The sequence below is a fragment of the Vitis riparia genome, chromosome 1 (genome assembly GCF_004353265.1).
Source record: "Vitis riparia cultivar Riparia Gloire de Montpellier isolate 1030 chromosome 1, EGFV_Vit.rip_1.0, whole genome shotgun sequence".
Lineage (NCBI taxonomy): Eukaryota > Viridiplantae > Streptophyta > Magnoliopsida > Vitales > Vitaceae > Vitis > Vitis riparia.
The window spans coordinates 9,302,917-9,375,005 of NC_048431.1; the positions used below are offsets into that span (position 1 = coordinate 9,302,917).

At 32.6% G+C, this 72,089-nt stretch overlaps 6 protein-coding genes across 10 annotated transcripts; 1 reads left to right on the plus strand and 5 right to left on the minus strand.

Annotated features, from left to right (window-relative positions):
- Positions 1 to 229: 229 nt before the first annotated feature.
- On the minus strand, positions 230 to 8,943 carry LOC117910910. Its single transcript, XM_034825098.1, has 10 exons — positions 8,783 to 8,943; positions 6,089 to 6,148; positions 5,944 to 5,983; positions 3,861 to 4,039; positions 3,650 to 3,688; positions 3,396 to 3,482; positions 3,146 to 3,206; positions 1,829 to 1,953; positions 637 to 728; positions 230 to 543 (listed from the first exon to the last, which is right to left on the minus strand). The coding sequence occupies exons 1-10, from the start codon at positions 8,828 to 8,830 to the stop codon at positions 429 to 431; spliced, it is 846 nt and encodes a 281-aa protein (XP_034680989.1). The 5' UTR covers positions 8,831 to 8,943; the 3' UTR covers positions 230 to 428.
- Positions 8,944 to 10,010: 1,067 nt separating this feature from the next.
- LOC117910877 (probable glycosyltransferase At5g03795) lies at positions 10,011 to 16,672 on the plus strand. 5 transcript variants are annotated; one of them, XM_034825077.1, is made up of 6 exons: positions 10,011 to 10,263; positions 10,651 to 11,261; positions 11,371 to 11,501; positions 13,581 to 13,929; positions 14,263 to 15,204; positions 16,306 to 16,672. In XM_034825077.1, the coding sequence occupies exons 2-5, from the start codon at positions 10,812 to 10,814 to the stop codon at positions 14,947 to 14,949; spliced, it is 1,617 nt and encodes a 538-aa protein (XP_034680968.1). In that variant the 5' UTR covers positions 10,011 to 10,263; positions 10,651 to 10,811; the 3' UTR covers positions 14,950 to 15,204; positions 16,306 to 16,672. The 5 variants fall into 5 exon arrangements, with proteins under 5 accessions (XP_034680968.1, XP_034680963.1, XP_034680959.1 ...); XM_034825072.1 differs by having other exon boundaries at positions 10,655 to 11,261; XM_034825068.1 differs by having other exon boundaries at positions 10,830 to 11,261; positions 16,291 to 16,672.
- A 649-nt stretch (positions 16,673 to 17,321) lies between these two features.
- Positions 17,322 to 18,413, minus strand: LOC117910918 (transcription factor MYB3-like). Its single transcript, XM_034825105.1, has 3 exons — positions 18,101 to 18,413; positions 17,865 to 17,994; positions 17,322 to 17,765 (listed from the first exon to the last, which is right to left on the minus strand). Exons 1-3 carry the CDS (start codon positions 18,396 to 18,398, stop codon positions 17,450 to 17,452), a joined length of 744 nt encoding a protein of 247 aa, XP_034680996.1. The 5' UTR covers positions 18,399 to 18,413; the 3' UTR covers positions 17,322 to 17,449.
- Positions 18,414 to 29,892: 11,479 nt separating this feature from the next.
- LOC117915472 (sphingomyelin phosphodiesterase 4) lies at positions 29,893 to 38,863 on the minus strand. Its single transcript, XM_034831077.1, has 5 exons — positions 38,814 to 38,863; positions 34,676 to 36,239; positions 31,609 to 31,755; positions 30,890 to 31,006; positions 29,893 to 30,739 (listed from the first exon to the last, which is right to left on the minus strand). Exons 1-5 carry the CDS (start codon positions 38,861 to 38,863, stop codon positions 30,140 to 30,142), a joined length of 2,478 nt encoding a protein of 825 aa, XP_034686968.1. The 3' UTR covers positions 29,893 to 30,139.
- Positions 38,864 to 47,676: 8,813 nt separating this feature from the next.
- Positions 47,677 to 48,887, minus strand: LOC117911335 (ethylene-responsive transcription factor ERF039-like). The gene has a single exon (XM_034825668.1). The coding sequence runs from the start codon at positions 48,780 to 48,782 to the stop codon at positions 48,087 to 48,089; it is 696 nt and encodes a 231-aa protein (XP_034681559.1). The 5' UTR covers positions 48,783 to 48,887; the 3' UTR covers positions 47,677 to 48,086.
- Positions 48,888 to 58,896: 10,009 nt separating this feature from the next.
- On the minus strand, positions 58,897 to 60,087 carry LOC117923256 (ethylene-responsive transcription factor ERF039-like). Its single transcript, XM_034841479.1, has one exon. The coding sequence runs from the start codon at positions 59,894 to 59,896 to the stop codon at positions 59,219 to 59,221; it is 678 nt and encodes a 225-aa protein (XP_034697370.1). The 5' UTR covers positions 59,897 to 60,087; the 3' UTR covers positions 58,897 to 59,218.
- Positions 60,088 to 72,089: the final 12,002 nt, after the last annotated feature.

The following is a 72,089-nucleotide window of genomic DNA, read 5'->3' on the forward strand; positions in this document are numbered from 1 at the left end:
ATGGTTTTCTTGTTTCATAAGAAGGAAGAACAGCATTTGAACTTGCAAGACCAACCATATAATAAATAGATGTTATGAGTATACGAGGCATTAGCATGTCATTGTGCGAAGCCAAGATTCGATCTTGAGCTTGTAGAACCACATTGAACGAACCTTGACACTAACCTCAGTGAGGTTAGTCGTTTTGTATTATAATCCTGAAAAGGGTAATTCGATGCATCTTGGTGACTTTTCAGAGAATTCACCTGAGGCCTCGAATAGGCTGTGGTTGCATTTAACATGAGCAAAGAAGAAACTTGAAATCGTCTTTACAACTCTAGAATCATAATTTCCGAGACAACCAATCTAAACTATAGGTTTCTATTGATGAAATTATATTGAAATTAAAAGGCAAGGAATAAAAGAGGACACAAGAAAGAAGGGGAAGATCAAACATCAGTTAAGATCAATGATGATACAATCACAACATAAGCCAAAAAGAAGAAAATTGCTATCTGAATAAAGAACTTTGGATTTTCCCTCATGTTTGGGGATGTAACCGCCCTGCACATGGAAATCAAGTCATTTTGTCAAACATTGATATGCAAATAAAGGGAAAGGAGTCTAATTGAGTTCAATTGATTGCTCGACATTCACCTGGCAATGCGCTGAGAGAATCGCTGAAAGGGCAAACTCTGTATAAAGACAATGCCTGGTCCTGTTAGAACAGCTGTAACTAGGTTGTCGCCCTGCGATTTCGTCCCCACAGTATAAAATTAGGCTCTCATAAACATAAACATAATGGAGGGACCAATCCTAAACTTGAGGGTCCAAGGCAGCTACATATACAGAAGGAACCTAGTTCACACCAGAGGTCCCATTATGGACTCATTCAAGATTGCTTGTTTTTTTTTTTTGGCCGTAGAAGTTAAGGCACAACCATAATTTTAATGACTTCCTACATAAATGAAAATAGGTTTTCTATGAGAAACAATATTTTTCTAACTTCCCTATTAAGCTTTTTCAATCCACAAGCTCTTTAAAAAAATTATCCAAATAGGTATAGCTTTTGTTGAGGTTAAAATTGAGCCTTTTAGTTCTCAGAAACCAAAATCCAAATAGGGCCTAATACCAAACTTGGTGATACAAGAAGAAACATTAGAATGACAAAAATTTGAAGAAAAAAGAAAAGTTCATGTTAATGAAAAAAATCATAAGCTTTTTATAAAAAAAATACACAGACAAAAAAGCTCTTATTGAGCATAAAAAGGAGTTTTTGGCTGCTCAAAAGCTGATCCAAATAGGGCCTAAGTATCAAGCTTGACAATTCTAGAAGAAGCATTAGAATGACGAAAATTTGACAGAAAATATGAGTAAAGCATGTTAATGAACAAAAAAATGATGGAGAGATAGAATGGATTGATTATGGAAAAACTAATTCCAATGATCCACAAAGCAGGAGTCCATGATTGAGATTCTTAAAGCAAGTATTGGACAGATCAAAAGACAGCTACCGAAAGAAACTGTTGGCTTTATAAAAAATACTTTCGAGTCTCAAATTCTAGACAGGAAGATTGAAGGAATATTCGTTAGCATCTTTTGTTCTCTGCTCAAAACCAAATACAGATCTCCGAAATAATATATCACAGCCCTGACCAACAGAAATTTGACAAGAAGCCAACCAATCATACATAACTATCAAAAGTCAGAAAGAATAGCATGACCAACAACTATACCTAGTAGGAACAATTATATGCCATGATGATTTCAAGAAATAAGAAAGCAACAAGATTAACTGAAAGAAACAAAAGAACTGCAGAAGCAGTACAGAAACAGAAAAGGAACTTACCCCAAAGACTACTCTTCTCATGGGACCATTATATTTGATTTGGACGTTGACAGTGGCCGACAGGGCAGCAATGCAAGACACATCAACGGATAGTTCTTCACCCACCTCGAGATTTTTCTGTACAACTAACAACATAGAACTCCATGATTAGGACACTTGGACTTAGAAGTTTTACACATGATGAATTAAATATAAATAGCACACAAGTTTCATTTATTGGTTTTTCAAATATATGCTTTCAGAAGTTCATACTCAACAATGCTTGGGAACAAGAAGTTTTTCTCATGTATCTTGTTGGCTAAAGTGCTTTTGGCAAGGAAAAAAAATCTGTTGCAAAGGAAAGGGATAAAGCAAAACATAGATACAAAAAGGGAAAAGTAAAAGGATGAATGCAGTTGTTCTAAGTGGATATTTAGAAAAAAATACATAAAGGTGTTGAATTTGAAACATCAAAGTACAGGCGGAAATTTACTCCAGAACCTGATATCCTTGCTCTCTCTTTCTCTCTCTTTGATACCATTTCTATGTTTCTCATATCATTCTGAAAAAGCACCACACAGACCAAATCTGGTTGTGCAGTATAGAGGCTAATATATGAATGGTTGCACTTGTATAACCCAACCCCCAAAACTCCTTGCTATTAAACCTGCTGACTATTGAGACTGGACTTCCCAGGGTACGAAAGTTCACACACTTCATATCAAAACAATATATAGCTATTTCTCATGCACACTATACTTCACCAGAATAAGCAAAATACACACAAAGAGAATATCTAGTGTCAATTATTTACTATTTGTATCTGATACTCCATTTCCAGATTATACTTCATATGGGATGGATGTGCAATGATCTGCTTCAGAAGTAGCAGGTGAAAGCATTGCTACTGCTATATCCAAGTTCCTTTCTCACTATCACGATTCACGTAATTGGTGGAAGCATTACTAACATTTTTTTGATGGGTGAACCAAGGATATATTAAACAGTGCTTAACAAAAAAGGAAAGCACCCTATGTATACAGGGAGTATACAAGATGCATTTTTACAACTACATGAAAGATGGAGATGGACATCATATTTGTTGTGGAAACATGACAAAGGGCATATATTCGGATGAACAAGAGTTATAGTCATGGAAGTGAATAAACCAGGTATGGTATAGCCATAACAAGAAAAGACTGGTGCTGATCTGCAAAGATAAATCTGAACCAGAATGTCTATGCTATTCTCCTCCGTATTCAGGTTAGAAGGCAACTTCTTGAAAGGTCCTAACGGCCAAGTTCTAAGGAACAAGAAAATGAGTCAAGGAATGCATACCAGATCCACCAGCAACTATGAAAGCAAGCCCTTGCCCGGTTAGCTTCTGTCTCAGAAATCCCTATAACAGCATAATAATATACATCATATAAACTAGCACCGCCAATTTGGAAAGGTGCAATTATCAAGTGGAGGATTGACAAAAATGAAAGAACAGAGTTCAAGTTTGAAAGAGACCAACATCACTTTCTCAAATTGACACTATTAACCAAAAAATGAAAAGCAAATCTAGCCCCAGCCCTTCTCTCACCTCTGCACCAACAACTATGTTACGAGCCCTCTGATCAGTTGTATTATTGACTTTTACATCATTGAGAGAGCAAAGGAATGCATCTGGCTGGCACAAAATTTTAATGAAGCAAATATAAAATTATTCATCTCAAGCAGATGAAGTAAAAGACAACTCTGCTCTGAAATCCTAATGGTAGGTAAAACAAAGCAAGTTTCTAATACAATATGTCAGAAGAATATGAGAAGAACTAGAAATGAATTAATTAGCTCTACCTGGCATAAAATTTCCCCGCCAAACATTGCCAAATCAATCTAAAAAAAATTGAATTGGAACCATGTAAAAAGGGAATAGTTAGCATCATCAACAATGTGTAGATTTAAAATAACTGAATAAAAACATGGATAAGTTGTACAGGAGCGAAGAAGCAACATTTGATGCTAGACACTCCTTACTAAAATATGGTATCTTATTGTAACTACAAACCGGGAGTATTCTTGCAAGAGAAGGTGCAGCAATTCCAACAAAGCCATTACTTGAACCTTGATTGAGAAGAACTATGCTTGTCACAGCCTTGCCGAAAAGCCACTGCCACATACCTACTTCATTTTCAGGGATGTAAACATTCTCCATTTGGATGGACCCAGACATGTAGCACATGGAACCTACGTATTTTTCAGATATCAGTTACAAACATATTACAGTGAAAAATAAAAAGGAAAAATGTTTTAAAGCATAGAAGTTAGATACAACCAAAGATGATGTCAGTCTGCTGTATTATAGCAAACATAATCTAAGCCATGAAGCATTAGTATCTAGTAAATGTGTTTCATGCCTGACAGGAGTTCCAGGAGGTGATTCCAGAGGAGCTCCCCAGCTCTTTACTACAACACTGAGATGTAGCTTATCAGATTGAGCCCATCCAGAGCTAATTCACCAGTAAGAAGCCCCCTGACCCATGTAACTCAATCAACTTGACTATACAGAGGAAACAAGAGGACTGCCCCACTAAGATTTAGTGGGGTAACATATAAGTTGAGAAAAAAAGACACAGATAATTAAGAATGAAACAAGGAAAAATTTACTAATCAGTTCCCTGTACCACAAACCAATGGCCTATTTGATCAGTTGTGGAGAAAGATTTGGTTTCTAAAGTTAGTCATACAGTCAGCCCATTGTTTAGTCCAGATAGCAAATGGTACAAAAGGAAGACAAGAAGGAAGGTATTGTGGTATATGGAGTGGCAATGAGATGTTTTTGGTCAAGTAGAAGGGAGACCATCTCTACCTTAATAAGCAGTTGGTTCATTGCCAGAAATTAACACCACGAAATTGCGGGAAACGTTTAAATGGAGGAGGAAAACCAGCCATCACAAGGGGTTGACAATGGCATGCAGAAGGTGAGCTAACCATCCTTGCCTTAGCAAGATTGTCAACTACAAAGACTATGCGTATACTTGGACACTCCACTAACAAATTTGGTGTGGAAAGAGAAATCTTGGTCTTTGACACGTGAATATTAGGACCATTGCAGAAATAGAAGATTTTAAGCAAAACCTTGTCCTTGCCTCCCCATTTGGGAAACAGGGTGAAGCATTTTGAGGTACAAATGGTGTCTCAACCATGCAAAACAAAGACACACAGTGACTTATATGAAGTCATACACTCAACAACAGCAGGAAAAGAAAAATGAAGACATAGGAAACAAATCCAACATGATATTAGCTCACATATACAGGGTGTGGCAGTTTCAACCCTGCACCACATAAAATAACACGAACCGTGTTTGGGGCAGGGTTGATTGCTCCTTCCAATGATATCAGGATGGTGGCTGGCCATGTTCCAGTCTACCAGACCAACCCGATAGTCATCCCTAGCAGAGACAACAGAGCAAGATGAAAAGATGAACATGCCAATAAATTTAGTTACAGCATCAAAAGGGTAAGATTCATCTGATTAAATTTTTAATTCTATAACTTAATGCAATATCCCTGTTCAGAATTCGCTTTACATGCAAAATGGCACTCTATTAGCATAAATAAAGAACCAAGAGCAATTTAAATTTGATTATTGATATCTTGGAAAGAGATATAGGAATTATGTTGCATGTTATAAAACAAATATCAATGCATATTAAAAGATTTCTTTCTTTCTGAAACACCATGAAGTTAAACTGCATCAGATGTCAATCAAAACCCAGCAACTGTCTAATAAAAGTGGAACTTTTCAAACAACATATACATACCAAGCTGAGCCAAAAGGATAGCAAACTTGCCTAGCATCCAACACACTGAGCTCAAATCACAATTCATAGACAGGTTCAAGCTCCAGCAGAGCTTGAACAGTTCTAAAGTGATCAGGCCTAAACAGTGTGGCTTGGCTTGTTTGCAGATCAATAAAAGTATACATAGACCAAGAAATAAGCAACAGGATTAAAAGATTAAACATGTAGATCTAAAGAACGTAGAATAATAAGTTTACTGATAATTGATTTCTTCTTCAGAAGTTGAAAACTAATGTTATAATTGCAAGGGAACATTCACAGAGCATCCACTACTAGGGGAACTTACCAGGCTTTGCAATAATCTTTTCTTGTGGTTTCAACATTATCTAACAATGCAAAGAATCAACACCAGTATTAGCCATTTTCAGTACAGGAAAATTTGAAAAGAAAAAAGGAAAACTGACATGGCTGGAGATAATTATTGTAAATACCTGAACTATCTGAGCTTCACCACCCAATATTTGAAAAGGTGTCACATTTTCTTGTGGACTCTGCAATATATCATCCACATGAGTTTGTGCAGCAACAGAATAACAGCACATACAAACACAACCTACTGAATACTTATGCAGTTCAATCGAATACAAACATGGTTGCTGCATAGCTCATGCTAGCAGCCTCCACAAAAGGGATAACAATGAGCGTAAACTAGGTGCAACCACAAGTTTACAACTATGGGTCTGGAAGATTAGATTCAGAAAATGTTATTTAGTTACTTTCCTTTACCTCCACTTCTGTTAGAGAACTAAAACAGAAATAAATGAAACAAATAACCACACTTTCAGCAAGTAATGCAGTGTATTACTCCAGGGATTTCATTAAGTTTTTCAAATGTTTTGGGAACTCTACTAGAGGCAAGTCTCTTTGGAAGATTGCTTGTCTCACTTGGTTCTGGTTGTGGATTGTGTGGAGAGAAAGGAATGATGAGATTTTTTTTTTGGAAGGTGCCTAATGTGATATGGGACTTGCTTCATTTCTTTGTTTCTTTTTGGGTCTACTGCAATGAGTTTTTAAACCCTTTCCATTGAGCATAATTTTGCTTAATTAGCTTTCAGCATGTACACCCTAGGGTTGGACCTACATGGTGAGGTCCCTAGATGAGCTTCAGGAGATGTTATATTTGTATAGACTTTTTTTTTTTAGTTTCTTTTGTATAGTCCTCCTTGTAAAGCAGAGGTCTGATCGGGTCTTATGGTCAGGTTTGTTTTTAATGGGGAGGATTTCGCATCATTCTCATGTTTTTATTCACTTTAATTAATACATTTTTTGTTTTTGAGATATATATATATATATATATATATATATAGTAATAGTGCCAAACAAAAGGGTGCACAAAAGCGTACACATTGTATACAATGGTGCCAAAAGGTCAAACAAAGTTGAGGGATAAACAAAAAAAAACAACTCCCACGCCTCACTTAGAACTCAGGCAATCAATGAAGTCCAACATGTACAAGGAGCTATCACCTATGTACACTATAACCCATCCCCAAAATATATTTTAAGGATTACTTCATAGCTTGGTTCCCTTTTTCAATATTTTCAAAAGTTCTCCCATTTCCTTCTTTCCAAATGGTCCAAAATAAGCATAAAGGCGCAGCTTTCCAAACTTTCTTCCTCTCCTTCCCGAAAAAAGATCCATGCCAACTTAAAAGTGCCTCTCCTTTTCATGTAGACATGTTTGCTGTTCAGATTATTTCCTAACTTTCTCTTTCATTGCAGGAAAATCATGTAAAAAGGGAAACAATGTTTATCAATTTAACCAACCAAAGAAATATTGTGCCACAAATCATAAAGGTTCAAATTTATTTCTTGTGGTTGTCTGAATTTTTCTACAATGAGACCCCAAAGTCATGGAAACAAACCTCACTGGCAGTTTTGAATAAGTGTAAGGGCAAGAAAATGAATTAAACCACCTTCACAAGATGCTTCTCATCTGACTTAGAAGAATCTATATTTCGGATCTTGACTTCTTTTGCCAATGTAGCACCAAGTCTCACTTTAAAAATAAAAAACCTCTAACATTTAGACCCTTCCAACAGAGGAACAAAAAAAAGATAACATTCATTTTATATTGTTTATTAGGGACATGATTCCTAAGAATAGTGATCAAGTAATTCAGATTATACCCAATTTAATTAAGTCTTTGAGCATTCATACCGACTAACTTGAACCTCGGAGGCAAATTTTTTTGCCTAAGAGAGGTTCTACAGCTTCATTTTTATTTCTTCAGGACCTAACTAGACCTACATTAGTTGTTTCTTTCTCACATTGTCCATTCAACTAATGATTTTCCCTATTTTCACCTCTTTTTTCCTTGAGAAAGGCTAATTAGGCCTTATTCACCTTTTGTACTCTCCGTCCTATCTGATAAATCATATATCTAATAAATCATTATTCAAAAGGCCGATGCTAAGTTTGAGGGCTTTCCAAAGGGTGATAAATGATGGAGCAAATCCATTTCTGTGGTTCTGCATAAACCATTTTGAGCTTCTGGATTGGGTGAACTGGCAACAGACCAGTTCCATTCCTGGGCTTCTAAATGGTAAGGATTGGTATTAATCCATCTTCTGGGATTGGGTTGGGTGTGCGGATTTAGTAACTAATCTAACCTTTCAGTATTTTTGCATGAAGTGAAAGTCATACAGACTATGATGATAAATGATCACCAAGGTAACATCACTGTGAGTAATCCCACAGTGGATCACCAATTCTTACCAAAAAAACGGATACTCATATAATCCAATTTTTCATTATAGTAATTGCCGGGTAAGTAACCAATCAACCTTATCAAAAATGAAGTTCCACTTCTGGTTGTCTGACTATTGTATCCGGAAAATGCCATCATTCTCATGACAGAAGCATATCAACCACTTTCTACCAACTCAACACACACAACAACACAATTCTCAACCACACACACAAATCAACTCAATCCTTAACTCCACCAAACTAAACCCTAACTCCCAGAGTAAAACAATAAAGAAAAACACGATCTCCAATAATGCACATGGAATTCAACGGATCAAGCAACAGAATCAAACTAAAACCCTAAATTTCCAGGAAAAAAAATAAAAAAACTCATCAAGGACATTGAATTTCGAAGATAGACGGTGGAGGAGTACCTGGTAAACGTACGGCTGAAAAGGTGTGGAGAAAAAAGGAGCGGCCATGGAGAAACGCAAGAGAATCCTCCGAAGATTCCAGAAATTTCAAGACACCATTAGAGGAGAGGAGGACTCAAGAAATCAGAGCTCGCACTTCGCACACCCACCCAGAGTTTCATACAAACCAATTGCTATGGCGTTTTTGCAATTTTGCTTCTGGGAACAACCTAGAATTCCGATATTGACCTTCAACATCAGGCGTTTTGTTCATCTTGTAGCATGAGCTTGGAGTGGTACTTTCGTCAATTCGGTTGAATGGAAGACACATCAGCTTGAAGATGACGTGGACGTAGTTTATTGGTTGTGAAACTACCCTCGACGTGTCCGTGTCCGAATTCAATGGCACTTGCCATCTCATCATGGAGACAAACGACGTCGTTTCTCGGTTGACTTGTGGCGGTGAGCTCCTTTATGCCCTCTGGCATTTGCATGCCCCTTCAACATTGTTGATACTGTTTGCTATTTTCAATGTTCAAGAAAATAAAAATTATTATTAAATTTGAGTGCATTTATTTTTATTTTTATTTATTAATTTTTTTTTTAAATGGAAAGTGATAAAATCACATAAAACATCTCCATGAACCACAATATAAAAATATACAAAAAATATATATAACATCTACTATTAAATTATTCTCTTAGGTTTTAGTTTAATAACAAAATAATTAATACAATCCCGAAAAACTAAATAATCGTTCAATTCTCTCAAACAAAAGGGTGGTCGAAGATTTTTTCTTGGCTAACAACGAAACAAAATTTCATGCCAAAAGATTATTACTTTCTGTTTAGAGCAAAATATAGACATTAGTATAATACGAGAGATCTCCAGTAATACATCATAATTTAGTGTATCAGAACCTAATCATTAATTTATTTTTACCATAAATTTGTCTAAAAACACATAATTGAGAAGATTGGATAGAAGATTATAGATTAAACTTAGTCTTTTTATTGTGTCATTCTTCTAAATATAGATTATAGATTAAATTGACATTAACTATATATCTTCCCGCCATCTTCTTTAACTGCTTAAATCCTGGAAGCACCAATAAGAAAGGATAAAAAGGGAAAATCACTGTTGTATTAATTATCAAACATTTGTTGTAATGTCCTACATTTGTTAAGGATACTTCCTTATATTTTAACCGATTGTTGACTGTTTAAGGTTTCAAAACTCATGGGAAGGCGTAGCGGCCACCCGCGGGGACTTGTCTGGATTCTACAACTGGGTCTAAAGAAAGGCTCAAAAGTGATATATATCTCTGAACCGTTACCGTATCTGTCTCGGCCATCGCCTTCTATCCTCTCCCTCCATTCAATCCTCTTTCTTTATTCTCTTTCCGTTGTCAGATCTGTCCATTTTTCTTCCACTTCGTTTCAATTTTCATATGCTGCTTACGCTGCACGACGTTGTTTTGGTTGGCCTCTCTGCATCGAAGGTATTTAATTTTTATTTTTTGTTTTTGTTATCAATTTTTTTATTTATTCTGTGCTTGGAATCTCAACCTCCGTTGGGTTGCCGAGAAGGCGGGCCAAAGAAAATAGAAGAAAAAGAAGAAGTTCGTGTCTTGTTGTCTTGTGGATTTTGCAGGGTGGTTTTGCTTTCCAATAAAATTTCCCGGGAGCCACAAAGATTTTCCTCCTAAACAGGCAGAACCTGCGTTTTCATACCCTGCCAAAACTGTTGTTGGTTTTCCTTTATCTTTCATCATCATGAAAACTTGAGTGCGTCATAAAGATCATTAACATCGGCATGCTTATTTCCATTTCCAATTCTCCGGAAAAATAATTCATTTTTGATTTTTGGTTTTTGAATCTTGATCAAGCAAGGAACCGAATTGGGTTAGACTTGTTAAGCAAGAAATGAATAGGAAATTTCAAATTCAAGAATCGGGTTCGTTGGAGGGGAAGTGCAAAGTGATTTGCTTTTTTCGATTTAATGGGTTGCATCCTCTAGTTGATTGAATTACCCTATTTAGATAATGAGATGAAAAGGCTATTGCAGTTGGTGGCTGTTGTCCTCATGTACAGAATCAATTGGAAAAAACTGTTCGTTGTTGTAGCCATAATGACAACAGCTGGTATGGTACTTCAAACCTATACACTTCCTTATCCAATGGCGACCTGGTTCCTCCCTCCACAAACGATGGTCTCTTCCTACAAATCCTTGAATGGTAGTACCGTTCATTTGACCGAGACCCTTTCGTTGGAAAGTGCCGAGCAGTTTCAACTTGTTCCTACTGCCCCTGTTGTGTCTTTGAATTCTTCCACTGAATTGGTTAAGTCAGTGCCAATTGTTGAAGAGAGAGCTCAAGTTTCTCCAAGGAAAAATCCTTCATCCAGAAGGAGAAGGAAGAACGCAAAGATTGACAAAACCAATGAGCAAAAGGTTGTATTTCATCCGCCTCCACCCAGAACTGTGCCCACTCGTTTGCAGGTAGAATTATTGGGAACTTCAAGAATTTTGTTTCTTTTGTGAAATATAGAATAGTGACTTTACCAATTATCTTGCCTATATTTTTGTTTGATATATTGTTCATTTACAGAGATATATTTGGTCATTGCCACCTGATGAGGCCCTTTTATTTGCTAAAAGGGAGATCCAGAATGTCTCAACTGTTACTGATGATCCTGAGCTGTATGCCTCTTTATTCCACAATGTTTCTGTTTTCAAAAGGTGTGTCTCGTAACACTAATATAATCTAGCTTTCCATGGTTGTTAACAATTCATACTGTATCTTGTAATCTGCAAATAACTTTATGTTAGCTAGATTATTTATGATTTGATTGATTGGGAAAATATATGTAGCTATCATAGGAGAAACTTTGAATAGTCAGGGCTGTATTAGCCTAAAACTTAATTCTAAATGTTAAGGAGTAGATGGAGGTAGTTGGGATTAAGGATTTCTCGAGCTGGGTAGGTGGAGTTGGATGTAGGGTTATTGTAAGAAAAATAGTCTCATTTGCTATTTAGGTGCCACAATCAAGGTAAAATTGTAGAACAAGTCAAAGGTTTATATTCATAATGTCATCAAATCATGCCTTTGTTTCTGGACGCAGGTATATATATATATATATTTCTGTTACTTCTCGGTATTTCGCAAGACAAGTGCTGTGGTTAAGGGTTGACTCTGAGGATATTCCAAAGACACTTGAAGATAACTTTTGAATTTAAATTTTTCTGGAAAAATTCAAAGCCAACTTTAGACTTCTTTCTGGGTGGATCTGAATTTTGTCACCAATGTCTGCAGACTTCTTCTGGTATAGGTATTTAGTACCTACCACGCTTTAAATTGTCAGTATTGGGAGGTGACCTGAGCAACAGGAGAGGACTCTTGTATTCTTAGTCTAATTTTGGCATCTGGAAGTGGGGAAAAGTTGCCTTCAACTGTAACTATAGCATGCTTTAAAGTACTGGAACTACCTCTTGGTGATGAAGTATAGCAGCCACGTATTTTCCAACATTAATTTGTTGTATATTTGCAGTACAGACTTCCCTGAGTATAGATTCACGCTTATTTAGTACTAATAACTTTGATGTCCACACCCAGATTAGTCAACTTCATAAAGCCCAGAAGGCAGGAAGGACCCACATGGTCATGCCAAGATTAAATAAAAATATTTCACTGGCAAAAAACCCATCTAATTTTTCATTGCTAAGACACTGGATATGGCAGCAAGGTAACGTGAAATTATAATTTTTAACTCATTTATATTCATCAACACACCTTGGAAAAGTATTCAAAAGCTTGGATGTGGGTCCTTAATAACTTCAGATTTAATTGAACAAGTTAAAACTCAGCATCAAAGATGTAGTGGTTGGTAGATGTCATTGAAATAGATTGTGGATCTGAAAAGGCCTTGGTGTGCGACGAATTTGGTGGTTTGATTAGAGAAGATGGACACCTGAGAATTAAGAGAATGTGCATTCCAAATGTATGGAGGCACGATTAGAAATATTGGCTGCCTGTAATTAGGTTTGTTTGGTAAATGTTCATTTAAGTTGAATGCTAATGCAAGACAGCAATAAAGTTGGTATCGCTTTGATAAGACCCTTTGTAAGTCTACATTTATTTGCCCCTCTTGAAATAGGTTTCAGTTAATTCAGTGAATTTATTGCCTATAAAACAACTAGATATTAGGTCATTTCTTTAACTAGAGTTGGAGGTACTTCCATCTGCTCATAATTGTGTGGCATGGAATTAAGCTCCTTCATGCTATGAAGTTTAAATTTTTCATAAAGCTGCTGCTCAAGCCTCTTGCCTGTTCCATATTACCCTCCTCCACAAAATCCATGAATCTCACTATCCATGGCATCTCCTACCTGTGTCTAGAACATCAACAATTGTCCCTTAATAATTTTTGTGGAAATCCTTTCTTCTGTGCATGGCAATAAACACCTGGAAACCAGATTAGCATTACATTGTCCAGTACCTTATATTGTCTTCTCCTAACAGCTTTTATGTCAAGAAACTTTAAGGGTTAGCTTTGTTCTGAAATGAAGAACATGTCATTTTACCAAGGCAATGGAATAACATACAAACAGGAAATTACTTTTGTTTTGTGTTGGTATTTTATTAGATGATAGCCCTCTATTCCATAATCTTCAATTTCAGTGTTAATTTGTCTGAGACAGCTGCTACTTTATTTGAGATTACTCAATAGTCATAGTTTGGTTACCAAGGTTTCATTTTGCTTGTTAATTCAATTACAAGTTAATTGTTCTTAAGGAATTACAATGCTGTATAAATTCCAGGAGTTATGAATTGATGGAAACCATACTTAAAGTCTACATTTACCCAGATGGAGCAAGACCCATTTTTCATGCACCCCATCTCAGAGGAATTTATGCTTCTGAAGGGTGGTTTATGAAGTTAATGGAGGAAAACAGGCAGTTTGTCACAAGGGACCCAAAAAAGGCTCACTTGTTTTATCTTCCATACAGTGCACGCCAGCTGGAGACGGCACTCTATGTGCCCAATTCACATAATATCAGACCACTGTCGATCTTCTTAAGGGACCATGTGAACATGATTGCAGCAAAGTATCCTTTCTGGAACCGCACACATGGATCAGACCATTTTTTAGTTGCTTGCCACGACTGGGTATGATAGTACACTTCTGTCTGTCTGTAAAAATGCTTAAATTTTTACCTGACTGCTGCTTTACTGGTTTGATTTTTCATCTAGGATCCATTTTTGCTTTGTATTTCATTTCCTCAAAAAATAAAAAAAAATAAAAAGAAATCACATAGAAAATTTTGGCTTAAACAGCTGCAGCTATGGCGATGCACACAGAGTTTGTGAGTGAGGAAAAGAGAGTTTATATGAATTCCCTTTTGGAATTTGAGCATCCTTGCATTCAATTTTCTGAAGTTACTATCATAGTATCATGTACTCTCAACTAACTTTCCTATGTTCAATGTTAATGTTTTGTAGGGCCCTTACACAGTGAATGAACACCAGGAGCTGAGCAGAAACACCATAAAAGCTCTTTGCAATGCTGATCTATCAGAAGGCATATTTGTTAAAGGGAAAGATGTTTCCCTTCCAGAAACTACCATTAGGAATCCAAGGCGCCCTCTAAGAAATGTTGGTGGAAGACGAGTATCACAGCGTCCAATTCTTGCTTTTTTTGCTGGAAACATGCATGGTAGGGTTCGCCCCACCCTTCTCAAGTACTGGTCTGATAAAGATGAAGACATGAGGATTTATGGACCACTACCCAATAGAATCTCCAGAAAAATGTCCTATATTCAGCATATGAAATCAAGCAGATTCTGTATTTGCCCAATGGGATATGAAGTGAACAGCCCCAGGATTGTTGAGGCAATATATTATGAGTGTGTCCCAGTGATCATAGCCGATAACTTTGTCCCTCCACTCAACAATGTGTTGGATTGGACTGCATTTTCTGTAATTGTGGCTGAGAAGGATATACCCAAACTGAAGGAAATCCTTTTGGCTATTCCATTGAGACGGTACCTTGTAATGCAAACAAACGTGAAGATGGTGCAGAAGCATTTTCTCTGGAACCCAAAACCAGTCAGATATGATTTGTTCCACATGGTTCTGCATTCAATTTGGTTTAGTAGGCTGAACCAGATTCAAATCTCAGTGTCTTAGAAAATTCTTGGTGATGAATGCTAGTTCTTGAAGTCGAGCTTATTTTGGAATAGGAATTGAGTAGGGTTAAAACTAGTGACTAGGGTAATATGTGTTCCAATTACTGAGATGTGATGTTGAAGGAATGCTACAGCACCAGTTGCCCTGGGTCTACGTTTGATAATCGGAAAATCAAGTTGTATTAAGCTCAAAACTGGGATAATATCATCAGATGGGAGTAATGGTGATGGTCAGAATGAGGATTTCACAACGCAGGTACCATATGGTTGATGCTTCACATTATTGATTATATGCAGTAATCTCTACCTGTCCAACTTAATTCGCATCTAAGACAACCTGCCCATCATTAAAATGTCCACTACATTACTTAATCTGCCATAAAGAATTGATTGCACTCTTCTTTTGTTATGTTTCTTCTAGATGTCCAATCACCCATGCTAGGTCACCATATTAGGATATGGAATGGCCCTGCTATTATTTCCGTTAAAATCAAATTAGCATAGTTTCCAAAGCAGAAAATTATATCTGAAATAATAGCAACACCCTTTGTACCCATGATTGTGATGTGTCCTTACTAGTGATTGGATGAAACCAGTGAGAAACTACTCCCATAAATGGATCTGTTAGCATCTCAACATCATGCTCCCTATGCCAAACTGTTGTTTGCTTTTTAAAATACTAGAGAGACCCTGTGATGAGGATGAATCTCCAAGATATATATCAAGAAAGGGAATTAGTATTAGTTACAATTAAAGTAGGATTAGTATTACTTGGAATTAAATTAGGATTAATTTTTGTTGGAGCTAATTAGGATTAACTAGTTAACTTATAATATAATTAGAGTTTGAATCATAATAGGTTATTAGAGTCATAGTAGACTTTGGATGTTATAATTAGAATTAGAGTCATAATAGGTTATTAGAGTCCTAGTAAATTTCGGATTTATTAGAGAAGCCTATAAATAGGCTAATTGATGTAAATCAAATGACTAATTGATATTAATAATATTATGTTTTCTTTCATTGCAAGGTTGCAACTCTCATAATTTATTCCTTGTTCCTCTCCTTACACCCTAAAAATAAAACCCTAGCCCACCTACCCTTGAGTGTAGGCAATGATCCTAGGGTTGTCCTTCATCACCCTACTTCAATAAATTGGTCTGTTAGCATCTCAACAGCCTGCTCCCTACAATGAACTCTCTTTTAATTTTTAAAATGGGGCAAAAGTACAAAATGACAATGAAAATTGTTTTATCTCCATGATTTACTAGTTAAAAACCTTTGTTTCTTTCTCATGGTTTCTGCACTTTTTCCTTATGTCTCATTGAGCCTAAATTTTTAGGTTTGTCTGCTGCAGGAAGACAGCGTTTGAATCTTTGTAGCAATTTATTGGACCAAATCCAGAGATGCTGAGGTAGTCTTGGAATCATACTTTGTACACTAATGTATAGACCTGAAAAAAAAAAAAAAAAAGGAAAAAAGAAAAAAGAAAAGAATGGGCATACAGGTTTATCATTTTTCACAATGTTGTATAAGATGATTATAGTCACTTGAAATGAGAAAAAACTTGATGACATGGATTTGTTCTCTGAATGCTGATACATGAGTTATTTTAACTTGATACATGAACGTGTTCAAGATCGGCCCTATACCTTCATTGTATGAACCATTCCATGGTTGGAATTTGTATCTAAAATATGGAGTTTCTGCTTCCATTTTCACTCTTTCATCCTTGAAATCTTGTGAAAACTCTCTATCTGCTATACATTAAAATTTCCACCTAGTTTTTGTGATGGCTTCACATCTTATACATTTCAAATATCCTGGCTTTAAGTTTCTGCTTCTTTGGATACTATAGAAACAAGCATTTGGTTTTGCCCATTAGCGTGAAAGCTTGGTGATGAGTTATATAAGGAGAAAATGGGAGGCTGCTTTAGACTTTGACTTGTATAAGCTTTCTAGTTGAATGGTATAGGCTGCAAAATAATCAGCTCAAAAGAAAAATGCTGGCCACATTGAGTGATATGCTGACTTCAATTTTGTTGGTGCAGACTCGGTAAATGTTTCAGGTTACAAAAGTCAATTTGTTAGTCATGAATAAACTTGAAAAAAGTTTCACTCTATTCAACCAAATTATCTTTTAATACGATTGACTGTTGATTTTCTTGTATGGAAAATGATATGTTTTTTCATTACTGAGCTATCTGATTCGATATGTGGCATGCCTAGATCTAATATTCTTGGCTTAATATTGTATCTTTTGGAGAAGAGATAGTGGTTCTAGTTGGGTTGAGGTATGGGACATTCCCGATCAGTTGAGGGTAGACTCTGAAAATGGTTTCAAGGCATTGTGTATTGCTGCGGAAAGCTTGCTAAACTCGAAGGACTGTTAAGACGCTTGTTATAGCGTGATGAGGAATCCATTCAGATTTTATAAGTAAATTACACTATATTTATTTGAAGAAAAAAGAAAAAAAGAAAAGACATTATTCACGCCAGCTTCACCTTTTCTTGGCGAGCCAGGATTCCTCATCGAGCTCAAGAAACTTGTTCACCCACTCCAACCCACAGGAGCCTTCAGCCGAGAAGTCAAAGAACTCATTGACATCAAAGTTGATGTCTGGGTACCCACTTCCTCTGTCTCCTTCTCCACTGCCCTCTGCAATGTCTTCGGGTTTCTGGGGTGCAGTCTCTTTTGATGTGGAAGTCTCAGTTTTGTTTTCTTTCTGTTGTAGTTTCTTGCTCAAATGAGAATTCCAGTAGTTCTTGATCTCATTATCTGTTCGCCCTGGAAGTCTCCCAGCGATCAACGACCACCTACGCATAGAAAACAACTGTCAAATTCACACGCATTGCACTGCTTCTATGCCAAAACTGATAATAGCAAATGCACCAACTGTTCGATCATCACCCCACCTGTTCCCTAGCAGCTTATGAAGTCTGAGAATCAAGTCCTCTTCGTCATCTGATATGTTGCCTCTCTTGATGTTGGGTCTCAGATAATTCAACCATCTCAATCTGCAACTTTTCCCACACCGATTCAGCCCTGCAGAAAAACAAGGAAAACCATTAAACCCCATCAGATCCAAAATCAAGAAAAATGCAGTTGATATATGTGTTGAGTTTAAACTAGATGAATCTCTCACACCCACCTGATTTGAATGCTACAGTTTTCCACCTCTTTGCGCCATGCACTTCTATATACTCGGCCAGTTTTCTATCCTCCTCGGATGTCCATGCTCCTTTGTTCATAACTTTCTTACTGGATCCTTCATTAATGCTTCTTGGGGCCATAATTGAGAGAGTGAAAGGAGTATCTGGAGGTGTAATTGTGAAGCGGTGTGGTTGCAGTCTGCTGCTGAGGCAGTAGCAGAGTGAGACTTTAATACACAGGAGGGGAGGTGGGGGGCGCCTCTTGTCTCTGGTCATTGAAGAGTCAACCCCACCCATCTAACCTTCTTTGGGGGAGAAAAGGAGAACCCAACTACCAGTTCATGCAGTTGCAAGTAAGAATGGGAAGTAAAATAATAAGAGAGGTTGTTGGTCTGATTGTTCAAATCATTGAATAAAATATTAGAAACCTACATATAATCAAAACCAGTGGGGGTCTGATTCGTCAGAATCCAACACATTTGGTGAATCTATCCTTTTTCTATTGTTGCCTTTGTCCTTTTCCAGTTTTCTGTCCAGCCCCTCTCTCTCTCTCTCCTTGCCCATCTCCCTTGTGGTCCAAATTTTTTTTCCATCTTTTCCCAAATATAACCCCAAAGATGGAACACAGGATCATCTCTTCAACCCATCAAAAGATCTCAAAACAATCACTTATCTTTATCATTTCTGTCCTAACTGTCTTTCAAAATAATTTTCATCCTTTCTCCAAAACTGCAAATGAAAGAGATTAATTACAAGAAAATCAGACAATGAATTTGAGAATTTATTTGTCAACTGCCAAAACTTACATTTCATGAATACATGTGCAATCCTTTTTTCTTTTTTTTTCTTCAATACATTTACAACCAAGGGTGTAAAAAATTGTAAGAACTAATATTTGAATTGCTTTCTCAATCCATGCAATTAAATGATTTTGTTGTTTTTCTTCTTGATCTTCTTGATGAATATCAACTTGACATGCAACATTGTTGCCTTATTATTTTTTGAATCAATTTTTATAATTTCACAAGACAATGAAGTTCGTTTTAAATAGCATATGAGTTTTTGAATCACATGACTCGGCTTAAATCATATTTTATCATATTTATTTACTATTTGTCTAATAAAAGAATTAGTATATATTGAATTTTTAATTTTAGTTGTTGAAATTATATAATGAAATTTAATTTGTTTGGGAATCATGTAAATAAATCAAATCAAGGTATAAATGAATATATTAAGGTAAATATATAAGTTAGGTATTGAATAATGAAATTAAATTATATATGGCCTATGGTGTGATTAGTCATATTGTACAAATTTATTAAGACATGTGTAAGATGTGGTAGAAAAGTCGATCTAGTTGGAGATATGGATGACGTGGGTGATGAGTTGTCCAAGCATGTGAAGAAAAGTGGACGACAACGAGGATTCCTTTAGTATTTTGTCCCACGGTTTTTGATCGTAGAAGTCCTATCCATAAAAGCCCTATCGCTTTTCCCACTAAGTATGGAGAGAATCCCCTTGTCTCGATCCCATGCAAACCAAGAACTCCACAATCAATCACCATCTCCCACGCTCCACCACGTGAAAGAAAGGCACTCCCAACCCACCAATTCTCAAAACGAACCCAAGAAAAGCTTTGTTAGAATTACTAGGTAGGTGTGTTACAAATTACAATAATGTTCCACCACACTACAAGGTTTTACAATAATCTTCCACCTCCACCTCCCTTCAGGACAATGTTACTAAGACCATTTAAACTTTCAATTACATCCTTTTCGTCATGTGATTTGGGGTTTATTTGGATTAATTTTTAAACAAAGGTGTAAATAAGGTATAAATAAATGAGACCAAACTATACAATAATGAAACCGATGAGATTTTATTGAACTCTTAAAACCAAAGTTTTTCCATTTCAAATTTTATTTTATTTTATTTTATTTTTTTGGAAGATAAGATATGGATGGTTTAGTCAATTTTCCTATGAATATGAAATTTTATTTTATTTTATTGGAAGATGATATGGACTGTTTAGTCAATTTTCCTATAAATATGAAATTTTATTTTATTTTATTGGAAGATGATATGGAAGGTCTAGTCAATTTTCCTATGAATATGAAATTTTATTTTATTTTATTGGAAGATGATATGGACTGTTTAGTCAATTTTCCTATGAATATGAAATTTTATTTTATTTTATTGGAAGATGATATGGACGGTTTAGTCAATTTTCCTATGAATATGTTCATAGAAAATATATTATTGATAAATATTAGTTTTATATCTTAAAACAATTATTAACCATTGATACCTTCGCATTGGGAGACTATAATAGTTTTAAAATGATGCCTTTTTTATGTATCGCTTCAAAAGCAACGCAATTGTCACTGCTTATGGATCTAAATCTAGGTGATCTATCCATGATCAAGATGAAGCTTGGGTGAAACTAAGTGAAGGTCCAAACTGACTGATGTTAAAGAATCAACGGATGAGTTGTGGTTAGGGTTGAAATGTCACTCGAACCTAAAGCTAGCCGATTCTCTCCGAAATACATTGAGGCACACCAATTGACTGGACATTTAGGGGTAAAATACTGTTTCGGTGTTGCCCATGAGAGCGGCATTAAATCGAGACAAACTCTAAATACTAGATTTGACCTCAAAAGGTCAAGGTTGACCAGTGAGATGATAGGGAAGATATAATTTATATATAAGTTTTTAAGTTTTCCATCATTTGGAAATACTTTTTTAATGGATTTGAGTAGTGATATAAATTAATATGATTTGAGTATAGGATAATAAGATCGGAGCTAGACATATTTCGTTAGAGAATATAAAAATGTGATTTAATAATAATAGCTTACATAATGTAAATGAAGGAGATTTTGGACACGAAACAATGAGAATGATGTAGGATAGGTAAATTGAAGTAAAAAGGGTGATGATGATGCCCTTACCGTGGTACTTGGAGGTGGACACGGAGGACGAAAAGATGGTGCGCTTGCCCTTTCCATCCATCGTTTGCACGGTTTATACTTATAAGGTATAACCATCATTCCTGCTTCCCATTTCCGCGGTTTAATTCACTCTCTGTTTCAACCCTCCCCACGACACGTCGACACCCAACCACCTACACCTTTCATTTTCATTCTTGGAATTCTAAAACCCTTGGCATCATCCTACTCACGTGCACTTGAAAAAACTCAAAAAAGTAATTCAGATGAGAGCATAGAATTTGACCCATTGTCAAGTTTTTTGCCTTCTATTTTTTATTTTTTATTTTCATGAGGATGGATTAAGTATATAAATTCTTATTAATTCGATATTTAAAATTTAAAAATAAAAAAATTAAAGGGTGGTTCAAGGCTTTGTCTAATAAGGGACCTCAAACATCATGTTAAAGGGTGGTTCTCAAGCATCATGTCTTGAAGATGGTTCTAAAAATCATAATAATAATAAAAAATTCCTCCTTTTTTTCTTGAAAAAGAAAAATTGTGAGAGATGTTATTATTCTGTCCAAGTTTATAAAATCTCAAATGAAAATTTGATGAAAAAATCTTAAAGATCCTTGTGGGAAGGAAGAACACAAGTTTGTTTTCGACTGCAAAGTCCCAATACTATTTTATAATGCTTCATTGAGGAACTCGGGATATGTTAGATCATAAATAGAAAGAAGAAATATACTTTCAATTAAATTTAAAGATTTTTAATCAAATACTTATAATTTTTCATTTATAAAGAATTTAGGATAAATTTTGTAGGTTTTGTGTCACATATGAATTGATTGATTATTGATTTGCCTCATCGGACATTAAGATCTATGACGCTCATCCAAACTATCAATTGAGCTAATTAAATTAATTTAAAATTATGGTTTCAAAAACTTGATTTTAGAGTTTAAAACTTGGATATAAATTCTATTTACCTACCTTTATAAATCATGAACAAGTTTTTTTTTTCTCTCTCTCCTTATATATAATTTTATTTTTTAAAAATAATTTTTATATTATAATCAAACTTAACTACTTAATAACTCATTAAAAACCGAATATATATGTACTTTAAAAGATTTTTTTTTTTTTTTAAAAAAAAAATATATATATATATATATATATATATATATATATATATATATATATATATATATATATATATATATATATATATTATAAGTTACTTTTTCTTTTCAATCCAAATAGAAATTTATAGACTAAGAAAAAATTGGAAGCTCTACCCATTAAAATTCATTAAAATTAAATAAAAATTTTACTAAATTATTTTATTTGTGATAGTTGAAATGGATATTGGATAAATCATTATTTTTATTTTTATTTTTTCCCAATAGAAGCATGGACTAAAATTATAAAGTTACATGGACCTAATATCCATGTAATCTTGGTAGGCTTTCTTGTATACTAGATACCCTTTTTTTTTCACATATATTTTCTTCTTTTTTTAATGAAAAAAAAAAAAGCAAAATAAATAGGAGTTAGATGAGTAATTATCTCCTATCAGCATAACTTGAGGTTTTTTTTTTTTTTTTTGACCAAATTTATAAAGGGTATTTCAATTATACGAAATCTACAAAAAAAAAAAAAGAATTTAGTTTTAGTCTTGAAATGTACAATAGTCATCTTGCTTGATTTCATACGTTTTTTAATGGTTAAGAATATCATGGCGATGTGTTTATTGATATTTACTTAGCATTCCCACTATATATGTATTGTTAGTGGAAAATTGATTGTCTAGTAGGATAACACTGATAGAGGGTCGAATGAGTAATATTTAAATATTATAATTAGGGATTGAAAATCTTAACCTAATTTAAACAAAGAGTGAGAATTAAGTTTTATTGAAACAATTAACTCCTATAGTATATTATGAATAGGTAATAGAACATGTCCACACAAGAGACAAAAATGGAAGTGAGTATTTGGATTTTTAATAATTTTATAGTTGAAGTCCCTTCATAGTTACTTCAAGGATGTCTTCGATCAGTTTTGCATGTTTGCAGGTTAAATATATTATATAAGGCCTAAGCATTGGCTTCACTACTTTCATTATTTAATTTGTCTCACGCAGCCTTAAGTTTAAGTTTTTCAATAGATTTTCCAAAAATGTCTAATTTCAATGGGGTCCTTATCCAAATTTTATTGAATTCCAAACCCTTTCACCTTACATTTTTATAAAAAAAATTTCATTTGAGTCTTCCACTAGGGATAGTTACTCCTATCAAAATATGATGAATTATTAATGAAAGCACCCACCTTTGGTTGTTCAATTTTGGATTAGTAGGATCGAGAAAAATATCAAAATTTTAATTAAAAAGCCTATTGTAATACTAGTTGAAAATTTGATTATCTAGTAGGATAACACTCAAAAGAAAGTGAATGGGCGATATTTAAATATTGTAATATACAAATTGAAAATCTTAATAAGTAAAGAGTGGGAATTAAATCTTATTAAAATAATTAAGTTCTTTAGGATATTATGAATAACCAATAGAATACATCCACGTAAGAGGCAAACGAATTTACATGGAAAATCTCTACACCAACTATAAAAACAAAAAATCAGGGGGTCTAAAACCTCTAATATAACAATCTAAAATCAAGATACATGTATTTACCTCATCACCTATCATAGAAACTTACTCTTTGGTATTTATATTGTAATTCATATCTGTGACACAATACCTCTAATGCTTTAGTGGATTTGCCTTACTCATTGAGGGGATGCAAGTCTTTTTAATAATTAAGAGATCGAATCTATGAACCTTGAGAGCTTAGGAAATGATAGAGTAAGTCAAGGATTTTTTTTTTCTTGTGAAAGCATCGGATTTTAAAATGTATATATATAGGTTTTTTTAAACCTCACGTGTCAAAATCAAATTTTTAATTAATTAAAAGAAATCGTGAATTTCAAAAAGCAACACTACCAAAACATGGCAGCATTGAAATGATAGTTTGAGCGGATTTAACCACCGCTTGAGTGCCTCGAGCACTTATTTAAGAGCTTGAAGGGTGGTTCTAGTGCTTGGGCACTTTGGCTAGCACTAGAGCAGTCTTATTTGATCAAAAATCAAAATAAAGCAATTTTAAACCAATTTTGTGAAATTGATCAAATTCATATCCTTTGAGAACCTAACTCGCTTCTAACAACCCTTTTTAAACTTACCTATGACAATCGAACTGAATGATCAACAAGCTCGAGTCTTCAATAGAGAGTAAGTTACATTTAAAAAATGTTTTTACACCAAAATAAAAAGAAATAAAATTACCAATACATAAAATATCTTAACAATTAGGTATTGTACAAACCCAAGCATACATTAAAATCTCGTGTGACTAAATTATCTTCTATCACTTAACATTATCATAATTAAGAATATTGTAGCAATTACTTAATTAATCAAATATTACTTTAAAATGACATCAAAATTTTTTACTAAATTTTATTTTAATTATGTATAAGTAGTGTTTACGTATATACTAATTTTAGGCATACTTACAATAACTTAAATGTCCAAACTTATCAAGCATATATCTAATAGATAAATGTTATCCAAACAGTAAATCATATTAACATAAAACTAAGAGGGTGTTTGGTAAAACTTAATACTTATTATTTAATAATTTAAGTTGACTTTAAGTTAAATTATATTTTAGTTATTGACTTAAAACTTGTTATTTCATTCTTATTTAAGGTATTAAGGTTATTTGATAAAATAACTTAAAATTTATTTTAAATTATCAAATTAACATATTTATCCTTATAAATTCTAACTAGAGCAAAGGAGGTTGAGTAATAGTAGGTAATTAAGACAAAATGGGATAAAAATGTGAGAATAAATTAATTATTTTTAATTATTATTTAAAATTATTTTTTACTTTAAGTCATATATTAAGTTATTTTATCATATATATACTTAATTTACTTAATGAATTAAATTAAACTAACGATTGGTTCACCAAACCCGTGATAAGTGATATGCTTAAAAAAAATTCAATAACATTAAATGGATTAAATTTTTATCATTAAAAAAATGAACTATAAATTTTTCTATGGTCATTCATACCCCCTGTCATAAAATTGGGTCAACAACTTTTTCAAATGGAGATGTTTACTATAGTTTGTCTTGAATAAATAAATAAATAGGAGAATAACAATCCTTGTCTATGGTGTTATCAAATGACCGTCATTGGAATGATGGAAAATCGTTATTTTTCTTGTACGCTTCTTCTGAGTATAGTTGTCCAACTGCCGGTTCGTTTGACCAAAAAAAATTTGTTATACAAAATAATTCAAAAAATTTCGTATTTTATGTTAAATGTAATGCACATGGAATTTGTATTTTCAAAAACGAAATTTATTTTTTGAAAAGATGAATTCCATTTAAAAAGAAAAATTCAGTATAAGAATTTACTAAAATTTAATACTTATTATTTAATAATTTAAGTTAATTTTAAATTAAATTATATTTAATTTATTATTTTAAAATTTATTACTTAATTTTTGTTTTAAATATTAAGATTGTTTGATAATGTTAATTTAAAATTTATTTTAAATCAATAAATTGATATATTTGTCTTTATAAAGTATATAATTAGGATAAATGATGTTAAATAATAATAGAGATTATAGAGGTAATTAAAATAAATAAGGATAAAAAAGTAAAATAAAGATTAAACTTAAAATTAAATTAATTATTTTTATTTATTAGTAAAAGTTATTTTTAACTTTAAATCATTTTATTTAATATATTTAATAATTTAAATTAAACTATTCAAAAACTTAGTATGGAAAAATAAGTTTATTAAGATGAGTTAATATTTTTATATTCAAGTGGATATTTTTATATTAAAATTAGCAGGGGAATTTATTATTATTTTTATTTTTTAAAATATTTTTATATAGAAAAAAAAATAATTTATTTTTCATATTGAGCTTATTTTTTTAAAATATGAATTCAATGTTATGACGTGTCATTTTAGACTAATTTTTAATTTTATATTTAAACGGGTTTCATGAAACAAAAAGAAAATAGAGGATTTACATTTATTTATAAAATTGAAAAAAAAATAATTTATTTGCAATGCAAAAAAAAAAAAAAATCAGAATTTTATTAAAAAATTTATTTTTAAAATAAATCATTTGTAATTTGGTTTTCCCGTTTGAAGAAGCAAAGAGTTGACTGGGAGGGAATTGGCTGGCGTGTCAATTGGCTGAACAGGAAAACGTCCTTTACCAACCATTCTTCTCGTCTCCTCAAAAGTCATCCTCAACCCACAACTGAAATTCAACCACAGACAGCCCTACCATGAACCGTCACAAAATCACCCAATTCCTATTAAATATTTTTTTAAATACTAAAAAAAAAACGTGGGAAAAATTTAGATTCCCTTATTTAATTTAATAATAATAAAAAATAAAAAAACACAAAGCTCCAAAAACTCGAAGCAACTTTTTCCTATATCAATCTCACTAGCAAACAATTTTACTTATATCCGAGGTATAATAAGTGATGACATTTTTATAATGTTTAAATAACAATTGACAAGTCATTTGTGCTTGAGCTTTTGCTTCTTTGGATCGTTCATAGAGATTATAAATAACATGCAATCATGGAAACAAAAACCCTGGATCTATAACACCTTTATTTGTGTTTAAAAGTGTTTCTATTAGTGCGAAAATATTTTCTTTGAAAATATTTTTAAAAAATTCATCTATTGAAGTACTTTTGGAGAAAATATTATAAATAATTTTTTTAATATAATAAGAGTGTATTTGATAGTAATTTTAAAAAGTGCAAAAAATTTTAAATATTATAAAAATTAGAAACATTTCTTTTAATTACTGTCAAATGTATTTCAAGTGATTTTTAATATTTTTAAAAGTGTTTTCTAAATTGTATCAAACATCTAACTTATTTTTTAAAAACACTTCTTGAAATCACTGTTAAACGGATTCTAATATTCTCTTCTTCTACCCTCATGGCATCGGTCCGTATAGAAAGGAAAATAACATTTGAAGTAGAAAAAAGCAACACACCAAAAAATAGCCATTCGATTGGTCTTAATGAAACCCCTGGAATAAAACTTTGGTTTCAAACAACATTGGGTTTTAGGAGGGAGAAAGTAAAAACAAAAATAAAAAAATTTATTTTCTTTACCTGTTTTCCTTAATCTTCATTGAATTTCAATGGGCTCCCTATCAAAATTTTATTGAATTCCAAACCCTTTCACCTTACATTTTTATAAAAAATTTCATTTGAGTTTTTCATTAGGGATAGTTACTTCTATCAAAATATGATGAATTATTAATGGAAGCACCCGCCTTTGGTTGTTCAATATTGGATTAGTATGATTGAGAAAAAATATTAGAATTTTAATTAAAAAGTCTACTCTAATACTAGTTGAAAACCTGATTATCTAGTAGGATAACTAGGAATGGCAACGGGGCGGGTTCAGAATGGGTCGCCCCCATCCCAACATCGCCCCATTTATTCAAAATAATTCTCATCCCCATCCCATTTAAAAAATTAAATGGGACGGGGCAAGGTATGATAAATTCTCATGCCCGCCTCGCCCCAACCCGTTTAACTTTTTTTTTTAATTTTAATTTTTAAAAAATATATTTAATTACATTAAAATAAATATATTTATACATAATTAAATTATTATATTTTTATAACTTATTTTAATAAAAATATTTTTTATTATCTATATATTAAAAATAGTAAAATAAAAATTAAATTAATTTAATTTTAAAATTTAAATTTAATTTAATTTTAAAATTAATTTTATATATAATCGGGGCGGGACAAGGCAATTCCTGAACCCGTTCTGGGTTTTAAAAAAAAAATCACAAACTCGTCCCAAACCCGTCTCAAACCAATTTATTAAAATTGAATCACGTCCCATTAGAGACGGGACGAGACGGGTACTCGAAAAAACCCGCCCCATTGTCATTCCTAAAGATAACACCCAAAGGAAGGTGAATGAGTGATATTTAAAAATTGTAATATACGAATTGAAAATCTTAACCCAATTTAATCAAAGAGTGGGAATTAAATCTTATTAAAATAATTAAGTTTTATAGAATATTATGAATAGACAATAGAATACATCCACTTAAGAGACGAACAAATTTACATGAAAACCCTCTACACCAATCATAGAGATAAAAAATCAGGGGTCTAAGACCTCTAATATAACAATATGAAATCAAAATACACATATTTACCTCATCACTTATCATAAAGACTTAGTCTTTAATATTTATATTGTGATCCATATCTATGACATAATACCTCTAATGCTTTAGTAGATTCGTCTTACCCTTTAAGGGATGCAAGTCTTTTTAACAACCCGGAGATCGAATCTACAAACCTTGAGAGTTTAGGAAATTATAGAGCAAGTTAAGGTTTTTTTTCTTGTGGAAGCATCGGATTCTAAAATGAATTTAGAATATATATATAGGTTTTTTTTAAACCTTAGGGATCGAAATTAGATTTTTAATTAATTAAAAAAATCATGAATTTCAAAAAGCTTCACTACCAAAACATGGTAGCATTTGAATGATTGTTTGAGTGGACTTAACTGCCGCTTGAGCGCCTCGAGTGCTTATTTAAGAGCTTGAACGATGGTTCTAGTGATTAAGCACTTTGGCCAATAAAGTATTCCTATTTTATAAAAAATAAAAATAAAGCAATTTTAAACTTTCCCTATTTGGTTACCATGTGAACCTATTTTAACATGAATAATTATCAAATCATATTTGAACCTATTTTAATAAAGAAAATATTAAATTATCGAATCAATATCTGTTAAACTTTTCATCTAAATTGTTGAATATGAATAATCTAATCCAAGCAGTTGGATGGAAGTATAAATAAATAAAAGTAGTATTCCAAGTTCACACGTGAATCAGACTTTAATAAAAAGATACGCATCTCAAAGAAACCTTTTGGTTACCATGTGAAGTGCAGGCACACTTCAGTATACAAGTTTCCAAGGAAACCAAATTAGGCCTTTACAGTTTTAAAGAGAACAGTCCACCCACCAACTCCAAAACCCAATTCTCCTATTTTCTTGAAACCGCTGGAAAGACAAACCACCTGGTTTATCTTTCAACTAACAGAGCTTTGATAAGATCCCATCAAAATATCACCAAAGAAGGTAAAAATTCAGAAATTTGCAGAGCCACATCAATGCCCAGTTCCCATTGGAGAGCCCCACAATAACAGGTCGAATGTACCAGGGGGTTGGCCTTGTAAAAAGAGCTTGTAGTTCTGGCCAACGCACTGCCAACTCTTCCCAGTCCCTGAATCTTCTATCTTATTTCTTGAGATATTCAAGTTTTCATCAGCATCGGAATCATCATCATCAATAACCTGACTCTTACCTTCATCCAGATTGACTGCTTTCTCAACGCAGTACTTTGACACTGGACCGTGCACATTTTTAACTTCCAACAATTGCATCATGAAAGCATCACATAAAACATAAATTTAAATATTGCACAGCAAAAAAAAAAAAAAAAAAAACCATCTAGAACGTCCAAACTACTAAAGATGATAGCATTACCCTCCGAAGCAGTGGACCAAAATACAGAACCGAACCAAGAACCATACATATCTATAGTCAGGAACAATTTCTCATGCTAGTTTTTTATTTTTAGCCAACAAGACATTTCTGTCAAGCTACTGTGAGACAATGCATATACAGCTAATAGAGACAAACATCATGGGCAGAAAGAACAAATAACGATGAAAATAAGGAATTGAAGACTAGTGAACTGAAACAGAATTACAAAAAAAAAAAACTTGAAATTTTGCTATTGATTGGATCACATGCTTAATTACAAGACCAACAAAACTCAATGCAAAAAACCCTTGTAAAAGACAATCTCTCCTTCATTCACCATCAACCTTTTCTTTTTTTTTTTCTTTGGTACTTCATCTTTTTTTTTTTTCCTTTACTTGAATCTATATAAAACCCCCTTTTTCCTTTTCTTTTTTTTTTTTTTGGTTTTTTTCTACACACTGTGGAAGCAGAAAACCCTTTTTAATACACTGAACAGAGCAGACAAAAGCAAAACCATTACAACTTTCTTGGAGGCTAACATCCTCAGGTTCACCCTCAGACCATATTTTCTCATTAATCCTGCTACTGCCACGCCCCACATTAGAAGCCATGAACCAATAGAACACCACACCATCTTCATGGTCTCTATGGGGCCACAAACATCACCAGACACCTCCACATAGGACCATGTAGAAGTTAAGTGATTGTTCTCCCCTGGGCTTAGCCCAAGATTCTCATTCAGCCAATCTGACAACCGTACTAGTAGTTTTGCAAGCCATGCAACCTCATCATCAGAGATGGGCCTCTTCATCCAGTCACCCTTGTATCTGACATCAGCCAATGTGCAGCTGCCAACTCTTCTAGGCTTAAATATTTCGTCCCGTGATTGCTGACACTGTCTCACTCCTGGTGTCACCAACATGGGCTTTATAATATGGCCACCAAACAAGCAGCTTACCTGGGCTTTTAGAGAATCTATACATTGAAGGTTGTTGGCAAGATTATCACCAGAAATGGTTTGCAACTCTGACTCTGCACGCAATATAAACAACTGCAGTAACAGAAGTAAGATCCTTGGATTAGATCCCCATGAAATTAACAAGATGTGTGTGTGTGTGAACTGTGAAGGCATATGGGGGTAAAAGGGAACCCACTATTCCAAGGGAAAAATACTAAACATTATTCAAAAGAAAATATAAACCTGAAATAACTGCTGTCCACCATCTTCTCCATCACTAAAAAGGCGCAAATCTTTGTTCCAATTCTCATGCAAGAAGGAACCATCAGCATCACTCTCACATAAGCCATCCTCCCAATCCTAATATCAAAATAATAAAAGAAACAACACAGACTAGTTAGACAATTAGATACAATCATTAACAATAAATAAGGTGCAAATTGCAGTAAGATCCTAGCAATAGGAACCATCATAGAGAATGCCAGACTAAAAGATTAACTCAACATATGAGTATATAAGAAGGTAGAGGTGGCATTAATTGGATCCAAGACGAGGGTAAAGTCATCCAGGATGTCTCATCCACGTAGACCAAAAACATATGAATGTGTTCCTGTACATAGTAGTAAGGACAGAGGAGTATCTAATTCAAGTTGAAACTGTTGGAAAGACAAGAAAAGAACAGATTTGAATGACAAAACCCAACCAAGGCAGCAAGTAGGCACAGTTATACACGCTTTGTTGAACTGGGTTGAGTACAAATGGAAGTTAATATTTGGTTCAGAATGACAATGAAGTTGTTAATATTTTGATTGCCTCTTGAAAGTGTATTACGCTGTATGCTTTAGAAATATGATCAAGTTAGAAGCACAGTCCCCAGAAGGGGCCTAAATTGTAGTTTTTCCTCTCACAAAATTAAATTGAAATAGGAAAAACAGAGGAATCAGAGGAAGAGGATAATTTACCTGCATCTGTTCACGAATTGATGGAACAAATTTACATAAACTATTAAGCATTGATTTTCCTGATCCAGCCTGTTTAGAATGAAATACAGTATCGACATTCTTTAAAAGTTCAATCAGCTCTCTTGATGATGTCAGCACATTTATAACCTGTAAGAGAAAAGGTTGACAAGTAATAGAGTTAGAGCAAAAAAGTTTGACTTATATAATATTTTAGAATAAAGATATATCCAGCCATAAAACCATTAAAAAAACATGCAGCAAATTGTCACATAAGTACTAATATGAGCAATACAATGTGCTCCTCCCTAATATCAATTCTAGCTAGATATGGGTTTAAGAGTATCTCAAATAAAAAAGATATTAATCCAGTTTCATAATTAATATATTTACCATCAAATGGAAATTAATGCACTAAAATTGATTTCCCAGCGACTTGAAAACTGATTTGATGTAACATGAGATTTGAACAAATCGAACAATATATTTCACATACATTTTGTGAACACGATCGTCAAAAACCCAAAACCATCCTCATCCTAAATATTCAGGATTGTCTATGTAAATCCTTTCCTTTCCATCTCACACCGTCTTGTTTTAGGAGTTCCAACCAGAAACAGTTTACTAGCTTTGGAAATAATTTCATCTGCTGCAATGTAGGTTAAAGGGAAATTATGAATGCATTGCAAAAACTTAAGCATGCCTGTCTAGAAGCCAAGAATCCCTACAACCCAATCTTTGCAACTTATACTCACTTTGACAGGGTATAAACATTGCTAAATCACCATAAATAGCAAGCTTTTGATGGGCTATTTTTCCACTTGAATCTGCTTAAGTGCTTTCAGTTTCAACAGATAACCATCTTTTCTATAAAACATTGCACATGCCCCAATGATGGCATTTTCCTCAGATGCAGTGTGCACTACTATTTTCACAAATTGACCTTATGTGGATTCTATATGCTCAAACACTCAATTGGAAGTCCTACTATGATCCCATATTCAAGCATCACACGCTCTTTTTACATAGAAATTGCAATTCAGGATTCTCTAGATTGGACCCTATGTTATTAAAGGTGAGCTTAGACCCTATTGAAATTATAAAAAACAAAAGAAAAGGGAGTCTAAGTCACTCACTCCTTTCCTTGAGGTGGGTGCCTGGCTGAGGCTCCACTACTGGCAGCAAAACCAGACCTTAAGCAAGCAAACACCCACCTCAAGGAAAGGAGTGAGTGACTTAGACTCCCTTTTCTTTTGTTTTTTATAATTTCAATATATCCATTTTGTATTTTCAGATACAGACCACGATGAAGGCTTTTTTATTTCTATTTTTTGTGCTTTTTTTCCTTTCTTTATTAAAACTTCTAAATTAAGGCAAAACAATGTCAGTTTGTAGGGCTTATTCAAGAAAAAAAAAACCAAAAACAACATTGGTTTTATTCCTCCCTGTATAAGCTCACCTACCCACCTCCAAAAAACAAACACTCGTTTTAGGGCTGATTCCATGAAGAAGAATAAGACGAAGAGGAAGCACATGTACCTGGTTGTGGCTCCACTCTACCACAGCATAGCAGTAGCCCCTCTTTGCAGGTTTTTTTTTGGTTGCTGTTGATAATCCCAAACTGAAAACTGTTTTTTTTTAACTGATTTTTTTACTTTTAGGTTTTAAAAAACAGATTTTATTTTTCTTAGAGCTGAATTTTATTGTTTGTTTTTGTTAAAACTAATATTTTTGTTTTTATGATACTGATTTTATTTTACTTTTAACTGACTCTGTTATTGTTTGTTTTGTTTTGGTTTTCATTTTCCTTCTTAATCTTTAAAAAGCTTTATGTTGATGTTTGAAATGGTGCATCATGTTAGGTGATATATAGATATATAATAAATTTTAGTATGTTTAAATTAGCAATATTTTTATAGAAATTGCACATTGCACCTTACTTCAAACAGGCAGGCCTTGGGTTGTGCCTAGGCTCTGGGAGGAGATCCTTTTTTTTTATAGGTTTAAGAACAATTGCATTAATAGCACCTACTGAAGGATGCACATAAGTATACATGTATGCATACAAGGTGCCAAAGGTCTAGGCTCTAGGAGATCTCTGCACCTTAATACGCCTTGTCCCTTTCAAAAATAGGCTGGACCAAGACCAAGCTATGGTCAACTGATGTTCAAAGCAAACTACATGACCGGCCAACAAGTTAGACACAATACAATGCTAAAAGGGCCTAGGACACTTTTTAGGCTAACCGCATACTCATTCCAGAGTTATTAGTAGTTCATGCTTACATTTTGGACACATGTTGACAGACAGGTAAAACCATAAAACATTATATGATCTATTTGTTATGGTCATTTTACTTGGTACAAACACAAATACCTTCCTTACCACCGCACAATTTATACTTGGCATAAATGAAATCTCTGACTAAGTTAATTGCATTTACTTTATGTGCCAAATTAATTTTATTTAGTTGTGCCACATTCTTACTCCATAAAAAACTGGCGCATGAACAAATCTCACTCTCATCCATAAATTCTTTGTTGAAGAAATGATCATATGCATGTGCAACATGTCTTATATAAAAGAGGAACACGCAATAAAAAAGTACCACACCCTAAACAGATGGCATCACTAGAATATCCTCAATCCAGGCGATCCCATGTTAAAAGTCATGATTCAGAGTGCTACAATTTTATCTCTTAGACAAGATTGAATCATCGGCATTTGGTAAAACTTAACACTCAATTACTTAAATTATGCTTAAGTTGTTGAATTAACACTTATTACTTAGTTCTTCCTCCAGCCATTTTTTATGATATTAAGTTGTTTTACACTACACACTTAATGTGTTTAATGGCTTAAAATGGCTTAAATTCGGTCATTAAAAGTCATATCTCTAGATGTCTACAATATGGCCTTCCAAAGATATCCCAAGCTTTTAGATTAAATAAAGGAAAAAAGTGATCATGCAATGCACGTAAATCCCAATAATATTAAACTGGTTTTAAATAATTCAGACACACAAACCACCCGAATCAAAAGAGAAGGATAACTGGATAAGAAACAGACCTTCAATACCATCTGGATTATTAGCACTCCATCTGTGTGGAGGAACTTGTGTGCAAATCCAATAAAATGCATAACCAAGGAATTGTAGAACAGATAATTGGATAAAACATAGCCTTGCCATGAAGATGAGTATCCACAAGCTTGAGACTGTGGAACTTCCTTTGTTGAAATCTTAGCAGGTTTGTCCCCAATTGCATCAAGTTCCGAAAAATCATCCAAGTTGATCATCCAAGGTTCCATGTAACTAACCCACACAGAAAGAACCTGGGACACGTTCTTCATAGAAACCCCCATTGGGGAAAACAAAAACGTCCTCAATATGAACCTGTATACAGGCCTCTGGATCAAGGAGTTCCAAGACACTAGACATGTGGAAACACCTGTAACCTCTCTTGTCTTGACAACATCAACTGGACCTGAAACTTTCCACCTTGGACTCCCACCATATTCAACCAAATCAGACCCACCAGTGACTGCACCCGCACTCAAATTCAAATACTTCACAAACAACTTCACCACTTCTCCCAACCCAGAAGTTGGAGGTGTCTCACCCAGCACCGATCGAAATGGAAAGGACACCCGAAATGATTTGCAGACATTAACAGATAACGGTGAAAAATCATTGTCTACCATCCAAAAATGTATCAAGGTATAAACCAAAAATTCAGCTTGTAACAGAGCAGAACCATCATAAATTGTCGAGTAATGAAGTAGTGAGCTCCGGTAAGGTTGATGAGCAGTCAAATCATATATAGGCACAAATGCACGAAGATAAGCATAAAGAAGACGCACATATAAATTACACTCAGTCTTTTGCTCTGATCCACGCTTAGCACTCACAAATCCTGGAATTGACGAGGTCCAATTCTCCAACCTAAATCTCCTACTCTTCCGAACAGCAATTTCTCTTGAATTCTCAGAATTTCCTTTGCAAACAGGGTAATATGAGAACCAAAACATGTAATACTCAAACACGTTCAACTGAATTTGAAATGAGGTACCCTTAACGGAATCTTCCTTAACCCTGCCTTTGAATAATGGACACAAATCGGGTAAAATACGACAATCCCTGTTGCTTTGAAGCACGAAACGAACCCACTCCGGTAACCGCTCGACGGGGAACACATATTTGACGAGAGATTGGCGATCCACGGCGGAGATGGATTGCATCAAGACACTGTCAGGGGAGAGAAGGTTGAAAACCCTAGAGGCGAAATCGCGATCGTTGGATGCAAAGACGGCGTCGATCCAGCCGTTGGGTGAATTGGGGTTTTGAGGAGAAGAGTCATCGAAGCCGAAGAGCTTGCAAATTAGGGTTGGGAATGCGATGGAGAAGAAGTGACGGGACTGGTCGGGGTTGTGGTGGTGGAGGAAGGAGTCGACGGCAGCGCAGGCGGCGGAGATTTGGGGCGGCGATGAGGCGGCGAGGATTGTGGAGGCGAGGGATTGGGACTTTGATTGGGGATCAGTGGTGTAGGAGTGAGGAAGCATGATTGGTGATTCGGAGTGAGCTAGGGTTTTGGAGGTTTTGAAGTTTTTGAATGTCAGGCTAAGCAAATGGCGCCTTTTTATGTTGGAAAAATCAGAAACAAGCTTGAGGAGAAAGTCTGGAAGGGGCTACGTGGCAGCTGACGTGGGGCCTGTGATCAAGACTGGGCACCGCCAGACTGGGCAAGTGCCAGCGGTGCCGCCCTTTCAGCTCCCACCCAAATATAAAAAGATAAAAAATAATTTTCTTTAAATTACGTATAAAAACTGGCACCATAATCTCAATTAAATATTAAATATTACCCATTTAAAAATTAATTAATTTTAATCACTCACTCACATCAATACACAATACACGTTACACTTCTTTTACAATGATTTTTTTTTTTTAATAATCAAATAAAAGTTAAAGCAACCTTCAATAAATACAATTTTCTTTGAAGGAATTTTTTACACATAATATGAATTATATGTTGTAATGATTTAATTAAAATTAATTGAAATTGAAATTTAAAAAATATTTTAATAAATCGATTTATAAACTTAATTTAATTTTAAATTATTAAAAATTATATTTTGTCTAACACCCTTTAATGAAAGACCTACTCGTTTCACTCATTTTCCTTTCATTTATTGTCAAAAGACGTCTTTTTCAATATTCAATGGTTCCATCTACTAATTAATACAAACATGTCTTAATATGGAATTTGGTCCAATTACATAACATAGGAAGTTTCGTGGTCACAAGGAAATGATTGAAAATATAGGAAAGCATTAAGTTATAAAATAGTGTATACATCAAAATTAGAAAAAAGAGACAAAGGAAGGGAAAAATACCAAAAAAAAAAAACTTAAATATAATTAATGAATCAATGAAATTTTTTCCTTAAGGGAATTAATTTGAATTGGATAAGTAGGAAGAAATTCAATATACTAATATGATATCCCATGGTAAACCTACCCTCAATTAATGTAGATCGACCGCCTCATTAAAAGTATGGTATAAGGTTGTACCATTATTAAAAATTCTCCCAAAATATTATATAAAATAGTGACATTGATTCCATTTCTTTATGTAACTAAAAAAATAAGGATAGACAATACAAAAAAAAAGAGAATAAGAACACATAAATTTATGTGAAAAACCTTAAATTAGAAAAATAAAATATTCACTATATCAAACATTTGTACAAAATGGGAGAGATGCAAGCGAATTTTTAGGGATCTATGATGACAATGGAGGGAATATATATATTGGATGACGTATAAGAATTTTCTTATTCCCTGTTCATGGTTTTTCTTATATAGGGTTTTCCTTATAAATTTATACGTTCTTATTCTGTTTTTTTATATTGTCTATTCCTATTTTCCATAACACTTTCCTCTTTTGTGAAAAAAAATATATATTAACCCTTAAACAATTTCATGCTTTGAATTATATTCATTTTCAAGACACCTCTTCATCTTAAAGATAATCTAATGATAGTGTATTGAAAAGGATGTATATGACAAGATGTAGATATTTAGGATATTATTTTTAATGGAGAAAGATATCCCAAAATATTATATTTAATAGATCATATTATTGTATGTTCATGATAACACATCCTAATATTTGTTCTTTTTTTAAATAAAAATAAATATTATATCCTAATATTTAATATTAATTAAAAATATGAAAGCTCTCTTTTTAAATCTCTTCACAGTGGAAAATTCTAAACCACTAAGCCCACAGGCGGTTTTGGTAACAATATGCCCAACGGCCCATGGTTCTCAGCCAAACCAAGCCACATGGCCCAAAGCAATGGGCCTTCGGCTGAAGCAGATGCCAGTGGGGAGCATGTGCAAGTTTGTGATATTTAGGGAGCGTTGGTAGTCTTTAATTCAAAGCGTTTTCAATAAAAGGGCTTTTCTGGAAAGTGTTTTTTTTTTTTAAGAATCATTTATCAAATAATTTTTTAATAACCATTACAAGTTATTTTTCAAAATTTTAAAAATATTTTCTAATTTTTATTGAACATTTGAGTTTTTTTTTTTTTTAAATAATCATGATGATTTATTTTTATATAGAAAAAGAAAAACATTTGAAATAAGTTTAATGAGATTATCAACATAATTTATGAACCTTAAATTTATTTTATTTTATTTTTATTTTCATCCTTTCAATGTCAATTAAATTTTTTAAAAAATCAAACATAGGGCTTGAAATGTTACAATAGAAAGTGAGAATGAAAAATCCATTTTACAACCATTTATTAATATGTTTGGATTATATTTTAGAATACAAATAGAAATAAAAAAATTATTAGTATGAAATCAAATCCTACTTATATTACAATTTTAATTCCTCTCTTCTATGCAATATTTTCTATCTTATTTTCATTTTCATTCTCTCGTACCAAACACACTATCATAACCGGGTTTAGGCTAATGAAAATGCACATTCAAACTATATTCCAAAATGAACAAAAAAATATCAAAATTCTTTCTCTTGAATGTTCTTAATGTCCTCTGCAAGATATAATTAACATCATGCCTGTTTAGTCAATCTGTACAGGATTAAACCAAAATGTCTCACCAAGTACCTCAATAATTTGGGGTTTGTTCTTAGGTGGTCCTATGAATCTGACCTGGGGCTGCACCATAAAACCTGCCTTTGTCATTGAAAGAGATGTAACAACGTCCCATAATTGGCTTCATTATTGGAAAAAGCTTGCAAGGCTCCTATAGGGGAATTTTTTTTGTCTTATTACCATGCATGAATGGAGGACATATATGTTGCTTTTTGGGCTTGTACTTGTGTCAATTGGTCATTAAATAAATGCCCTTATCAAGGGGTCCATACTCCTCGATTAGGGGCTTTTTTTTGCCATGGTACAATAATGTTTAAAAATATATTTATTTAAAATAATATTATATCAAAAATAATTTCAAAATTCTTGTAAAAATGAACTCGGTTGTTGAAAAAACGAGTTTAATATAATAATTTTCAATGTAAAAAATGAATGGGTCAATAAAAAATGAACTCACGTTTTAAATAGATGAATTTAATGTAAAGTAAAATAAGCCATGAGAAGTGGAGTATTTTTATTTGCAAATAATTGTTTTTTTAATGATATTTTTGTTTTTGTTTTTTTTTTTTTTTTAAAAAACAAAATCCCTACAACAAGGATTGAAGTTTCTCAAAATTTGGGGTTCCATAGGATGACAAAATAAAAAGGGAGGAAAGTGCAATTCATAAAAAAAAACAAAAAAAAAACTGTTAATTTATCGCTAAGAATAGTCAATATATCATTTTTGGATAAGATGTCGTACCTTCTTACTGAAGCTTTCATTCATAACGAGTTTTTAGTTTATGACTAATGGGGTAATTGGTAAAACTTAATACTTGTTATTCGATGACTTAAGTTGACTTTAAGTTAAATTATACTTACATTATTAACTTAAAACTTATTACTTAATTTTTACTTTAAGTATTAAGTTTGTTTGATAAAATTAATTTAAAACTTATTCTATATCATCAAATTGACATATTTATCCTCATAAATTATAATTAGGGTAAAAAAAATTAAGTAAGAATGAAGGTGGTGAAGTAACAAAGGAAATCGTGAAGGTAACTAGAGCAAATAAGGGTAAAAAGATAAAATAAAGATTTACACTTTAGAATAAGTTAATTATTTTTACTTATTACTTAAAATTATTTTTTACTTTAAGTTATACCATTAAATTATTTTATCAAATACATTTATTTACTTAATGACTTAAATTAAGTTATTAAATCACTTCAAGTTATTAAGTTAATTTACCAAATACCCACTAAGATAAAATGAGTTTTGGTACCACTAATTAAACTTTTGTGAGTGATTTCTTTAACTTTGCATATGGAGTTTCTTTCTTCTACCCTTTGTGAGCCTTGTGATATAATCATTTTACCCTCTTCACATTCTTTATATTTTTTAGATGATGAATTATTATCTCAAGTACTAATATATTTCCATTAGTTTGCATTTTGTAGAAGCTAGTGAAGAGTTGTATTTTCATTTTCTTTTAGAAATTAAAGAATCTTTATAGTGGGAAGGTATTCTTCAATTTTTGTTGTCCTCTCTTGTTGGGTTGTTGTTGTTGTGGAAGAATTTTGAACTTATGCAGAATGAATGTAGTTGTTTTACCCATTGTGTTTGCTATATTCATAGGTTTGAACTATTCTCCTAAGCTATTATTCAACAACTATTATCCATGTCCTAGTAAGTGGTTTCAAAGCTAGGTTGTAATGGAGATAGCTAGTTTGGAAAATGATGAAAATGGAAGGGTTCAATTGTTGTGATAAAACTTAACAACTCAAATTAGATTGTTTGGAAGCCTATAATGGAAGATTTTCTCACCATATCTCTTGAGGGTGAAGAAGCCAAGCTCGAGCATATCTCTGACCTTGAATGTAGTTGGTATGCTTACACAAGGGTCGATTGAGCATGGGAAGCAATCATTTTATCAAGAGAGTTCAATGCCTTAGATTAAGATATGTATTAGAGTTTTAGGAAGCTATAGTTGTCTCAGCAAAAATATATTGAGAGGTTAAAAGCTAAGCAAGTTAGCTTTTCTTTTAATGGTCACTTCAAACTTTATAGGAAATGTTGTCCCACTTCAAATGAACAGAAAAAGAAAAAAGAATAAAAGTATTCCTTTCTTCTAATTTTGGGGAGTTTGATGTATGTATGGTATAGACTAGGCTAGATATAGCTCATCCAAGAAAAGAAAATTAATAGGTAATAAAATGGATCTTTAAGTACTTAAGAGATAGCTCAAACATATGTTAGTGTTTTAAAGGAGCTTAGATGGTCTTGGAAAGTTTTACAAAGACATAAATTACTATTAACATAAATGGTAGGAGAGGGAGTTGCATCATGACATTCTAAGTTACAAAAGTTGTTGCTTTATCCACAATAGAAGTTAAGTATATAGCTATCATTAAAGTAATTAAGGAGATATTGTGGTTAATCTAAGAATTAGGTTTAAAGCAAGATAAGTATGTGGTTTAATGTGACAATCGGTGCTATGAATCTAAGTAACAGTTTCATATATCATTCCTAAACCAATTAAGCTTGATAATAATATATCATTAGTTGAGGGATACAACTGAAGGAAATGTGATTCAGTTGAAGAAGATTCACACTATAAAGAATACCTCAAACATGTTGACAAAAATTGTTCCCAAAAAGAAACTTTAGTTGTGTATTAATATGATGATTTTAAACTCTCTAGGATAGAGTTATAGGTTGACATTCTTCCTTAAGATATTCGACTAAGTTTTCCAGCCCATGAAGAGTCTCGTAAGCCCATATGATGAGTTGTTCTTTATAGCAACCAAGGTTTTTTTTTTTTTCTTTTTTTTTCTTTTTTTTAGAGATGTTGAAAAAACCAAAATTATGGATGCTTTTCTAGGCATTATTCTATGGCTCAAGGGTTTAAATTAGGGTATGAAAATGAACCTTTTCTAGGTGATTCCTTCAACTTTGCATATAGAGGTTGTTTCATTAACCTTATGAAAACTCTTATAGTATAATCTCTCTACTCCTTGTATTTTTGAAATGATGGATTTTCATATCAAGTATTGATGCATTTCCACTAGTTTCCCTTGGGTAGAAAGTAGTGAGTGTTGGGATATGATATTTGGGCTTTGAGAAGCATGCCTCTAAGATTCGAAGCATAAAAGGAACATTAGAATTCAAAACTTTTGGCCCCATAAGGTGTGTTAGAAATCATACCAGGGTTTGATTGTTCCTAAACCCAATTCTTTTGTAGAAGAGATCTCAAAATTCTGAAAAGTTAGAAGTGAGACTAGGGAATTCGGAAGACAATTAGTCTAAAAAGTTAGACTTTAGTTTAGCTTAGGTTTGGTTTACTCAATATAGTTTGTTAAGTCTTAATTAATTAATTAATTATCTTTAATATACTTTAATTAATTAATTAATTAATTAACCCAATGTATAAAAACCCAAAATAATTAATCATAAATTCCTCTGCAACCTTGTGCTTTTATCAAAATATCCTTATGAACATAAATGATTAATATTTCATAAAACCTTAAAACTTTATGCCGATAAAGAATGTGAATTGGAGCAGGAACTATAGAGACCCATAGAAAAATATCGTCTCCTTCAAAATCCAAATATGAAGTTAACTAAATGTTTCGTTAAAGAAAGTCAATTGTATTATAATATTTCATGACATTACATTTAGTTGAAAATTGATTAAATCCAATTTAATTAATTTCTTAAGTCTACGACCTACTATTTAGTATATCCATTGCATACATACTCCTTATGAACTTATATTTGTAATATAATAAGGTAAAAACTACCAATATTTTAATATTACCTCTATAATCCTTTAACCTTATATCTTTTTATTTTGTGATCAATTGATATGTTCTAGTCTATAAAGGACATATGCTAAATCCCATTTAAGAATTATTACAACTTTGTAGATTTTATAATCACAAGTCCTTAAGATCACTTGAGAGATGCATTGTCTCAATCCCATGAGATATCACGAATATTTTATTAAGAATACTTGTTATCACTTACCTTAATCAACTATGACTTAATCCGTATGGAATATATAACTACCTTATTGTTTCATCCATAGGTGAAAGCCACTAAAAACCTAACATTATCTCAATGTTCACTTAAGGTTGACAGTCAATATAACATAATAGTTTGTTAAACTTATAAATAACCAATATCATAATTCACTGTAAGTTCTACTTAATATGTAACCATACATACTAGTGCATTTACTATAAAAAAAAACACATCCTAATGATCAAAATAAATCATTCCTCCAATTAAAAAATACACTATGAACCGACTATAAATATTAATTAATCAATTTGCAAAGAACTCATAATTTAGATTTTCAACATAATTTTTAATGTACCAAAGTCAAGTACGATACAATTAATACAAACACGAATGCTTATATAAATATTAATGTAAATATAAATAAAATAGTGGAAACAGAAATCATAACATACATTCATTACATTATGTCACACTTAAAATTCCATTCCAAAAATTGTATTCCCATTTTATAGAAATAGAAAATGTCTTCTCTAAGGATTTTTTTCATGTAATACCTGATCTTATTTTACTTAGATTACTTGTCATCATTGCGGGAGAATTTAGAACAGGTAAACCATTTTACTATTTTCACAGGTGTCAAGTATTTTCCAGCTCACTGAGATATTCTTTTGACAACTTTAATCCACCCCGGCACCATATCCACGCCTAAATGTCAATTAAGAGATAAAAGATGCCAAAGAGATTTGAATATGATTCATAGGAAAGAGCGAAATGCCATTCCCCTTACCAATGTTTGTTTCCAGCTTTATGGTATGTTTCCGAAGAGAAAAAGCCCTGCCGCTCCCACATCGGATGCTAATAGCAAGTCCCAAATAATATTCCAAGACCACTTCGTTTCTTGCCAACAAAGCTTCTCTCCTGTTGACTTTCCTTTTTCTTTTTCTTTTAATTTTAAATTTTTCATTAACATGCTGCTATTAAATTTGCTTACAAGGACAACAACTTCTCAATAATTATTGCTAGACCCTTCTCATGATTATAAGCCGGTTGCATCATCCATGATACATCTGCCATTTCAAAAGAAATAGACAGTCTACCATCACCCCTGTCACCTCAAAAAAAAAATATTAATTGCCGTGGCCCGTATAGAAGGTTTGTAATAATACCAGATTCTAACTTGACTCACAAGTTTTGCACTTTTTGTCTTTACTACCCTTTTACTTTATTATTATAATTTCTTTGCCTTTTTGAAATTTTCCAAATTTGTAATTTGTTCTCATCATCTCCACCCTGCACATTCCACTTATAAAAGATTCTGCAAAATTAATTAATTCAAAATATACCAACCATATTATATATGGATTATATTGATGATATTCTCAAAAGCTAAACACATGCGTTGATGTTGATTCCCTCATCAACTAATAATATTATATAAGATTGTTGTCCTTGTAGGTGGTAGCTTGCTTTATTCCAAGTACCTTTTTTTTTTTTAATGCATTATATTCAATTTAATTAATATAAGATAGAAGGCCCATGCTGATCATTTTGTTTGCAAATGGAAGACATAAAAAACCAATAATTTAAGAGGAAAGTAGAGATTTACATAGAGTTAGGGTTTGTCAAATCTACTTGGTAACTGTTCTCAAGAACAGTTTTTTATGTTGTTCAGAATGAAAAAAATAAGAATATATATTTGACAATTAAACACCGTTTCCTATTTTTTCTTTAGTTGTTTTTTGATAACATCTTTTAACTATTTTCATTTTTTTTATTTATTGTTATTTTAAAAAATTATTATATAAGCATATAGAATAATTAAAATGAAACATCTGATATAAAAATTATTTTTAAAATATATTTAAAAATATTAAAAATATGTTAAAAATATTTGAGGTTCTCAAACAAACTTTTGTTTTACAAAACATTGAAGAACAATTTTTAATTCAAAACTGTTTTAAAAAAATAGTTACCAAATAGGGTTTTGAACTCTATTTGGTAACTATATTTGAAAACAATTACAAAAAATCATTTTTAAGAACACTTTTGAAAATTATTCTATGATGTTTTGTAGGATAAAAATACGTTTGAAAACCTAAAATATTTTTAATTTATTTTTAATATTTTAAAAATAATTTTTATATTTAATGTTTTATTTTTAATTATTCTATATATTTGTATAATTATTTTTTAAAACAATCATCATAAAATAAGTTAAAATAATAAAAAATATTTTTTTAAACACTATATTTTTTTCTAAGTAATTTTTTATTGTTAAACATGTTTTTTATTTTTTTTATAACGAAAAACAGAAAACTATTTTTGAAAACCATTGTTAAACAAGCTCTAATCACCTAAGAATAAAAAATGAAAAACAATTTTTGATTGTTAAATATGTTTTTTAATTTTTTTCATTCTAAAAACCAGAAAACTATTATTGAAAACCATTTTCAAACAACCTTTTATCGACCCGATTTTTTAATCGTGGATCACGTGTTTTTGCTCTTTATCCAAATTATTGATTTAGCACTTTGAGACTTTATGATGAGACTGAGTCCAAAGCAAAGCTCTAAATTTTTTAAAACAAAGAAAAAGTTATGTCAATGAAATGGTGAATGAGAGATTATAGATTTCCCACGTCAGTTTTTTATTTTTTTTATTTTTATGTTTCAGAGATGCTGCCTCATTTAAAGCAAGACATTGTGTCAATTGTAAAGGATTACTTTATAACAAAAATCACCTCCTTTAAAAATTCATGCCCATATATGCCTTCAAAACCCACTTTACAACTCAGGCTTTGTCAACATTATCACTCAACACAAAACAATAAAGCAAAAGGCAGGAAAATTAAAAGAGACAGAACCCAAAAAAACAAAAACAAAAACAGATGAGGGTGGTTCCCACGGCAACATTAATAATAATGAAAAACATAATAATTAGAATAGTTAATATTTTGACTAACATACAACCCATCATCATATATGTCAACATACACCCACATTGAGATTGTGGTGTTGTATTTATGGGATTAGTTGTCATGTAGATATGTTTGAATTGAATTGTTTTTATTCATGATTTATTTTATTAAAAGGGTTATTAAAAATTCAGATTTAGATATCTAATCGTCATAATTTTTTTTTTTTTGTAAAAATAATATTTTTTAAAAAATTATATATAAATACTTGAAGTAATAAAGGATATTTACGTCTAAAATAGGTTACTTGATGTTAGATTTACAAATATATTGATCATATCGACCTTTTTAACCCATTAATTCTTTATTCATTTCATTTCCATTTTTGTGGATTCCCCATAGTGAATTGGTCATCCAAATGAAGTCGGGTATGAAAATAGAGCCACGGGGTGTCAACTACAGAGAAAATTGGGGGAAAGATGATGATATATTACTATTAATTGAATGAATGGCTTTATTTCCGGAATTCCTTGCACTTTGGTTTTTCCTGGTACCCAAATAAGAATATTGCTAGAGGGGCCTATAACCTATGCATCAAAAGCATACAAATCGACTAAAAAAAAAAAAAGAAAAAAAGGAGAAAAAAGCATTACATGCAAATTTTTTCTAGTCCACGTACAAAAAGCTAGACAGAGATGGGTCTCCTTGATATTTCCTCTTTCTATTCCCTTCATCCACCCCCCTTTTAAACCTTTATGCAAGCAATGAGAAAACCCAACCCATATCAATTTTATAAATTAACCAGCTTTAATTTTTGTCCCCCATTGTTTCTGATAATTGTACCTGCAAATTATCAAGCTTTAGGTCACGATCATGGTGTCGACGCGTTAAATTAACACCACCTTAAGTCTAATTCATCGGTATTGAATAATTGATCTACTTTAGTACTTGATGGTGCAACATAAGATGCTCCAAGTCGCACTCAAATGGTCGTTTTCTCTTAGCTCCATGTTACCTGTCCTCAAATTTGTTTACACTATTAGACAGTCCAGACAATATCTCACAAAAAGTCCTCTTGCACCACTCGTCGTGTATTAGAACATTCAAATCTTAACTTGCTGGCTGCCCCGGAGATGAGGTTGGATGGTAATGGCCTCAAATATATACATATATATAGCTATATATGTACATATGCATTTTGCTATATGTTTTAGCAATTTGTGGTCCATAAACCCTAGAATCCGTGCAATCATGCTACCATAGCTGCCTTTTTGCTGTAATCATGAGGATTTTTAGTTGGGTTTTGAAGGGTAATTGGAGAAGATTTTTTTTCTATTCATGGGCTTATGTGGTCATGAGCAATGGTAGGGGGTTGTGGATAGGATAGGATAGAGAAGTGGACGCTGAAAGGGACTGTGATGATGAGATCATGCATGATGTTGGAACTTAGAATATTCCTATGGGTTGCCACTGGTGTAATGGCTTGAAATTTTTCTTTTTCTTGTTAATTATTTTGTTGAATTTTTCAGGGGAAAGGAGTTTATGCCAAATTTAATATACATTTTGTTGAAACTTGTTACTCTTTTAAGATAAGAGCTTAGTTGAGAATTTGTCAGAGGAACCGGCCCATATGCTTATGCGTATGCATCCAATGAATTAACTGAGAGCTGATCAGTCCGAGTTCTATGATCGACTGTCTCCCGCATGCCTTGTCTCTACTGTTGTCTCTTTGTGAAGTAAATAGAGGGTAGTAAATATGTGCCTGAAGTACGATTGTTGAATAATTGGATTCTCCAGTTCTTTTTTCTCTACTTTCAATTCTTTATTCAATGGTGATGTTGGCAAAGATGTTCCACCCAGATGCTCTTTCTATGTAGTATTACCTTTGAAAAACACTAACACATTAAAATAAAGAAAAGAGAAAGAGAAAGAGGAAGGAGAGAGAAGAAAAGGGAGGAGGCCAGCTCTCATACTATACCTCATCACCAGATGCATGTTCCAAGAGGGAAAAAGATGAATTAAGAATAAAATCCAATGAAAGCTGAAAATTTTATTGCAGTCTCACTCATGTACATGGAGGCTAATTGTCATCTAATACTATGCGACTGTTCAAAGATGGAAAGGATGATGAGAAGGATGATCGATCAGACCTCTTCTGATGAAGCTGAAGGGCAGCAATGGAGGTTTATATATATATGTGGACGACCACGGACCGCCCCTTTTGTTGATTTGAACCCAAGCTCAGTTATATATGTATATATATATATATATATGCTCCATAATTGAATTGCTTCACTGATGATTTGAATGCCGTCGGAATTTGGAGCAAGCCAGCACCTTCTGGGATCATCACCAAATGTTTTGTTCTTTTGGAAGTCAAAAGAGAGTGGGCTAAATTAATTGTCGTCGATCGTCTTCTTCCTTGTTGCTACGCCCATGAGAAAGAATATTCCATGGTCTCAGTTCCAGCCAGCTGCGACCCTAGCCAGTAATGAGGCTCATGGAATTGACGACTGACGTCGAGGAACAGATCAGGGAGGTCGAAGAATGTGTCATCGTCATCTGTCAATGCTGAATTTGAAGAGTCCTGGGAGTCGTTTGATGTGACGGTAGCAGCCGGGGAATGGGAGCCAATTAGCTCCGCTTGATCACCTTCATGGCTTGTCGGATGATGGAATGCCGCCGCTTTGGCCGCCGCCGCTCTGATATCTTTAGGTGAGGCGGTGGCCGGGCGGGGGAGCTCCTGAGCCAGTTCAGGGAAATTGAGATAGGCGGAGTGGCCTTTAATAGTAAGCGCCGCTACATCGTGGGCTCGAGCCGCCATTTCTGCTGTGGGGAAAGTCCCGAGCCATATTCTAGACTTCTTTCTGGGCTCGCGAATTTCCGACACCCATTTCCCCCAATTCCGCATTCGTACTCCCCGATATGTGGGGCGCCTCCCATCTTTCACACTATTAGTACTGCCACTCTTACCCCTTTTCCTACTCTTGTCACCATTTTTTCCTTCTTTTCTCCCTGGGATGTCTGATGAAATCTTTACAGCCGAAGAAGAAGAGGAGGAGGAGGAGGAGGTGGTGGTGGTGGTGGTTTGAGCCTCAGCATCTACACTGAGTGGTTGTTCCATGGGAGGAGAGAGGAGAGGAAAGGAGAGGGGGAGGGGAAGACCCTAGAGGGAGTTGTTGGGGGAAAATGTGTGAGGGCAGTAGATCTTAAAATAGAGGTGGGTAAGCTTCTTATCATTGTTTTGGGAATAAAGGTTAACATTAAAGGAAATGGGACCTGCGGACAAAGGGGTCCTAAAATAGTTTGGCTATATTGCAAAACCAAAGCTCGTTTTCAAATAACGGGTAGTTTTGCAGTCCTTCGTGCCTTTCTCGGCCTCTCTCCATGTCTTATTATGCATCCACACATGAATGATTAAAGCATTTCTTCATTTGTCACGCGCCCCATTTGTCATCCCCTATTAATTTTGATGGGAAATTGGCGTGGTGGGGCTCGGCTCCAATACCTAGCTCATCCACAACGCCAAAACCATTGTTGCATACTTGCATTCCAAGCCATGGATTTCGTCTTCACACTCTAAAGTTGGCTCCAATTTCCCAGTGCCGTGATCACCATCTCACCATCTGACCTCTCTCCGACCCCCCACGTGGCCTCTGCCTCTATTCCTCATAATCGGCCTTTACTTCTTGTGGGCTCGCCTATAGCTGTTAGCTCTGCAACCATGTCAATTCTATCATTTCCTTTCCCTTCCAATATTACTCACCTTAATGATATCATTCAAATTTTTATAAATTCATAGTAATACAAAATAAATAAATAAATAAATAATGTTACAAAATTATAACACTTATCATCACAGAAGTTTAGCAAAAATTGCCGCATCCGAACCTATCTTAAAATTATGACTTGAAGACACGACTTCAATACATCATTATGAAGTTATGTTTTCAAATTAAGCATATTATTTTGAAGACGTGTCTCAAAGACATGATTTTCGTGTCTCATCTTGAAATTATGAATTAAAAGCATGACTTTAATTGTTTTTTTCCTTTTTAATGAATTTTTTATATAAATGTATTAATTTTTCTTAGGCTATATTTGGTTCTCATAAAATTTGAGGAAAAATGTAAGGGAAAGAAAATACAAAGGAAAAATAGAAGGAAAGAAAAAATGGATTAAAAGTTGATAAGTTATTTTTATTTTTTACTTCAAACTCATTTTATTTATTTTAACTCATTAATATAAAGATTAAATAATTTTAAAATATATAAGTTTTTAATTAATTTTAATTATATTTGATTTTCTTTTATATTTTTCATAGGATAACCAAACATGAAAAAATCATTTTCGTTTACATTTTTTTTCTTTCCTTACTATTTTTCGGGAACCAAACATAACCTTAATTTTTCTTTTTTGATTGAACTCATGTATTATTGTTATTATTGTTATTTTTTAATGTATTTTAACAAAGTTATCAATATTTTACATTTAAATCATTTATAATAAAACACACTAAAAATGATGTTTTCAGATCACAACTTTAATAAAATACATCAAAATCATATTCTTAAATCACGACTTTAATAAAATTCAACAAAATTCATGTGACATATCGATATTAATAACATGAAGTAAAATCTATATGGGCTTTTGCTATTGCAAAGTGTGATATATCATAAATATTTTTAAAAGCGACATATTTTAAAAAATATGTTTTTTTTGTTTTTTGTTTTTTAGAAAAAAAAACCCTTGATATCACATGGGATTTTAGACTTAGCCAAGTTGGAGTAGTGGAAAAGGACCTATCAAAGACCAATGAAAATGATATTGAGAATTCGTCCTTGAATTTCTATGCATGCCGGTGACAATTACTTATAGAGGATTAGTAATTCACTTCTGTTCCTACGCCTCCTACGTTGACGAGGGCATTTGATTGTTTCCCCATCAAGCTCCAGTCCCCAAACATTGGGGCCTCTCATGTCCAAATCCTCGTTAGAAACAGCCAATGACACATTCAAAAACCAATCAAATGGTAGATGGATCCCTTTAAATTCCTCAATTTCATTAATATCTAAACCTACCTTCGGCTCATCTCCATGTTCCCGGATCAAGATGGCATCATCTCTTTACTGTATCAATTATTTAAAGGAAACGTTTTCACAACAAGTTTTCTTTTCTTTTTTTTTATTTTTAACGAGAATCATTTGTTAAATGTTTTTATCCAAAACACTATAAGTTTTAGATTTTTAAAAGTATTTTCTCAATTTTATGAAATATCTATTTTTTTTAAATTAAAAATGTTTTCTAAAATCATGTGATAATACATACATTGAAATATTACATCAAATAATTTCTTCAAAGTAATTTGATAAAAATGACAATTTATTTAGATAATTACATGCTAGTTAGATATTTTTCTTCTTAGACATTCCATTTTATATAAATAGATATTTTGTAAGAAGCTGGATTTTTTTGGAGAGTTTAAGAGAAAAAAGTCAAGAAAAATCATAACACTTCTCCAATCAATCAACAGTTGTGATGATGTGAGTCAGAAAATAATTTTGGTATGTATAATTGAATTGTGGTTGTAAATAAATGTGACAGTGGCATATTACTTCCTATGGTGGTTGTAAGGCCACAGGGCTTTTCATAATACGATAAATATAGTTGAAGAATTGACCCAAAGTTCATTATTAATTTAATTGTCACGTGTTTAAAGAGAATTATATCTAAGTTTTAAATTTTCCATAGCCACACTCTTAGGATTTTTTATTATTTTTTTAATCCAATCCTTTTTTCCTTAACTGTGTTTGGTTTTCAAAAAAAATTGAAAAAACAAAAGTAAGAAAAAGAAAAGAAAATAAAATAAAATAAATTATTTTATATATTATTTCAAATTCATTTTACATATTTTTATTTTTATGTAAAAATTAAATAATTTAAAAATATATAAGTTTTTAACAAACATTAATTACATATTTGATTTTTATATTTTCATGATAAAATTAAACATAATAAATTTTTTTACTACTTTCTAAGAGTCTAATTTTCATTTTTCTACTCATTTAACACCACTTTAATCTTGCATAAACACTTTAAGTTACATTTGGTTCTTAGAAAAACTTTTTAGGGAAAGAGAGTAAAAAGAAAGGAAAAAAAAATTGATTCAAAATTAATAAATTATTTTTAGATATTATTTTAACCCCATTTAATTTTATTTCCTCTTTATATTAAATTATTTTAAAATACATAAATTTCTAACTAATTTTAATAATATTTGATTTTCTTTCATAATTTTTATAATAAAACCAAACATTAAAATAAATTAATTAATTAAAACAATTTTTTTAGTACCTTTTGAGAACAACACGCAATCTTAGATTTTTATTAGAAGAGTAGAATTGAAGTTGTAAAAACCAAATCGAAATATTCCTTACAATGACTATCGACTTCTACATGTTTAGTTGTCATTATGACATTAGTAATTTTCAAAAGCACAATTCTTTGGTAAAGATCAATTTCTTTAGTGGAGAGGCGCTAGGGGTTTGGCCATGACTCATTGGAACGAGACTAAGTCATCCAAATACATCCAAATCTTGAAAATTTTTCCTAAATCTATCTCATATTTATTTCAAATGAGATGACACAAGGTGGGGCAGATATCAAGAAAAACTTGTCTCATTACCATCATAACTATAAGATCATCATAACTAGAATAGTAGAATCAAAAGTCCAAGAACCAAATCCATGAATTCCTTGCCCTAAATTTCATTATCCATGTCTAGTTGCGTGTATCACCTTAGTAATTTTCAAAATTACAATTCTTTGGTGAAAGGCAATTTCTTTAGTGGAGAGCCATGAACCACGTGGATACACAGTTGACCATGCGGAGAGCCATGGGCCATTGCCATTATGAAATTAAACTCGTGGCCATTAAGTAACCACAATATGAGACCATCTGTAGAACCATGATAGGAATATCATTCGCTTATACCCCACTCCATCTTTTACTTTTTCCACATTGCCTAACTTTAATACATCAAAAATTTTCCTTGCTTGTATTCCCAATGTAAAGCAAGATTACTACTATTAGTGATGAAGTTGATGTCCACTGTAGCCTTACCTACCTAGTTTGTTAGGTAAGGATATGCTTTTCTAGTTTGTCTAGTTTTGGGACTACTATCCTCAGAATTTATTTGTCATGTTTTTATTTTATTAATAGTCATATTTAATCTTAGGAGTTATAATATGACTAAGACTTCATAATTATAGTCAATAGAGGTTGGATTTCTTACGTCATTACTCTAAGGTCATGTTTGGTTTACGAAAATAACGAACCAGAATAGATATATCGTTTCTTTTCTCCTTTATTTTTATATTTGAATAACTCAAATGATATAGGAATGGATTAAAAAATGATTTTAATTGAAATAAAATCTCACTTGGAAGTGAGATTTCAATTAATCTTTAATAGGAGGTATTTTGATTCCTTTGTATAAATTAATTTTAAAAACTTTTTTCAAAAAATAAAAAGCTAATTTTTTGAATAAGTTGTTTTTAAAACTATTTTTATTTTAATTTTATAAAAATGATAAATTCAATTTTTATAATATAAACTAAATTTAATTCCAAAAAATAATATTATAATTAAAAATACATATTTTTAACAAAATAAGGATCGTAATATTATAATAAAATCATAAATTATGTATTTATAAATATTATAAAAATATGGATGCTAACATCCTCATAAAAGTATAATTGATATCATAAATTATATTTTTTTATAAATATTATGAAAATATGGATAATAACATCCTGGTAAGAGCATAATTGATTTACTTTGTTAAAAATAAATAATGAAAATAATTTAAAATTAATCGTTGCTAGTACTATTTTATTTTTAATGGATTTTAAAACAAAGAAATATTAATTTTTTAAGATATACATGTTACAAAAAAATCTTTAAAAGCATTCTAGCCTACAACTCTTGTATTGTACATATTTATGTGCATTAGAAGTTGTACAAAAGATGTAAGTCATGAGTTTCTTAAAAGTAGATGATTTGTTCACAATTGATTCATGGACTTAAACAATTCATTAGAAGTTGTATTATACTACCTCCTAAAATGATGATTAATCTTGGTTATCGGGATAAGTTTCTCATAATGAGTCTATTAGTGTGTATGATTATACATTAGACAGGACCTATGATGAATTATGACTTCATCAAACTGCTATGTTGTATTGTCTTTCAACTTTAAGAGAATGTTAAGCTTATATCAAAGTTAGTAGTGACTTTAACTTGTGAGTGAGATCCTAAAATGATCATATATTCTTTATGGATCAAGTCACTATTGACAGAATTTAATAATAATAGGTATTTTCAATAAAGACGCTATGATATCTTATAGGATTGAGATAGTATGTCTCATTGGGTAATTCTAAAGATGTGTGTTTATGTAAATTATGATCATAACAGTTTATTAAGTAAAACTTGACATAAATTCTTTGTGGGTTAGGATATGTCAGTTGATCACACCATAAGAGAATTTAGAACTCAAGAATAGTAAAAGTAATATTGAGAGGTTGATAACTTTCACCTTGTTAAATTATGAACACTACTTTATGGAAAAACTATATACAATGGATAGCATGCATGTCATGAACTCGAACACTTAATGTGTCGTTGTTATTTACATAGGATATTAGAGTATAGTTGATTTTCTATAATGGGATATTGAGTCAACTTCAAAATCGGATTTTAAGGAAGTCATTTTTGTTTTTTGGGCCTAAATAGTTTTCACTCGATTTCATATAATTGAATGGACTCTTGGTTCACTTTTGTGCATAAAGACATTTTGGTAATTTTGCTCGTTGCATAAGGGTTGGTGAATGGTATCTTTGGATTGAGTTAATTGATTAATTAGATAACCTTATGAGTTAATTACTCAATTAAAACTCTTTTTAAACTCTAGACTAAGTGACCTAAGGTCATAGTGGGCTCAAGTCACTTAAGCCTAGTAGGAATCCTATAAATTAATACCCTTTAAGGCTTATAGTTTCAATTTTCTGCTTTCACACCACCCACCATTTAAGTGCCAAAGTTCGAGAGAGTCATTAGATAGAAAATAGTGAGTCTATGAGACTTCCAACAATTTCATATTTGTTCTTCACCAAAAGGAAAGGATTTGTGAACATTTAAATTGTCGATAAGGTTTTCTTATTCAAATATTTAGATCCGCTTTTGTTTTAAAAGATGTTTTTACTTTCATTGCTAGGATCTAGATGCCTCATGAAATAATAACATGCAGATAACTTGATTTTGGGATAGGGAACTGAGTAATATAGAATTCTCTACAATACATGAGTTAAGTTTTTCATTACATGCACATATATAATACTTAATTACGGGTAGAGTATTTTGAAATTTTTATTTATTATGTAATTAATTAATTATTTTTTTAATTCCAAATTATTCTTCAAAATTAAACGATTCATTAAAAAATTTAAAGTGTTACTTGTGTTTCACTTATTTAAAATCTATTTACCTAGTGTGAAAATTCATAATATATATATTGAGTTTCAAATTATTTTAAAAGAATTACTAAACTCATTAGCGAATCCAATGCATTATAATTTGTTTAAGTTGAAGTTTATTTATCTAGTGAAAGAATTTACAAAATTATGATTATAGAGAAAAATTAGCAAAGTCATTTAAAATAAATTTAAGGTTGTAGCTTTCTAGTGTTAATTTGATCAATTTGAAGCCACATGACTTTCTAATATTAATTGAATCAATTTTTGAGTTTCAAATTATTTTTAAAAATTAATAATTTATTTTTGTATTAAGTGTTACTTGATTTGGAATTTATGTGCTTAAAAAAAATTAAAAAGTTAAAATAAATCCATAGAAGAACATATAATTCAAAAGCAAATCTTATTTAATGTTTTTTTGGTATTAGCATTAAGTGGTGAAAAAAAATGAAAAAAAAAATATTGCATCCTACTTTTTTTTTTTGTTGTTTTTTTTTCCTTAGTGTTTTATTTTCTTTTTGTTTTTAAAAACTGATGAAAACAACTTCTACTTATATTTAAAAAACTTTTCTTTATATTGTTTTATTTTTAAAAATTGTTTGAGTTCAATAATAAATAAAAATCACATGCAAGTATGAATGTAACAACTCTCCCGACAATTTATACATTGATTCACATATAAAATGAATTAATACTCCTCAACCTAAATTCATAAGAACAATTAGCTCCTCAACATATTTCTAATTACTATTTGATATTATAATCAAATTGAATAGAAAATTATTTAAAATTTTTAAAGGATAATCAAACTCATTTTTGCTCATTTTTCACCCATCCAACATATATGTCTAAGCATGAAATTGAAATCAATAAATGAAAATAAAATTTAAAAAAAAAAAAAAGAAAGAGACAATAATACCAAATTTAATTTAACATGGAAAATCTCCAAAGGAATAAAATAAAAAACAACATGCCTACAAGCGATAAAAAAACATTAATTATGAAAAACAAAAGTTGAATACAAGGTTTTACCTAATTTAAGTCTATCAATCATTTTTGGACTACTTTACTACTTTTCCACTTTCAACTTTACACCTTCTTCTTTTGGAGCACACTTGAAGTTTACACCAAACTTCATCGATCTTTTCTTGAATCCTTACAAGAAGAAAATAGATTTTCACCTAAACCCAAACAAATGAAAAAGTGATAGATTAATGAATGATATGAAGCAACCCATTTTTGAAGAAAATTCAATATTTGAAAATCAAGATTAAGAAGGATTTTTTTCGAAAACAAACACTCCCAATTTGGATTGAAGAAAAAGAGAGTTCAAGAGAAGTGAAAATAGTTATTGGCATATGAACTAAATTGAAAACAATGGGTTAGATATGAAAGGAAACCTTTTATTCAATAGCTAAAAAAAAATCCAACAAAAGATGGTCTGATATTACTTAAATCTAGATTGATCCTAAAATAGGGCATAGAAACACTTAGTTAAAAAATTACTACCCTTACCTCTTCAACTCTTTTAAAAAACTAGTTCAAGAAAAATAGTAATTTGAAAAACTTAGTTGATTCAATTTCATCTATCTACAACCTCAACTATATACTTTGACCTCTAAGCAATTTTAACATCTTGATTTTCATTAAACAAATAGTCGGAGGAAGGATTCAAAAAGTTAGGAGACACTTAGGAATTTTTGTTCAAAATTACTAACCTAGCTAAACATTCACACTATTTTTAGAAAACAATAATCGAACAGTACTATAATTTTTTGTTTTTAAAAACAAAACATTGTTTTTAAATCACACGACCAAACAAGTTTTTATTATTTAGTAAAAAATACAAAAACTCTTAAAAGATGTTTTTTATTTTAACTGAAAAAATATTTTAAACCATACATAGTTTGAGAGTTTTTTAAAATGAATATATATATATATATTGTCCATGGATATTATCTTTTTTTCTTTTTCTTTTTCATTCTTATTTCCATTGTTACCTAACATTGAAATAAAGATAAATAATCATTTCAACCTTACATTCTTACGTTCATCGAAACATAAAAACTAATATCACCAAATTCATTCTAATTCAACAAGAGATAAGAATGAAAATAAAATATTCAAATAAAATATTCATTCCCATTCTCTACTACCAAACATAACCTCAATGCAAAGCAAGATTACTAATATTAAGGATGAAGTCGATGTTAATTGTAGCAATACTTAACTCTGTTGGGTAATAATTTGGTTTTTTATTTTTTGGTTTGGTTTGGAACAACTATTCACATAATTTATTATTATCATACCCTTATTTTATTAGTTATGTTTTGATCAAAAGAATAACGGGTTAAAGTTATTAGTCAAATTCAATTTTTAAGAGTTATAATATGATTAAGACTTCATTAATAAATTATAATATGACTAAGACTTCATTAACATATTCATAAGAGTTGGATTTCTCATGGATTATTACTCTTACATCATGTTTATTAGTGAGAATGAATATCTCATTCTTTTTTTATCATTTATTTTTTTATTTAAATAATTTAAATAATGATGGAAATGGAATAAAAAAATGATTTTTATAAAAATGAAATTTGACTCGTGAGCGAGATTCAACTAATATCCAACATAAAATATTTTGATTTCCTCAATGTAGAAAGTAATATAGAATATATTAAAACTATTATTTTAAGTATTTATTTTCTTTAGATTTGTATGACTTTTTATGATTAATTTTAATTTATTGAGTAAATAATATTTTTTTTTAGTCTTGTTATAAAAAAAATAAAAAATAAAAACTTCTTAAAAGATTTTTTTTAATAAAAAAATATTTTAAATAAGGGTATTATTAACAATTTATTAAAATTTTCATTCTTATTCTCATTGTTGTCCAACATTCAAATCAAAATAAATAATTATTTGAACAAAGAAAAGCAAATGGCTTATTATTAATGGAATTTATTGTTGGTTATTTGTAAAATTCTCGTTTGACAAAGGAATTACAAACACATCATAAGCTAAAATCATACTAAACGAATAACCAACCCACAATGAATAGGGAAGGTACAACAATACCATGAATGACCCAAAATCAAATCTTGGTGATAATATCAGCAAAAAAAGAAAAAAAAAAAAACATTCTCTTGTACTTCTAGACATGTGGATTGAAATCATTAAATTTCTTTTTATCTGCAAAGGGTGAGATTATCAATGAGAGGCAATTAATTTGGTTTTAGGACCCACCACTATCTGTGGTTGTGGTTGTGGCTGTGGACGGTGGTGCACCTACCTCATCATGGGATCAATCATTTGAACATTTGAGTCTTTGCTGACCTGTAATCCTGGCCTGTCTTTATAATCAGATTCTCATCACCATACAATTCAATTAACAAAGTCATTTTGCACATCTCTCATAACCATGGATTATAGGGCTCCTCAATGAACCCAAAAAGTACCCTACAGAAAATTAGTGACAAATCACAGATCATCATTTCTTTAATTTCTGTTTTTGTTTCATTCTTCATAGAGCTTCTATTATTTGTACTTAAGTTCTAATTCTTTGTACTTACCCATCATAACTTCTTAAATTTTTTCACATTGACCTTTTTTTTTTTAGCCAAGTTGAATTCATGACTTCTCTATTATTATTCAACAATTCATATTTGAAGTTGGATATTGTATCTATTCGACATCATACATAGCATTGTTCTTATTCTAATCAAATTGAAAAGACGGGTATTTAACTGTTATATATATGACAATGGTTACAGACAAAAATGCTGTGTTCATGCATGGTTGTGCATGATTCATGAGGAATGGGGACTCATATTATTGGACTCACATTGTCCTTTCTGTTTCTCGTTGTCCTGAAATAATATCAATACCTTGAATGACGCTTCTTCCAAAAGCTTTACTATTTGAACAAGAAATTTTATGAACATTCATATTTATAGATCATGTTCTGGAAAAACTGAAAGCATATTACCTGATGGGTAGGGTAATGCTGATTACTAGCTACCATAATAATGGCTCCTCGAGATAGAAATCGATATCCACGGACTCGACTTCGGGCAGCGGCCACATGATTGACTGACAAAATATGTCGGTCATTTGATGATCAGTAATGAGGTTGGGGAAGAGATCGGGCAGGTCGAAGAATGTGCCATCATCTGCAGTTGTGACTGTTGGTGAAGGTGGTGGCTCTTTGGTGTCATCACATGATGTATTGCTAGTACTAGATGGGGAATGGCAGCCTACCACCTCGGCTTGATCAGCTTCTTCACGTCTTCTTGGATGAGTAAACATGGCCGCTTTGGCAGCAGCAGCGCGGATGTCTTCCGGTGACTTGGTTTCAGGGCGGGGGAGCTGGTGTGCTAGCTCGGGGAAATTCAGATGTGCTGAGTGGCCTTTGATTGCAAGGGCAGCAACATCATGGGCTCTTGCTGCCATTTCAGGAGTGGCAAAACTTCCGAGCCATATCCTTGATTTCTTCCTGGGTTCACGAATTTCAGACACCCATTTGCCCCAGTTCCGCCTCCGTACGCCGCGATAAGTTGGATGCTTGAACCGATCATCATCGCTGCAGCCCTTAACCTTCTTCCTGTGATCATCTTCACTCTTGGCTTCTTGAGTAATTCCCTTAAAAGAAGAGGTGGTTCCAGCCTCAGATTGTATACTTGGTGTTTTTCCCATAGAATAAGGTGGTTTTGGAATACTATTATATGTTTTAGGTAGAGCATAAGCTCTAGGAGGTGGGTTTCTTATGTTTAAAAGTCCCTCACCTCCCACCCAAAGAAAAAAGTGAGGAGACAGAGAGAGAAAGAAAGAAAGAAATTGGCCACTACCATGCAATATTGCAAGTTTGCTTTATTGTTTTTGTTTTTCTATACAAGTGCATGATTGACATCACCTTGAAAGGGTCCATCTCAACCAAAAAAATTCCTCCAATGGTTGTCTTTTCAGGGTTCAATTTTGCCCTTATCTTTGAGAAGTTGGGGGGAGATGTCTTCTCACCTATTTCTTTACATGTACACTTGCTATAGAATCAATGCCTAAACAGTATCTCAAAACTCTTATATCAATTTGTTTAGGGTTTAATCAACTGGAGAATTGTGAGGCCTCTAGGCTACATGAATTCTAATCTTGATCAACCACTACTGGCTTTTTCATGGTTTAATAATTTTTTTAGGGTACATTTGGTATCAAGAATTTTCCATTTTTTTGACTCATTTTTGACCACTTCAAATATTTTGGCTCAGAGAAGACAAGATATGCCGTATGTTGGGGAGATATAGTGACATATGAAGATACTGCAATACTTTACAAGATCAATTATTCTAATTGAAAATATCTCTTCTACCACCAGCAACCTTTTCTTCTTCTTCTTCTTCCTTTTTCCTATGGCCTTTCGCATGACTGTATAGGTACCGGTCATTTGTAATTTAATAGTTCTACAAACTTCTATTGAGAAGAATGTTTGCACATTGCCGTACATAAAAGGAATGATAAAGAAAAAAAGTTCTTGGTCAGTATTAATTAAACTAAAAGCTCACATGCAACAAGGTCCCATGAGTTCTGTTTAATAATGTAGACACATTTTAAAGTCCCGAATGTAAAGGAAACAAATTTATATAAATTTCTTATTAAACTTCTAATTTTCTTAAAAGCTTAACCTTGTAGAATCTAGACTCAATATGCATATCATGGATACAGTCCCATACCCATACTCACATATGGAGAACAAATATAGACAAAGAACTATAAATTGAGATAAAGGAGAAGAGACAATAAATATGCAAATTGAGAAAAAGTGGTTTGAACCCATGACCTTCCCCCAAATCAAACCAAGCTCTGAGACCATGCTGAACAATTAATTTGTTTTAAACAATTTAAGTTTGTAGGATTTTAGCTCAATACACATATCATGTTTCTTAATAACAATCTTGTAAGACAAAAAAAAAAAAAATACGGTGTGCATTCATGAAAAGTGAATGTAATACCTCACATCGAATAGAAGAAAAAGTTTTTAACATATATAAACTTCTTATAACTATATAGACATATTTTAAAATTGTGAGAACTCTTATTAAAACGGATAGGATTACGTTTTTTTAAATTAAATAACAATCTAGCTCTTTCAATGCATCGGAGTTAAAAAGTGTAGATCATATTTAGAAGTTCTATCCAAATGTTAATTATATTATATATATTTGATCATTTAGTGGTGTTTATTTATGATTTCATGTGCCGCATAGGCTTTATTATGAAGGCTACCAAATTGATTGGCAAAGGTCGTAAGTTGTGTTGTGCCTGTCATTAATTCCTCATCTTTTTCTTCGGCATCTTTTGATTTGTTTTGGTTGAGGGTTCTGATTGGTGCAACACAAGAAAGAAGCTTTCACACATGCGGTTGGCCCATGAGCAGGACGATACCTTGTAACCCCCTGAAGCAGATCAACTTTATATTTGACATAAAAAATAAAAATAAAAAATAAAAAAGAAGATCATGACCTCAGTGTCGTCTAGAGGCCTCTCCTTTACAATCCCTCCAATAATATAATCTCTTCCTAAAGATCTTCCAACACCCACGATCAAAAGTACCATCACTTTAAAAAACTAATGCTTTCTTCTTTTACCATATTGAAACTAGACATCACTCTTTTACGTGTTAAGCGGTTCAGCATCGCTTTCTCCACCTTTGTTTTTTATTTTCAGTGTGTCGTATATTATAATAGTTGGCATCTATCTGAGAGCAGTTATATATGTATGAGCTTCTCTTTTGAATCAAAACAGTCCATTGAGACCAGTTATATATGTATGAGCTTCTCTTTTGAATCAGAACAGTTCATTGAGACCAGTTATATATGTATGAGCTTCTCTTTTGGATCAGAACAGTGATACGTTCACTGATTCTAACCATCCATTTGTAATAGTTTGTAGCCTTTGGAATGTAATTATTCCCATCAATCACTTTTTTCACTTCAAATAATTCATGTGGACAGTACTAAACCGGCCCGAAGAAAATCTTCCAGCTGGGAGAAGGATGTTGGGAAAAATATTGCTGCCACATCATTGTCTTAATCATGAAAAACAAAAAATTCACTAGTCTTAATCCACTGTTTCTTTTGCTGCAATGAAAAAGAGGTGGAAAAAGATGGAAAAGAAAAAGGCAAAAATTAAAATATATATATATATATATATATGAAACATGAAACACGAATCAAGATTATCCAAAAGCTTGTGTTGCATTGGAATTGACATTACAGCATAGAGTGCTGGAATCTTCCTGTTTTATCAGTGTGAAGCTTATAATGCATTTGCTCCATTTTGAAAGACACAGTGTGGGATAGGTGGAGATGAATTCAGTCAACATCCATCCAACAACTTTTCTTTTTTATTTTGACATTTTTTGCCGCTTTACATTTATCTTTATTGGAAAGAAGAACGGAAGAAAGAAAAAGATAAATTATCGTTTGTAAGAAGATTCCTCTACTGCATCATCAAACAATGTGAGACAGCTCACAAAGGATTCCTTCTGTTTCATGTTTATGTCTTGATTGATTACCAGTACTGCAGAACATGCCACCATTTTCATTAACCTGCAGAGAAATGCTTCCAAACATCTTTTACGTATAGTTGCTGAAGCATGGAACAAATTGTCAACTCAGTTTTTCTTTCAGACCTGATACTACCTGCCTTCCACCAGATTCAGCTACATTCTAGGAAGTAGGAAGCCAACATCTTAATTAGTAGTAGCAATTTCCATTCGTGTGGATATGGTCATATATTGAAAGCTTAAGATTGATGGAATAATTTCAATCCCACATAGACAAACGATATACTTTAAAAACCACCCCACTAAACCTCTTAGAGACTTTCCGGATGTAAAAATCATGAAAGAATTAGATACGCAGATTTAACTGACGATTGCTACTCCTTCAGACTTAATTACATCCTCGTATCTATACCTAACCTCATCTCTACAACACAACACAACTTTGCTCCTTAATGGACTCGAAACCTTGAGGAAAGGCAATCCTTTGCCATGAGCTTAATAAAGTTGAAAAGTTTTAAAAGTTTTGGGTTAAGAGAGAATAATGACTTAGAACTTAAAAGTATGAGTTCTTGATAAAACTATTTGAAAAGACATTTCTATTGGAAAAACTCTAGTGGATTTAGACTCAATTTAGAAAATACATTGTATTAAAAAAATAATTTTGAAACTTTTAATTTAAATTCATTTCCAAATCTCTTGAAAGATTTAGAAACATTTTCCTTTTTAAATCCTCAATTTTGAATTTTTTTTTCCAAATTAATTTTACTATATGAAAAGATTTTCATTCTTAATTTCCCAATTTAATTTTTTTGAAATTAATTTTATTCTTAATTTTGATATAACTCCGCTCTAAGCAGCCGTTTACATCACTATTTTCAATTAACTCAACAAAACTTACTTATTTTATCTTTGGTTAATTATGTAGCAACATTGAGTCTTCAAAAGAAAAAAAAATTACAATCACAAGAAAGCATGCAAATTTTAAATGAGAACAAATGATATAAAATTATTAACTTAATCTAAATAGGGTTTGAAACACTAACAAAAACAAATAAGAGATGTAAATTGCAATCAATTCTTCTACAAAACAAAATGTGAATTTTGGGCAAAAAGCTAAAGAGGCATTATTAATTTAATTAATTTCATTTAAGGCCAAATCAAAAGTTGGTAATTTATAATAATAATCTATGATAGTGATTACAATTTTTGGTAATTCCAATAAAAGTTAGATCTTTGATAAATTGATACATGAATTAATTTAGCACTTTCACAAAGCAAGAAATTCAATAAAGTCTCAAGCCTTCATTTCCACAAAAAATATTTTGTAGACACTAGCACACACATACTTGGTGTTATCGAGTTGGTTAAAAAATATAGGAAATTGAAACCACTTGATCATCAATGGACCATCACTCTAGTAGTGGAATCTTTGGAAGTTAATTTTTTATGGGTCAATTGATCGCCCATGGTCCACGATTGATTCTGTAAGTTCAAGTCTTCATTAAGGAACTATCTAGGATGATAAGGCGACTAAAGAGGATTAAACGAATAATGTGAAAAACCAACTATTGGTGCACAACATTTCTGGATGTGATAATCCGGTGACTATTTGGGCACCCAATCTTCTAGTGTCACCTCCTCTATTGGTGGGTGTTTTGGCTTTCTAGGAAAAGGACCTCATTTTTTTCTTGTTCTTCTTCCTTCTTTATAGACTTGAGTTAGACGTTGGAGGTTGTGTGGCATACACAATTAGCTTGGCTGGTTTGTGTCAAGTAGCGCGTGGTCGACCAACCTTAACACTTCCTGCTAATGTGACAAGATGAGGTTTTCCTTTGAGATCTATTCATCATACACGTCTTGTTGTTACCCTTGGTATCTATGTCACATGATCCATGTTAGCAGCCTAATAACTTCTTTCCAGCGATCAATTTTTTAGTTCTTCTAGGATCAATTGGGGTGGGCTCTCGAATCATTAGAGATTTAAATGGAGTCGGGATGACTTCTCAACCGGGAGACAATATTCGGCCAATACAACGTCTGGATACCCTTCTCAACAAAATTCAATACCCTAGGGAGGCAGCTTTTTTAGCGAAATTCGTTGCCCGACCCAGGCAAGTAGGTAAACCCACAGGTTGGTTGTCTTCTATGGTCGATACCTCCAGTGCCCCATTTCACAGCCAACTAGGTTTGGGACAACGTGCATTAGGAGCTACTTGGGCGCGAAACCTTCATGTTGCAGTCCATAGGAAGATGGAAGGTCATACATGTATCACTTTGAAGAGTGACAACGCTTGGGGATTTTCTCAAGACGGCACAACATGCACAACCGTCTTTTGATTTTTCTTTGGGAATTTTGTTTTGTTTGAGCACTTTGTCTAGATGGGCACTTAGCCTTGATGGACATCTCGTCTAGATGGGTGTTTCGCCTTGATGGGCATTTTGCTTAGATGGGTATTTTGCCTTTTTTGATCTCTCGTAGGACGAAACTCTATAGGTGGTGGGGTTGTGTTTCAAGTTGTATTTTCTAAGCACACACACATAGGGATAGGGCAATGTTGTCTTGCCCCTTAATTATGGATCACAGACATGCTTATTGTCATGCCATAGTTTTCTTCTCGGGACTTGAGTATGTTGGTAAGTATTGTTCTGCTTTTTTTTTTTTTTGCTGCGTTTGAGAGTAAGTTGAGTTTTTTCCCTACTCTTACATTTTCTCTCCATTTTTCTTTGTCTTTTTTCTGTTGGGCAGATGAAGTATGACATCAAGGATTTCAGTAGGTGTGAGGGCAAGCTTCACTACCACATTGCTGAAACCGACCAACTGAAGCTACTCGAGTGTTTTTTTGGCACCTAAGGCTTTTAGTCGGGTGTTTTATTGGCACCTAACGTTTTGGTCTGGTGCTTCTTGGAACCTAAGGCTTTAGTCTAGTGCTGTTTGGCACCTAAGGCTTTTTGGTCGGGTGTTTCTTTGGCACCTAAGACTTTGTTGGGTGCTAGGCCTGGTCAGGTGCTACTTGGGCACCTTAGGCTTTGTTGGGCGCTAGGCTTAGTCGGGTTCCATTTGGGCACCTAAGGCTTTATTGGGTTGTAGGCTTGGCCGAGTGCTACTTGGTCACCTTAGGCTTTATTAGGTTTTGGCCATGGTTGGGTGTTACTTAGGCACCTTAGGCTTTGTTGGGCTCTAGGCCCGGTTGGGTGCTACTTGGGTAGCCTACACTTCATTAGGTGTTAGGGTTGGTCGGGTGTCTACTTGGGCACCTTAGGCTTTGTTAGGCTCTAGGTCTGACTGGGTGCTACTTAGGCACCTTAGGCTTTGTTAGACTCTAGCCCTAGTCTGGTGCTATTTGGGCACCTTAGGCTTTGTTGGACTCTAAGCCTAGTTGGGTGCTACTTGGGCATCTTAGGTTTTGTTAGGCTTTGGCCCTAGCAAGGTGCTACTTGAGCAACTTAGGCTTTGTTGGGCCTTAGGCCTAGTCGGGTGCTACTTGGGCAGCTTAGGCTTTATTGGGCTCTAAACTTGGTCGGGTGCTAATTGGGCACTTTAGGCTTTGTTGGGTGTTAGGCTCGGTAAGGTGTCTACTTAGGCACCTTAGGCTTTGTTGGGCTCTAGGCCTAGTCGGGTGCTACTTGGACACCTTAGGCTTTGTTGGCGCTAGGTCTAGTTGGGTGCCTTCTTGGGCACCTTAGGCTTTGTTAGGCTCTAGGCTTGGTCGAATGATATTTAGGCATCTTAGGCTTTGTTGGGCTCTAGGCATGGTCATGCGTTACTTGGGCACCTTAGGCTTTATTGGGCTCTAGGCCTAGCTGGGTGTTATTTGGGCAATTTAGGCTTTGTTGGGCATTAGGATTGGTCAAGTGCCTACTTGGGCACCTTAAGCTTTGTTAGGCTCACGACCTAGTCAGGTGTTACTTGGACACCTTAGACTTTGTTGGGTTTTGGCCCTAACCAAGTGCTACTTGGGCACCTCAAGCTTTGTTGGGCTCTAGGCCTATCCGAGTGCTATTTAGGCACCTTTGGCTTTTTCTTTTCTTTTTTTTCCTTTTGCGATCATGCGATGCATCGCAGATCCGCTTCGTAAAACACAATAGTTGACGATCATGCCTCCTTGTTTGGGGATTTTGGCTTTCGAACAGATCGGGCTATTTGGTAAAGTCGAGTAATTCTTCGTTAGTGATCCCACCAACGCCTCTTTGTCCACTAATAGCAACTGGGCAACTACACCGAGTCGAGCCTTCAAGATCTAGTTCTTCTCCCTTCTGAGCCAGTCAGGGGTTCTTCTCAACTCATCCAACTACCTTTGATACTTTGTCAGTTGGGGTTCAGTCGTCCGTTGTGCCCGCTCATAAGTAATTGGTGCGACACTCTCACCATTAGTGTGGTTATCTGCCCATGTAGTCACCATGATTGGATTTTTGTTTCATTCTCACAAACGACACCAATTGTTGGTGCTCAATCTTTCTGAATGTGATGATCTAGTGACTATCTAGGTCGTCGGCCAATCTTCTAGTGTCACCTCCTCTGATGATCGGTGTCTTGGCTCTCTAGGGAAAGGATTCCATTTTTTTTCTTGTTCGTCTTCCTACTTTATAGGTTTGAGTTAGACGTTAGAGGTTGCATAGCGTACACAATTAGCTTGGTTGGTTTGTGTCAGGCGACGCATGGCTGACCAACCTTGATGTTTCCTACTGATGTGATAAGATGAGGTTTTTCTTTAAGATTTGTTCCTCATACACACCTTGTTGTTGCCCTCTGTACCCATGCCATGTGATCCGTGTTGGCTGCCCGATAGCTTCTTCCCAATGATCAATTTTTTAGTTCTTCTAGGATCAGCCAAGGTGGGCTCTCAGGTCGCTGTAGATTTAAATGGAGTCAGGATGACTTCTTGACCTGGAGACAATATTCAGCCAATACAACGTCCAAGTACCAATTCTCGGCAAAATTTGGCACCTTCGGGAGGCAGCTTTTGTAACGAAATCCGCCACCCGACCCAAGCAAGTAGTAGACCCACAAGTTGGTCGTCTTTTATGGTCGATACATCCACCAACTATATAGTTTTATAAAAATTTCGTAAATGTAAAAAATCAAGGGTTGATTAACTATATATAAATCCATTAAATTTCAAATGAATTATACATAAAATTACTTGATTTGGATAATCTCACTCTCTATGGTCTTATAGATGTTAGAACCTATATAATCCTTTACATCATCGATATTGCATCTCATACTCCTTAATAAATACATCACTTCAGAGTTGAAGCTAGTAGATCGAACACCCTTTTTTTTAACCTCTTATGATTAAAGAGTCATACACTCATAATATATAAGTAAATTGAGATTTCTATTCAAAACTGAATAATGGTGCAATATACCATGTATGTATATATATAAAAGATACCTAACCTTAAATCTAATAGTAAATTCATAAAATAACTCAAAATCTAATATATAAAAAAAAATCATAGAAATCATCATAGAAAAAAAATAAATAAAATAACCTCAACATTAGATTGAAAATGACATGAAATGTCTTAATCTCAAAATTCCAACAATAGGTAATGATCTCCAAGTAGTGTCAAATGTCTAGCAGATTGAGGATACAAAACTGACCTAAAGATGTGAAGCTTGTTAAGATAGAACCCTTAAAAGTATAATATGATATAATAAATGAATTTTTAGTTTTTATTATTCTTTTTTTTAATTACATTAATATTTATTTGAGCATTCAGGTTTGCACAACTTGCATTGTATAAGCTTTGGTGCATTAGGAGTTGTACAAAAGATCCAAGTCATGTGTTAATTACAAGTTAATAAGTTGTGTACAGTCAGTAACAATCCATCTAAAGTTGTAGTACACTATGTCTTAATTGGAATGATGACTATTTTGATCATTTAAATCGGTTTTCTATGGTGAGTGCATTAGTATGTGTGGTTACACATTGGACAGAACATACGATGAATCTTGATATTGACTATTGAGTAGTGATGATTTCACCAAATTACTATGTTGCATGAACTCTCATTCTTGAAAAAAAAAATTGAGTTAATATTAAGGTTTTCAGTAACTTTGACCTATGGTGAAATCCTAAGGTGATCATATATTCTATATGAATTAGGTCACTATTGATTGAGGCAAGTAGTAACAAGTATTTTCAATTAAGACATCATAATATCTCATAAGAATGAGATAGTGTGTTTCATTGGGTGATCGTAAGGACTTGTGATTATGAAATATGTGATGTAGTAGTAATTCCTTAAGTGAGATTTGACATATGCCCTTTATAAACTAAAATATGTTAATTGATTATAAAATAAAATGATCTAAGACTCGTGGATGGTAAAGGTAATCTTAAAAGATCAATAACTTCCATCTCGTTAGATTACAAATACCAATTCATGGGGGGTATACATGTAGTGAATATTAAGTCACGAACCAGAGAAAGTGATTAAATTGGATTTCATCAATTTTCATCTAGATGTAATTTTATAGGGTATTGGAGTGCAATTGTCTCTCTTTAGTGGAGTGTTAAGTCAACTTAAAAACTAGATCATAGGGAAGCTAGTATTTTCTTATGGGTCTTAGTGGTTCTTACTCAAATTCGTAATCTTTGTTGGCATAAAGGTTTGAGGGAAGTTGGATATTTAATCATATGTATGCATAAGGGACATTTGGTCAAAGCACAAGGTTTCACATGAATTAATGATTAATTATTTTGGGTTTTTTGTATTAGGTTAATTAATTAATTGGAATCCCATAAAGTTTATTAATCAATTAAGACCTAGTTGAATAGATTAAGTGACTCAAGCTTAAATTGGGTCAAAGTCACTTAAGCCCATAAAAGTTCCTATATAAACCCCCTTAAGATTTAGGATTGATGAACTCATTCACTCCATTCTTCCAAAAAGAGAGCCCTAACCTCCATTTTTTCCCCCTCTAAGGCCATGTTTGGTACATGGGAATTAGAAATGGGAATGAATATTTTTTTTCCATTCCTATTTCTCCTTAAATAAAAATGAATTTGGTGATTCCAAAATCAAAATAAAAAATTATTTTTAATATTTTTGGTTTTTTAATTTTTGAAAAGTGCTTTTAAAAATAACTTCTAGTAGGGAATTAAAATTTTTCCTATTAGAGATGATTTGAAATCCCACTTATAAGTGAGATTTTATTTCCTTTGAAATCATTCTTGATTTCTTTCCTATTGTCATTTGAATCATCCAAACATGAGAATGAATGAGAAAAGAAATGAGATATTCATTCTCACTCCTCATTCTCATGTACCAAACATGACCTAAGTATATGGTCACTTTACATATGTGCCAAGAATAAAAAACAAAGTCATTGAGTGGAAGATTTGTGGATTTCGATATCCTTTTTACCAATTGGATTTTATATAGAAACATTCATATCAAAGGTCAAGTTTTCTTTAGCGCCAAATATAATCTCCTATTTTTAAATGCTTTCATTGTCTTAAATCTGGGATCTCTAGGATTATAGACTAATACACCTTTGGGATCCATGGCTTGGAATGATTTTTTCGGATATGCCAACAAAGCTACTATATAATTCCATATAGGATTGTGTTATCAAACCTCTATATCTAACTTCTTAGGGAGTCATGCCTTGGAAATTATGTCATCAGACCTCTATATGCATGATAAGGAGTCATGCCTTGGAAAGGTCAAATATCTTGGACCTAATATAAAAGACATGGGTCACTATAAAAACGGTGAAGTTGTAATAATAATAATAATAATAATAATAATAATAATAATGTAAGAAAAAAAAAAAAAAGAGAAGAAAAAAAAATTAGGGGAAAGATGGAGATGGCAATACTGTGGAAGGGAGGAAAAGTTTGTGGCATTGGTACAAAGAGAGGAAGGGAAGAAAAGTATGTGGCATTGGTACAAAGAGAAGGGAAAAAAAAAAAAAGGGCCACATATCTGGGGTCCCATGATGTTTGACAAACCAAATGTGTTTTATTTCATGTGAAACCTTAGGAGGATATTTTATTTCCTATGGAAGCATCACTGTGGAGTCTCATTTCAAAGTTAACAATTGGATTCCTAGTATTTGGTAGGATGACTTATCCATAAAATTTTTATTTAATTTATTTTGAAAGAAAAAATTATAGATCTTGTTGTTATGAGATAGATCTATTTATACTTATGTTTTTTGTATGTGATTTGGCATATGATTATCGTTTAAATTTTTTTTTTTTTTTTTTTATGATTTATGAATTGGTGGTTGAGAGAAATAATGAAATGGTCATTTGTTGCTGATGTAGCTTATGAGAATTGAAGAAAAAAATTATTGGTGTTGAATATTGAGACCATTAGATCTATTTAAATACAGATGTATATCTTTTAGTGAAAGTCCGGAAACTAACAATACATTATATGATTATATGTTATATCTCTATTTGCATTTTTATTTAATAATCAAGATGTGTGTGTATTATATTTATATATATATATATATATATATATTCATGTAAAAAAATGTTTGGATTAATGTTTGAACGTTTATTTTAATGTACTTAACCTTTAATGATTACACTAACCCTTTAAGGTGTAAGACATCCTATTGATTAAGATGAAAATGTTCACCCATTTATTCTTAAAACTTCTTAGATATGGGTATTGTTCTAAAATGTTAAACCTTTGGACATGTATTAGTTTGGTAAATTTAAGTATATATGATTTGACCATTTTGGTTGGTTTAGAACGAACGACGAGAACTTTTGTTTTAAACTTGGGATAAAGACTTGATTATCTCAAATTGGACCTTAATGACATTTATGAGTTAGTAAAAAGAATTTTTCTTTTTTAGAGAATTTTATTTAAATAAATTAAAATATGATTTTATTTTAAGGAAAAAAAAATTACAGTCTTCAAATTGTCAACTTGGATTAGGAGTAACTCTTAGGGTCCAGCCTTTGCCTTGAGGTCATGGATCAAGTTCTAGGTCGTCCAAAATTTGGATTTTGACAAGATATATGATATTATAATAGCATCAATAAAACCAAATCCTAGTACAAAGAAAAATAGACATTGAAGACCCGTGAGCACATCAAAGAAAAGGGAAAAAGAAAAACCCTTGAAATTGAACAATTCTCTAAACCCAATAATTATGGGAAAATCTCAAAACTAGAAGACTGAAAAATAGAAAATAGAAAATAAATTGAAGATAAAATCTAGGGTTGTTCTATGGTACCCACTCTTTATTTTGGGGGTATCTACCCACATTTGACCCCAATAAAAATATGACATGTGTAAAGTACATATCATTAAAAAATTTATAAAAACTTATCAAACAGGTAAAGATGACT

Bases quoted from the DNA above. Each gene is read 5' to 3' on its own strand.
- LOC117910910 (XM_034825098.1), bottom strand. From the start codon at position 8,830: ATGGCCGCTCCTTTTTTCTCCACACCTTTTCAGCCGTACGTTTACCAG. The intron at 6,149-8,782 runs GTACTCCTCCAC...GATATATTGCAG, and splicing joins TTCAGCCGTACGTTTACCAG to AGTCCACAAGAAAATGTGAC. The intron at 544-636 runs GTGAATGTCGAG...TTCCATGTGCAG, and splicing joins TTCTCTCAGCGCATTGCCAG to GGCGGTTACATCCCCAAACA.
- LOC117910877 (XM_034825068.1), top strand. From the start codon at position 10,213: ATGCTGCTTACGCTGCACGACGTTGTTTTGGTTGGCCTCTCTGCATCG. The intron at 10,264-10,829 runs GTATTTAATTTT...AGGCTATTGCAG, and splicing joins TTGGCCTCTCTGCATCGAAG to TTGGTGGCTGTTGTCCTCAT. The intron at 11,502-13,580 runs GTGTGTCTCGTA...TATAAATTCCAG, and splicing joins AATGTTTCTGTTTTCAAAAG to GAGTTATGAATTGATGGAAA.
- LOC117910918 (XM_034825105.1), bottom strand. From the start codon at position 18,398: ATGGGTGGGGTTGACTCTTCAATGACCAGAGACAAGAGGCGCCCCCCA. The intron at 17,995-18,100 runs GTGGGTGTGAGA...GTTTTTCTGCAG, and splicing joins AACTGTAGCATTCAAATCAG to GGCTGAATCGGTGTGGGAAA. The intron at 17,766-17,864 runs GTGGGGTGATGA...TTCTATGCGTAG, and splicing joins CATAAGCTGCTAGGGAACAG to GTGGTCGTTGATCGCTGGGA.
- LOC117915472 (XM_034831077.1), bottom strand. From the start codon at position 38,863: ATGAAGCCAATTATGGGACGTTGTTACATCTCTTTCAATGACAAAGGC. The intron at 31,756-34,675 runs GTCTGTTTCTTA...TTTCTCTTACAG, and splicing joins TAATCCAGATGGTATTGAAG to GTTATAAATGTGCTGACATC. The intron at 31,007-31,608 runs GTAAATTATCCT...TTTTGATATTAG, and splicing joins CAATTCGTGAACAGATGCAG to GATTGGGAGGATGGCTTATG.
- LOC117911335 (XM_034825668.1), bottom strand. From the start codon at position 48,782: ATGGAACAACCACTCAGTGTAGATGCTGAGGCTCAAACCACCACCACC.
- LOC117923256 (XM_034841479.1), bottom strand. From the start codon at position 59,896: ATGGGAAAAACACCAAGTATACAATCTGAGGCTGGAACCACCTCTTCT.